Below are 72,089 nucleotides of genomic sequence, written 5' to 3'. Positions count from 1 at the left end.
GTTTTAAAGATTTTTGAGTTCTAGGTTCTCTCCCTTATGCCCATCCTCAATTAAGAAATTACATGTTAAGTCATGCAAAACATTTCCATAAAATTCAAGTTGTGAAAGAAAACATAGATCTCCCACCCTAATAAAAATAAAAACGTATGAGAAAAATTAAGTGAGAGAGAGAGAGAGAGAGAGAGAGAGAGAGAGAGAGAGAGAGAGAGAGAAGGAGAGAGAGAATGCATCAGTCTGTATCCAGACTTAATAATTACCTTCTTTAGATAATTTCCTTCTTTGGATATGGATAGAATTTTTTTATCATTTTTTATCATAAGTCCTTCAAGTAATTGTAGATCATTATACTACTGAGAATAGCAAAGTCATTTATAACTGGTCATCTCAAAATATTGCTTTTATTTAACTGGGAGAGCTGGTGTAGCTTACTGGCTTTACTTTGCCATATTGTTTCCACTTCCTGGAAGTCCCCTCTATCACTCTTTCTTGAACACACAACTAACTCATTCTTCTTTGAAGACATAGCTCAATTAACATCTTCTACAAGAAAGCTTTGAAGCTCCTATTACCTTCACTCTCAAATTACTTTTTGCATTATTTGTATTTATTCACTATATGTTTATTCTTACATCATTTTGCTAGAATGTCTCCTTCCCATTCAAATTTAAAAGTTCTTTTTGAGTAGAAATTGTTTCATTCAAAATATTCATATTTTCAAAATATAGAACAGTACCTGGCTTATAGTAGCTGCTTACTAGATAATTTAGATTGATTAGATTCAGAGATTGTCAAGAGAAAAAGGCACTACCCCTGAAATTCCATGGTATATTTTACCCTAAGAGGCAAAGTGTAAAAGTGATTAAGGCACTGAATCTAGAGTCAGAAAATTTTGGGTTTAAAATCTGCTTTAGACATGTACAACTGGTCTTATCATGAGCAATTCATTTTAATTTGTGTGCCCCAGTTTCCCCATCTGTTAATTATGAGTTTGGATTCCACATTTAAATTTATAATCCTATGATCCTAATTTTAAATATTTAATGATCCCAATATCACAATATACCCTAATTCTAATTTTTTCTACCCTTGTGCTCTTGGACAAGTCAGTTCCTATTTCTTGATAACAACTTTCTTATCTTTAAAATAGGAGGAATAATTTGACTTTTAAAAAAATAATAATAGCTTTTTTATTTTTCAAAATGCATGCAAAGATCTTCACCCTTGCAAAAGCTTGTTTTAGAAATTTTTCTCTCTTCTTCCCCTCCCTCCCCTAGATAGCAAGTAAGCCAATAGAGGTTAAACATGCAATTCTTCTAAGCATATTTCTTTATTTTTATCATGTTGCACAAGAAAAATCAGATCAAAAGGAGGAAAATAAGAACAAAAAACAAGCATGAAACGAACAACAAAAAGATGAAAAATTTGTGTTGTGAGCTACATGCAAACCCCCAAATCCTCTCTGCATGCAAATGACTCTCTCCATCATAATTCTATTGGAATTGGCCTAAATTGCCTTATTACTAAAAAGAACCACATTCATCACAGTTGATCATCACATAATCTTGTTGCTGGGTGCAATGTTGGTTATACTCACTTCACTTAGCATCAGTTCTTTAAGTCTCTGCAGACCTTTCTGAAATCATTCAGATGATAATTTCTTATAGAACTATAATATTCCATTACATTCATATACCATAACTTATCCAGCCATTCCCCAGTTTATAGGCATCCAATCAGTTTGACTGATTGACTTCTAAAGTCCTTCTTCAGCTTTAAGTCCTTTGAGTGACAAAATTCTGGAAACTAAATGTTCTAATACCAGTAGTTAACATTGACAAAGTGCTTTACACTTTACAAATCTTCCTGTATTATCTAATTTGATACAATAATGTTGTGCGTTCTCATCTTATAATTAAGAAAACTAAAGCTGAAAGAGCTGAGTTGCCCAGGGTCACATAAAAGTGTCTAAGACAGGATTTGAATTCAGATCTTCCTAAATCTACTACACCATCCAATTTATCCTAACAACCATAAATGGGTAAATTTTACTGAAAAGTCAATACTTATTTTTTAACTTTAAATTAATTTAAAAATAACTTAAATTTTAAAGAATCTCCATAGTTACTACATATTATTCATCCTCAGCCAAACAGTGCTTTTACTGCTGCATTATGCATCATTCCTGGGGGAGGGACTCATGATGCCATCAGATATTTTTATGATTTTAAGCAAAAAACAACAAACCTTCTTTTCCTTTTTCTTATACTAATGATATTTATAGTAATAAAACTAGATGAAGCATCAAGGATAATTAAAATGAAGATGTAGTGAACTGCAGTGGGGGAATGGGAGTAAAAAAAATGACAGCTCCTGAGAATAAATGGTTTAGAAGCAATCTAATTTATTAAAATATGAGCTTAAACAAAGCCAAAACATGACAAATATCTGTATCAATGGGTATTTAAATATGTAGGCATTATAGTAGAATTTAAAATTTAGATAGGAAGAAATTTTCTTCTAACATTTTAAAAATTTTAAGCTTTGAATTCCAAATGCTATTCCTCCCACCCTGCCTTCTTCCCTTTCTCCCTCTCTGAGACAGTAAGAAATCAAATATATAACATGCATGTACAATCATGTAAAACATTTCCAAGTTAGTCATTTTATATAAGAAGACTAAAATAAAGGCAAAAAAATGAAAGAAAGTGAAAATAGCATGTTTCAGTCTGTATTCTATCGATATAAGTTTGTTTTTTTTTTTTTTTTCTGGTGGCAGACATATGCTTCATCATTAATTTTCGTAATTGCATTGCATCATTGTATTGCTGAGAATGTCATTTATAATTCTTCAATAAATAATATTTCTGTTACTGTGTACATCATTTTCCTGCTTTTGTTCACTTCACTATCCATTAGTCCACGTGAATCTTTCCAGATTTTCTGAAATTATTTTCCTTGTCATTTCTTATAGCACAATAATTTTCCATGACAATCATACACTACAGCTTATCTAATTAGTCTTCATTTGATGGGTATTCTTTTTATTTCCAATTCTTAACCATCACAAAAAGAATTGCTATACATATGTTTGTATAAATAGATCATTTCCCTTTTTGGAGATGTGTTTGTAAATATAGACATAGCAGTAATACTGCAGGATCAATGGGTATGCACAATTTTATATCCTCTGGGGGCATAGCTCCAAAGTGCTGTCTAAAAAGGTTGGATTAGTTCACACTTCACCAAAAACGTATTAGTGTCCCAGTTTTCCCATGTCTTCTCTGGCATCCAACAATTTTATTTTTGGTTATAATAGCAGTTCTGGTAACTCAGAGGTTTTTTTTTTGTTTTTTTTTTTTTTTTTTTTTTTTTTTTTTTTAATTTGGATTCCTCTGCTCAATAGTGATTTAAAACATTTTTATCCTATAGAGTCTTTGTATGAGGATAGGAAAGAAATTAAAGTAAAAATAAAACTTTAAATTTGTGACAATAATACCTCTGGCTAAACATTGCCTAACCAAAAGGAGGAATCTGGCTTATGGAATGGGGTGTTAAAGTTGAAGAAAAAATAATAGCATATTTCAAAACCAAGTAATCTTTCAAACAATCTGAATAAATTAACTCTGATTATATAAAATTTCATTCTAAGAAGGATATCTGAGTTTAAGAAAACTGTAGAGTTGTAAGATCATAGATATAGAACTGCCAGGAGTTTAGAGAGCATCTTGTCTCAAATTCTTCATTTCACAAAAGAGAAAACTGAAATCCAGATAAATTAAGGGACTATATCAAAGTCACACAGGTTGTAGAAGATAAAGAATTAGAACATAAGTCTTTTAACCACATATCCAGTGCTCTTGCACTGTACCATATTACTCCTTCTATATGAAAAGTTTTACTGTGCACAATGAAGCAAAAATGTAATGATGACAATGATGATGATAATGATAACAACTAGCATTTATATTGCACTTTAAGTTTTGCAAAGCACTACACACACACACACACACACACACACACACACATGTTCTTTTTTTCTCTCAATATTCTCAATATTCCCTATGAGATAGGTGCTATTTTCCCCATTTTACATATGGAGAACCTGAGAATGAAGTGGAGTGAATGATTTGCTGAATGATTTGCATAGGTTTATACAGTCACTAACTATCTGAGGCAGATCTCAAACTCAATTCTTTCTGAATCCAAGTACAGCATGCTAGGAGTTTAAAGAATAGGTAAATTGGTTCTTCTCAGAAGTGCAATGATCTAAGACGATACCAATAGACTTAAGATAGAAAGTGCCATCTATATCCAGAGAGAGAATTACGGATATTAAATATAAATTGAAGTATAGTATTTTCAGTTTCTTTTCTTTGTTTGCTTTTTCTTTCTTGTGCTTTTCCCCCTCTTTGGGTCTGATTTTTATTGTACAACACTACAAATATGGAAATGTATTTAAAAGAATTGCACTTAATTACCCTAAGATAATCAGGTTGTATACTGTCTTGAGGAGGCAGGAAGTAAGGGATGGAGGAAGAAAAAAATTGTATTACAAAGTCTTAAAAGAATGAATGTTAAAAACTATCTTTACATGTATTTGGAAAATAAAATAAAATGCTATTGAGAAAAAAATAAAAATGAATGTAAACTCTTTGAAGTAACAATGAAATCAAATATAGTCTAATTTCTCTTTTCATTACTGTCTTTGTATTCCCAGGCTCCATTTCCCAATGTCTTCTATACTAGTAATTACTTAAAATAATGTTAACTTAAAAAAAGTAAAGATATGTTTAGAAGGGAAAAATAAAGAAAACTAAGGTGAAAGGTTATATAACCAAAAGCGTTACTAGACTATCTGAAATGAAAGTCTGGGGTGATGTTTGAAGAGTACTTTCTATATCAATTAGCCATAAATTTTCACATATTTTAATTCATCAGAAACAGCCTCTGGCAATAAAGGATTTCTTCAATATTTTAATAACTAAGCCATATGTTCAGTTTGTTTACATCAGATGGAAAGCCTACTCAGGAAGGGAATTTTGTAGCAAAAAAAATACTATTCCATCAGGAAAAATGGCATATATACATACATATATATATACCTATGTTTTGCCATTCTCTATTGCAAGAAAGGTCTCATTATAATACTTTAATGATGTAAAATTATATCTTTCCTGTTCACTAGAGACCAATCAAAGGAATTCTCTTTTTCTTTTTGGCCAAGGAAAAGAATGTATGTCTACATTTTTGTGAGGTATTTCATTTTCAATAAATCTCATTAGGTCAATTGGAGGTACATTAAACTGATCAATGACTCTCCTTAACCTTCTATTACATAAACACACACACATATTTACCTTTCTTAAAGGTAAGTTTCAAGCATAATTCATGTCATATTTCATTATGTTTTACCACCTCAAAAAGTGAAATGCTTTTTCTTCCTTTTTCATGAAAAGTTGTAAAATATCAGAGCTATAGTATTTTCTATTGCTTCTTCATACTGCCTTTCCTCTCAACCTCATGCACCTAACCCATATTGGTTATAGTATTTTAGAAAGTACTTAGAAGAACAGAGAATATATTTGAAATTTTTTTCTATGTATCTTGTTAGTTCCTATCTTCTTGGAAGCCTCTTGCTGTCAGGTACTAAGGATCCTCTAAAATACTTTACAAAAGCAAGTCTTTCTCTGAAGAGTGTCCTAAGCTCTTTATCTCTCTCCATCTTCTCCTTCAGCAAGACATCAACATCTCACATCTCTGTTCTATTAGAGCCTCCAAGAAGATGGTAAAAAAAGTCTTTATTGGTATTAGCTAATTCACAGATAGGTGTTACTAAATAATAATAATGCATATGCTTTATATGGGTTTATTTTAAATCCTAAAACTTTGCTTAAGTTGCTAATGATTTCAACTAGTTTTGTTTGCTTGTCTGTTTTTCTCTAAGTATAATCATATCATCTGCAGAAATAATAGCTTTCTTTATTCTTTGCCTCCTCTTTTCATGCCTTCAATTTCTTTTTTATTTTCTTATTGTTACAATTAGCATTTCTAATACAATATTGAATAATAGTGGTGATAGTAGGGAAGCTTGCTTCACTCCTAATTTCACTGGGAAGTATTCTAACTTTTCCTTTTTGTAGATAATGCACATTCCTAGTTTTAGGTAAATATTACCTATCCATTTGTTCCTATGTTTTCTAGTGTTTTTAATAGGAATGGGTGTTGGATTTTGTCAAAAATCTTTTTCCTCTATCTATTGAGATAACTCCATGGTTTTTGTTGTTTTTGCTATTGATATAGTCAATTATGTTGACATTTTTCCTCATATAAAATCAATCCTGCCTTTCTGCCCTAAATCTCACCTGGTCATAGCGCATAATTTTTGTGGTATATTGCTGTAACATCTTTGCTAGTATTTTATTTAATTTTTTGCACTAATATTCATTAAGAAAATGATTCTGTAGAGTCTTTTATCTGTTTTTGCTCTCTAGTTTAGTTATCAAAATCATCTTTATGTTATAAAAACAATATGGTAGAACTCTCTCTTTGCTTTTTCATTTTTAAATAACATAAAATGTTGAGATTTAGTGTTTCTTAAATGATTGGCAGAATTCATTTGTAAATCTATCAGTTTCTGGGGCTTTTTTCTTAGGAATCTCACTAGTAATATGAATTTCTTTTTACTAAATAGGATTATTTAAGTTAGCATTTTTTCTTCTGTTTAATTTGGGTTACTTATATTTATGTAAATATTCATTGATTTCACTTACATTGTCAGTTTTGCTGGCATATAATTGGGCTAAATATTTCTTAATAATTGCTTTAATTTCATCTTCATTGTTGGTGCATTTACTTCTTTCATTTTTTTATTGGTAATTTGGTTTTCTTCTTTCTTTTCTAGATCAAATTAACTAATAGTTTATCAAATTTATTCCTTTATCCCCATAAAATCAGTTTCTAGCTTTATATGTTAATTCAAAGTTTTGTTTTCTTTCACTTTTATTCTCTCTTTTGATTTTGAGGATTTTTATTTTGGTCAAGATTTTCTATTTTTCCATTCCAAATTGAAGATTTTTGTTATTTTTCTAGATTTGTTTTGTCTTTACTTTTAAGTTTTAATGCCATAATATTGGTCAATTTTTGTATAGGTACAATATCCTACTGAGAAAAAAGATATATTCCTTTCTATTCCTATTCATTTTCTTCTAGTGGTCTATCAAACTTTAAAATTTTTTCAAAATATTATTCATCCCCTTACCTTTTTTCATATTTGTTTTTATGGCTAGATGTATCCATCTATGAGAGGAGAAAGCCTGTACTATTATACCTTGCTGTCTATATCCTCTTGTTTTACTTTTCCTTTAAAAGTTGGATACTATACCATTTAAAGAAAATTTGTTTACTATTGATATTGTTTCATTGTCTATGGTGTTTTTTAGCAAGTTGTAGTTTTCTGCTTTTATCTTTTAATTACGTCATTTTTGGTTTTGTTTTGTCTAAGATCATTTTGATAACTCTTTGCCTTTTTAAATTTTAGTTGCCCCAGTCTCTCATTTTTAACTGTTTCATTCTATTTTCTTTAGTTTATCCTTCTCTATTTTTACACTGTATCACCTTAAAATTGTGCTTTACTTATGATCATTGCTTCTCTTAATCTTTATTTCTTTTTGTTACACATTCCTTCACATTATCTTATACCTTTACCTTCTACTTTCCTATTACAGAATATAGATTTCTATATGTACATGTATGTTCTTCCTTTTTATAACCACTGCAGATGGGAATGAGGTTTAAATAAGTGTCCTTTCTCCCAGTTCCAATTATTTTCCCCTTTTTCTTTATAAAAATTCTTCCTTGTGCATCCATCTTTTGTGAAGTTTTCACCATTCTTGCTCTCTTTCCCCCCTTCTCTCATACATCTCTCTCTCATACCTGTCTGCATTTTTTAGATAATCCCTGGATAATTGATTTATTATGGGGTCCTTGACTACAAGTCCTTTTAACTGTCTGAATAATGATAAAGTTCTTAGATCTTAGAAATTATATATATATATATAATTACATATATTTAGATATAATTTACACATATAATATCTATCTATCTATAGATATCTATATCTATATTTATTTTGTCTTTATCAATTCTACTGACTTAGCACCTTGTAAGAATTCTTGTTGTAAGTTCAGAGTTCTGGCTCACAACACTATTGTCTTTTCATTATGAGATTGTAAATAATTTAACCTTATGGAGTCCATAATGATTTATCTTTCACTGATATCTTTTTATGCTTCTCAAGTCTTGTATTTGAAAGTCATATTTTCTACTTAACTCTGGTCTTTATTTTTTTTTAATCAGAAATGCTTGAAATCTTCTCTCATTAAATATCCATTTCCTCTTAGAAAGATTAAACCCAGTTTTGCTGTATTCATTATTTCTGGTTTTAATCCTAGGTCTTTTTTTTTTTTTTCATAGCATCATTTTCTAAGTCCTCTACTGTAGTAGCTTCTAAATTCTGTGCTACCTTGTGTGTGACAACGACTTCTTTCAGGTTCCTTGAAGTACAGCTACTTCTTCCACATTGTGGTATATAATTCTTAAATTATTTCTCTTTAAAGTATTTTCCAGGTCAGTTGTTTTTCTATAAAGTATTTCACTTTTTCTTTTCTTTTCTTTTCATTCTTTATTAACTTTTTTTTCATTTCTTGATAGCATAGGGTCACTAGCTTCCACTTGACCAATCATAATTTTAAAGGATTAATTTTTCAATGAGCTTTTGTACTTTTCCCCTTGTTTGGCAAAATCTCTCTTATAAGAAGCTATTTTTATCAGTGAAGTTTGTACTCTTTCTATTTAGTCAATTTTATCTATTAAGATGTCAGTTTCTTCAGTAATATTTTTGTATCTCTTTTTATCCATCCCTTTGTCCTTTTTTGGTCAAGGAATGGAAGTTAAGTGACTTGCCCAAGGTTACATAGCTAGTAAATATTAAGTGTCTGAGGTTGGATTTGAACTTAATTCCTGCTTACTTTAGAACTGGTGCTCTATCCACTGTGCTACCTTGCTGCTTTTAACTGTTTCTTTTATAATTTTCTTACATAACTAAATTTCATCCTCCAATTTTTCCTCTATTAATACCACTTGATTTTTAAAATAATTTTAAATCTTTTCCAGAAATTTGCATTGGTTTGTGTCAAATTAACATTTTTTTTCTTTGAGCCTTTGCTCATAAGCTGTTTTGACAATGTTATCTTCTGTATTTTGTCTTGGTATCCCTAGATTTTTATGCTCAGGTTCTATTTTTATTTTTTAATTAAAAAACTTTTTTTGGTCATTTGTCTAGGTAATTTCTTTTTTTTTTTTTTTTTTTCTTCCTTGAATTTTATGTTAAATTTAGGCTGGATTCCTGGGGTCAAGTTTTTTTTTTTTTTTTTTTTTTTTTTTTTTTAACACTACTGTTTTGAGCAGTAGTTCAAGAGGTTTGGAAGTTTTTGGTGCTTTTTAGTTAGTGATCCAGAGAGAAGTATGGTCACTGCTCCCTTGTGACTGCAAATATTATTCCTTCTCAGGCTCTTACTCCCTTCTGACTAAATGTGATACTGCTCCCCATAACCTCTGCTCCCTAGTGCATTCCTCTTGTCTTGACAGAATTCTATGCATTCAATCACTTGGAATTGGGTATGAACAATGGGGTTGCCAAACAGAACTTCACCTTGGGCCTAGTGTTAGCAAATGGGTCCCCTGTATTGTCTTTCTGACTAGCTGTCTGATCTTCTAACTGTCTCTGGTTTGAGACCTCTCCAATAGAGGCTGTTGCCACCTCCAAGGTCCACAACTGATACTGTCACCATATGCCCTCTGATCTGGCTCCCACCCCAATGTCACAGACCTATTCTTCCCAAAGCTCAAATTTTCTCGGGCAGCAGATATCTCACCCTGTGAACTTTTGTGGGCTTGGTCATTCCAGAATTTGAATTGAGGTATTTTTAAAAATTTAATTTATTTTATTTTATTAAATTTTGGAAGCAGAACATTGGGAGAGCTTGTCTGCTTCTTCTACTCTGCCATTTTAATGTTCTATCATTTACACCCATATAATATTATTAAAGAAGGAAGGGCCTTTAATTTAGGAAGGAGGTTATTTATTTAATCATAAACTAAATATAATTATCCTTCTTTGATTCTATTCAACTGTGGGCTGAGTTAATTGTCCATATATGAAAACTTCAAAATATAGATATGGTTGACCATTCCCAGGGGTTATCTATCCAATTCTATATTACCTTCTGGAAAATTGAAAATTTAGTTTAGTTAGGAGGTTTTTTTATTTTTTGAATAATCAAGCCACATTCTTTTGAATGATAATGAATCTTCTTTTGGAGGTTTTGCATTGTTCAATGGTTTCATATAGTTACCACATCTGTAAACAGAAATATTTAGGGAGATTTTTTCTTTTGACTTTAGGCTTTTCTTTATATTCATTGAGGTGGTTACTATCTGGTGAGATAGTTTTTGTGACAGATATTTTGAATCAAATGAATCTTATATGATTTTGATATATATGTAGGAAAAGAGACTTCCAGTCATAAAAAGGAAAACGTTTTTTTTACCCAAGTGCTATGATATACAGAATCTTATGAAGAATCAAAACCTGAGAGATCAACACACAAAAAAGAGGAATGCTGTTCTTTCTTAGAAGGCCAAATTTCAGGGCAAAATTAATGTAAGGGAAAACAGTAGTTTGGGCTCAGGTATTTTGGAACAAGCTAAAGATTTCAATGACAGTGTAGATAAGGAATTAATAAAATTAATAATATAGTAATTAACTTTAATGAGATTTTTCTCAGTGATGAATTTAAATAGCAATGGAGTAATTGTGGAGTAGAATAAAGATATCTGCATGGACCAGCTAGTTCAATTCAATTTGATATAAATTTTAAAAATAGCCTTTAAATTTCAAAATAACAAAATAGCAAAATACTTTTTGCTTTCAATGATCTTACATTCTATTGGGGGAAAGTACACATATACAAATACGTAAATAGAAAACATGCACAAAATAATTTCAAAGTAATTTCTAGGGATTATTAATAACAACCAAGCTGTGAAGAAAGACTTCAATTAGGAGAAAGCACTTGAATTGAACTTTAAGGGGACTCTGGACTATGTGGGAGAGTTTGTGCACAGGCAGAGACTAAAAATGGAATGTCATGCTAACTTAAGTAGGTCAATTTAGTTGTAATGTAGAAAAATAATGTGAATTATACCTAGAAAAAATAGGTTTGAGAGAGACCAGGATGACTTTTAAATGCTATAGGAGTTTGTATTTTATTTCTAAATTAATAGAGAACCACTATGATTCTTAAAGAGGAAGACTAATGCAGTCAAATACATTTTAAGCACATTATTTTAGCATGTCTGTTTGCCATGTATTGGAGATGAGAGAAACCGGAGAAAGGAAGATTAATCAGGAGACTATTACAATAGTTAGATGAGAGGTGATAAGAACTTCAACTACAATTAAGGTACTCTTGTGAGTGAACATCAGTGAATAGATGCAAGAGATATCACAGAGTTAGACTATAATGATATGACAAATAATTGCATATGGCAATGGTGAGAAAGAATGATGAATCAAGGATGACTGTAAATCTGAGAACCTAGGTGCTTGAATGTATCGTGGTTCATTGAACAAAAATGTAGAAATTAGGAAGAAAGAATGGATTTAAGGAAAAATAATAATAAACTCTGTTCAGAAGATATTCATTTTGTGGACCTCTTTACCTGAGTATAATGCTCTGGAATAAGACTAGAAGTAATCTAATTTGATAAGGTCTGCTCTCCTTGCATTTTTCATTGGTTAAACAACTACTTTTCCATATTTATGAGTTATATCCTATATAGCTAGTTCTATTTCTCTATTCATAATTCAGTTATGAAAGAACATTAATGCTCATGATATTGTTTTTATTTTATTTTGAAGTTTTTGGTGGTTTAAATAAGGTTTGAAATTATTGGAAATCTTCAAAGATATATATATATATATATATATATAGTGGTAAAACAGTTTTATTTAAAATTCATTGCAATTTGTTTATTTAACACAAATTGGCACAGAATCATAATATTATATCAATATAGTTTGAATAAAAAGAATAAAAACGTGTATGGTTCTTTTAGATGATGTGATAGTCTCTACATCTTGTTAGATATATAAGTAGTCTGGTGGGATTTTACAATAGTGACATAATCAGGTAGAGAGAAATCTTTGAGCTGACTATGCCAAATTTAGTCAGATTGTGTATATCACTGAACTACTTAGATTAAGAGGTTGCTTCTAATAAGAATAATAATAATAAGGCTACTAGGGATAGCTAACCCAATAGTGACAAATAGAAAACAGAGAGGTGCAATCTGTGGAATAAATCTGATAGAATGGAACAAAAGTTAGTTTATGAAACACTATTAGAGAGGTAAGCTAAATAAAATAATACATTTCATACTATTCCTAAAAATGTTGGGGGGAGGATTATAGGAAGATGGCGGAGCCCGTTCAAGCTCTCCAGATTTTTCCCACATATAAAACAAATTTGCACCTCAGGGCAAACATAGACTAGTGAAAAATCAAGAAAACTTATGGGTCTTCCAGATACAAGCCAAGAATATCTAATGAAAGACCAGGCTGAGGATTAACCTGTCTGAAGTGCAAACACCTTGGCTAGCATTGCTGAAACAGCAAGTGAGGACCCCTAGAGTTAGTTAAGTGTTGCTGGTATGTCAGAGAGTTGTTATCAAAAAGAGAACCTTGTTACAATAATGCACTAAATAATCCAAGAAAATTGTCCTGTAGTGATAGAACATGACAGGAAAGTAAAAATAGAAAAAAATCCACCAATCACCACCTCAAGGGATACTTTGTGGAAAACACATAAGAATATTATTGCCAAATTTCAAGACCCCAAGATCAAAGAGAAAATTCTGCAAGGAACAAGAAAAAAATTTAGATGTAATGGAGCTACAATTAGAATTGTATAAGACTTATTAGAAGGTACAATAAAAACCGCAAATCCTGGAATCATTTTATTGCCAATCAAAAAAAAACTATGCCTGTGGCCAAAAATATCATATCCAGCAAATTTATCTAAAATTTAAAAGAAAAAATAACAAATCACCCGCATCAAAAATAAAAGGGGTAAACTTACCACCAATAGCAAAGAAATTAATGCAACAAATATGAGCTATTTTCCTAATTGTATGGCAGCAAGTCTGACAATATAACCAAAATGGATGAATATTTTAAAAAATATATATCAATTTCCCAGGTTAACAAAAGAGGAAATAAAATACTTAAATAGTCCCATTTTAGAAAAAAAATGAACAAGTCATTAATAAATTCCCTAAGAAAAAATCTTCAGGATCAGATGGAGTCATAAGTGAATTCTACCAAACATTTAAAGAACAATTAATTCCAATACTATGTAAACTATTTGGAAAAACAGGTAAAAAAGGAGTACTGCTAAATTCCTTCTATGACACAAAATATGGCACTGATAACTAAACCAGAAAGGCCAAAACAGAAAAAAAATACAAACCAATCTCCCTAATGAATATTGATATAAAATTTTTAAATAAAATATTAGCAAAGAGATTACAGCAACTTATCAGTAGGTATGATCAAGTGGGATTTTTACCAGGAATGCAGGGCTGATTCAATAACAGGAAAACCATTACCATAATTGATCATATCAATAACAAAATCAACAGAAATATGATAAACTCAATAGATGTAGAAAAAGTTTTTGACAAAACACCGCACCCATTCCTATTAAAAACACTAGAGAGAAAAGGGATAAAGGGAGCTTTCCCTAAAATAATAAGCAGTATCTAGCTAAACCTACAGCAACCATTATTTGTAATGGAGAGAAACTGGACCCATTCCCCCCAAAAAAAGTAATACAAAGAATGGAGGCTAATCAGTCAGTACCAAATCTAAAACTATATTATAAAGCAGCAGTCATCAAAAAAAGATTTGCTACGTCTAAATAATAGAGTAGGGAATCACTGGAATAGATTTGATACATGACACAATAATCAAGGCTTACAGCAATCTAATATTTGATTACCCACCAAACTCCAATTTCTGGAACAAGAACTCACTACTTGATAAAATTTGCTGGGGAAAGTGGGAAATAATATGTCAAAAACTCGGCATAGACCTACATCTCACAACCCATACTAAAATAAGGTCAAAATGGATGCATGATTTGGGAATAAAGGATGAAACAATAAAAAACTAGGAGAAGAAGGGATAATTTACCTATCAGATCTTTGGAAAATGGAGGACTTTATTACCAAAAAACTAGAGCACTAGAAAGGCAAAATGGACAACTGCGATTAGATAAAATTATTATTATTTTTTTTTTTTGCACAAACAAAACCAACAGAAAGAAGATAAAAAGGGAAGTACAAAGCTGGCTGTATTTTTTATAGCCATTGTTTCTGATAAATATCTCATTTCTAAAATAGAACTGTGTCAAAGTTATAAGAATACAAGGCATTCCCCAATTAATTGAAGATATCCTTGATATCAGATCCCAATTTGACCAAGGTCAAAGGATATGAACAGATAATTTTCAAATGAAGAAATTAAAGCCATCTATAATTATAGGAAAAATGCTCTAAATTACTATTGAATAGAGAAATTCAAATTAAAACAACTCTGAGGTACCACCTCATACCTCTCAGATTGGTTAAAATGACAGGAAAAGATAATGATAAATTTTGGATGGGATGTGAGAAAACTTAGACATTAATGGATTTTTGGTGGAGTTGTGAAATGATCCAACCATTTTGAGAGCAATCTGGACCTATGCCCAAAGAGCTATCAAACTGTGTATACCCTTTGACCAAGCAGTGCTATTACTGGGTCTGTATCCCAAGGAAATCATAAAAGAGGGGAAAGGACCCACATGTGCAAAAAAACTTTGTAGCAGCTCTTTTTGTGGTAGCAAAGAATCGGAAAATGAGTACATGCCCATGAATTATTAAAAAAAAAAAAAAGGTGAACAAGCTGATTATAGAAAGGCTTGGAAATATTTGCATGAACTGATGCTGAGCAAAACAAGCAGAACCAGGAATACACTGCACATAATGACAGCAAGAACATGCAATGATCAACCACAAAAGGCTTTGTTTTTCTCAGTGATTCAGTGATCCAAAACAATCCTAATGGACTTAGGACAGAAAATGCCATCTGCATCCAGAAAAAGAACTAAGGAGACTGAATGTAAATCAAAGACATGCAATGTTCACTTCTTTTTTCTGTTTTTTTTTTTTTTTAATCTCTCACATGTTTTGTCCCTTTGCTCTGTTTTTTTCTCTTCCAACAAGATTCATAATGTGTATTAAAAATAAAGATACAATAAAAAATCTATAATGTTGAATGAAAAAAAATGGACATTCATTGATGTAATATTCGCTCTAAGATGTCATCTTTTCTGTTGAGGTATTCTTGGGGTCTCTGGAGCAGCCTTTGTTTCAGTTCAGTAATCACCACAAGTGCAGCCAGGTGTTAAAGTCCAAATCCTTTAGTGTCTCTTTCAAAGTCTTATCTCCTTCACTTGGGGCACGGCTAGTTTTCTGGAGGCCTTTCTCTCTCCTTGGTTCTGAGAACTTGAGCTGCTGCCTTCTCTTGTATATTTTGAGGACTTTCTATCAACCAAACCTGATCTTAACAGAAAACTTAGCATATAAGTGTCAATATTACATTAACAAAAAACTTAACATATAAGTGGCACTATCACATTAAAGATAAATTTTAAGGAACTCAACATTGACATGCTGTTTATATGTATACATAAATATATATATTTTTTAAGTGTAGCTTGCTTGGGGGGAAAGAAAGGGGGTAAAAATAAAATAAATAAGATGCACAGCAGAGAATCGAAGAACAATTTATACAGAAGTAAAGAATAGATGAACATTCATGAATATAATTTCTTCTATTAACATATATATGTATATACATATATATATACATATGTATATACATATATATATATATATATATATATATATATATATATATATATATATATATATATATATATATATATGTATTTCTTGATCTACTAATTTGTTATGTATTTTGAATCCTCCCTAATATTCTGCTGGGTACATGACAATGTTCTCTTTGGTTTTATTTTGTTTTGTATTCCTTTTCCATTTTTCTTTTTTTTTCTTGCTTTGTATTTTCAAATAAAATAAATAAAATTTTTTTCTTCATTTACAATCTCCTCCAAATTCTTCTTCTTACTCTCCTACCAGACTTTCTTTTATGTCAATGGGATAATGTTTTTATTTTTTAGACACTCAAATCAAAAATGAGTTCTTATTCACTCACTTGGCTATACATACATTTATTTAGTGTTTTACCAACGTTTAATACTTCTTTTTTTTTTCTAATAACATTCATACTTTACCCTTTCTACTCATTCCTATTATAAACAAAAATAGTCTCTGATTTTCAAGCTCAATTCTATGAAATTATAGTGTTTTGGCCCTACTTTTATAGTGCAAGAGCAGAAAATTTTTCTATGTTTTTTTCTCTTCTATTGATTGTGATGTCTCCTTACTGTCCTTTCTTCTCTCCTTATCTTGAGTCTATTGCAGTTACTACCACCTTTTATTTCTCACTAGAGAAATATACTATTTTCACAGGTTATTCAAATTTGAAAGAAAGACATGAGGCAATTATAGATATCCCACTGACCTCTTCTAAAATAGTTTTTTGCATGCATTTTCTCCTAAATTTTTTTTCAATTACCTTGCGACAGTCCAAAATATGCTTTTGACTGGCATAGCATCATTCAAAGTAACATAGTCATAGATAATTATAGATTTAAATGTGATAATATGCTGGTAATGTATTTAACATGCTATAAATAAGTGTATATATATATATATACATATATAAGCCTATTATATATATATATATATATATATATATATATATATATATATATATACTCATTAATGTGTACTCTGCATATATATATACACACACATACACACATGTGTACATACACAATGAAGAACTAGAATCTGATATCTGTGAGATTTTCTGGGGGTAGGATATTTTTTATTATAGATACTATTTCGTTTTTCTTAAAATTCCCTCTTCCTGCTCTTTATTTATTTATTTTTTTGAAATTTCCAAGATACATAACTGCATGGCACCTAACTACCTAACATTATCTGCCAGTGATAACTGAAACAGCAAAATAGTAAGACAGACATGAGTGAAAACTTGGCCTCTCCTAAAGTGCTATTATCTATCTGCCTATCTATCTGTCTGTCTGTCTGTCTATCTATCTATCTATCTATCTCTATTCCTTCATATTCATCTGTCCTTGTATGGAAGTGATAAAAAACTTAGTCCAACTCGTCCATTAACTAAGCCTAGGAGGTGAAATTTTGGCAAAATTTGAGTGTACCAAGTTTTAGAATAACTTCACACAGAACCCTCTCTCAACTTTTCTCCTCTTTCTGGCAGGGCTTGATGATCATCACAATTAGTAATCCCTGTCTGGTAAGTGAAATACTACATTATCTTTCCCTATGGTGACTACATTCTCATTGTATCTTTTTACTGTGAATCCTTTTTCCTTTTTGCCTTTTCTTTTCTCCCCATTTCTCCTATGACTTTGCCCTAAGTATTCTATTTTAAACCTTAAATCTTTCCTTATGTGAAGTAATATTTTCTACAATAAAGCCCTATTAATTTAAGCACCCCTGGCTTGTTTGATCCTTTTCTGATGTGTCTTTTAGAAGAATTATCAACTGTGATGTGCAACAACAGATTCTTTTTGACTATAGCATAAAATTCACACTCAAAATCCTGGTATTCAAAGCTATCTGAAACCTTACCCATAATTGTCATCTCAATATATATTCCATTCATTAGTTGTGCCAGTGAGTTTTGTGAATTTCAAGAAACATACATAAATTTATACAGAACATCACATTAAACTGACCCAATTACATGTTTTTGTTTTAATAAATAGGCTATGAGTGCATTTAGTAGACATATATAAACACCAAATGGAAAATATACATACATTCTCAACTTTCATGTCACCCTGACTCTCTGAGGGAATTAAAATCACATGTTGAATCAAGAAATCAGCTCTGACCAAGAGTTAATTAGTTTAGAAAGACATTAAAGGCTCCAGGATTTTATTTAAAATTAGACAAAGGTGGCATTTAATTTTTTTTTAATTCATTAATCTTAGGATAAGCAATTAAGGCACTATAATGATATGGACCAGAAGGATTCTTTTGGAGCCAGAGATTGCAGAGCAGATATTTATCTGCTATTCTAGCTATTTATGCATATCTCTTATGCCTCCCTTCCTAGTGAAGATGCTACTCAACTGGTTTGCTAATTGGTTCTGCAAACAATTCACACCTGTTCTTTCCTTAAATCCTTTACTCTTCTTTTTCTTCAGTCTTGCAATTCCTTGTTTCTGCTCATTGCTTATTTAAAGACTATTTCATCAATTATCAGCACACTTTATCTATGCAATTTTAATTGACTCCTCTAGCTAACAAGTATTACATTTTTCTGCTGAATATCCATAGCACTTATAGCTATGCAGTTTCTGTAGTCATTATAATTTTCCGTCTTGCATATACATGTACATATAAGAGCTATCTCTATGTGCCCAGGCCTTATTAGATATAGTACAGGAGCAACTTGACCAAAGGACATTTACAGCCTTCTCTAAGTCCTTGGAATTCCCCTGTATTTGTGATAAAAAAAGGAATCTGGAAAATGGTGGATGTTGATTGATTTGAGAAAAGTAAATGAACAGATGGAAATTATGGGAACTCTTCAGCCTGGATTTCCCTCTCATACTCAGTTGCCTAGAGAATTGTCTCTATAGGTTACAGACATTAAGGATTATTTCTATTCTATCCCTCTAGACAAAAAGGATATGAAAAGATTTGCCTTTTCAGTGCCCAGAGTTAATTTAGTTGAGCCTTATAAAAGATATGAATGGACAGTTTTGCTACAGGAAATGAAAAATAGCCCTACTATGTTTCAAATGTATGTTGGTGCTGCTCTCACTTCAGTAAGAAAAGCATTTCCAAAAGTTATGTTGTTATATCACATGGATGATATCTTGGGGTGTGCACCTGAGGAGCAAAAGTTAGAAGCAAGACTACAGAAGATCATAGAAATATTAGGAAACTACAAATTGCATATAGCTACAGAAAAAATTCAAAGGCATGCTCCTTTTCAATATTTAGGATATGAAGTATATCCTAAGGTACTCACAGTAAGAACAGAGAAGTTGAACACCTCAAATGATTCATAAATTGATATGCACCAATGGGTGCATCCAGTGTTAGGCTTAACTACCTATTAATTACAACTATTATATAACATTTTAAGGGTAGAAACTGCTTTAAACTCACCACACCAGCTTACAAAAGAAGCTCAAGAGGCTTTGAGAGAGGTTGAACTGGATTTATCCAATGTGTTGAAAGAGTTACTAAAAATCCTTGGAAATATCAGTTTTTGTGACAAATGAGACACCATAGCAGTTCTTCATCAAGGAGTCAGTGTGATAGAGTGAGTTAACTTCCCGACACAACCAGAACAAAGCTTTTCTCCTTACCCAGTGCTTGTGGCCAGAATTGTATTAAAGGCCATTAATTGAGCAGTACAATTATCTGGCATAAGACCTGACGAGATATACACCTTTTATACCAATGTACAAATTAATGTATGCTGTGAAACTGTCTAAGAGTGGCAAATTTTATTGGCCACAGCTCCAAATTTTACACATGGGTCTCCATTAAAGATAACCCAGCAATTACAAAATTGGGAATGGATTTTTGAAGAAAAATTTCTAATGTTCTTCTTAAAGGACCAACTATCTTTACAGATGCATCCAAACATAACATTTATACTGCATACTCTCATAATTTAAGTATACAGTAGTAATAACTCCTTTTCAATCCACTCAGCAGACTGAATTGTATGCAATCATGCTATCTCTTACTTATTATCCAGGAGATGTAAATATAATATCTGATTCTGAATATTCTGTATGTGTGGTACAATGAATTTACAAAGAATTTCCACAGCCCAAATAAAATTTGTAGCTTCTAATACACACATACACACGCATATATATGTATATGCTTTTTAAGGAACTTCAAGAGCAAGTGAGAAAGCATGCAGGTAAGATTTATAGCTTGCATGTGCACTCTCATAGTGGACTTCCAGGTCCTATTTTTCTATGGAAATTCAAAGGCAGATCATCTTCTAACCATGTTAACCAATACTCCTTTATTTCAGACGACAGCTCAAGAATCTCATTCTAAATATCATCAGGCTGCTTGAGCTTTATGTTTGCAATTTGGGATAACAAAAGAGGAAGCTAGGAGCATAGTAAAAGCCTGTACAGTTTTCCTTCCTTTCCATGTTCCTATGCTCCCTCTGGGAAAGAACCCTCATCATTTGAGACCCAATGAAATTTGGCAAATGGATGTGACCCATTATAAATCTTTTGGCCATCTGTCTTTTATCCATGTTGTAGTAGACACCTTTTCAGGATTTACTTTTGCAATGCTAGCAGCAAAAGAGACTGCTTGAGTAGTTACTGAATTCCTTATACAAGCTTTTGCAATTATGGGTGTGCCACCAGCAATAAAAACAGATAATGGACCTGTGTATACTTCTAAATATTTTGCCCACTTTTGTGCACAGTATCAGAATTTACACGCCACTGGCATACTCTTTAATCCTCAAGGACAGGCAATAGTAGAGAGGAGAAACACAGATATCAAAATGTTCTTCCAAAAACAAAAGAAAGGGGGAGCCACAGATAACCCTAGAGAACATTTAAATTTAGCTCTCTATAGCATTAATTTTTCAATTTTCAATAAAGATGCATAGGCTCTGGCAGATGGGTTTTATAAGCCACTGGAAGGGCAGTGTCCAGTGCAAGCAGCCCCACTATCTTTAGATAATTAACAGGTGTTAAGAAGAGATACAGAAAGTGGTGAATGGACAGGATCAATAGATTAACTGCTTTGGGGAGAGGGTTTGTTTGTGCCTTGTCCATCAGAGAAAGATGGAGAACACCCTTGAACTAAAGGAGAAGACCCAAGAAACATCAGATGGTTCCATTGCTGGCTGTGCCCACCACTGAAGGAGCCTAGCAGTTTTGGCATTTGACTCATGGACATCAAAAATTGTTGATGAGACTGCTATAGGACTTCAAAATCTACAGGAATCATTGGATTTCCTGACACATGAAGTGATGGACAGTAGATTGGTTTTGGTATTATCTCTTGTCTGCTAAAGGATTTGTATGTGTGATTATTATTTATATACCTTCCTTCTAGGACTTACGGACATGTATATTCATATTGTTCATTATATCACTGTGTTGATTCATATTTTTTGTTACATCACTACTAGCCTGTGTTATATTACTATGTGCTTGTGTAATACCTCCCATGCTGATGGATTTACTTATACCTGATTCAAGTAAGACCCTTCAGCCCAGAGGAAACCTGCTAACAATATCTAGTTTGGTGTTCTCAACTCCCTGAGAAGGAGGATGTGATCACCTCCCTTTGGTGTTTTCACCTCCCTTCCTGAGAAGTCTGGGAGGGCATAACTATCTGTGTTCTAAAACAAAAGAAAAAGAGAGATGCAGCAGGCTGGAACTTTGGAGAAGTATACTTGAAACAAGAATACTTACAAGATGTTAACTCAATGGAATTGATGACATGATGGTTCTTTAGTTTATATATACTTACTACTTAGCATGGTGATATAATGGTTCTCTAATTTACACATTTATAGTGTGCTATAATGATGTAATCATACCAAGGTATTTTAGAGCTGAGAAGGACTGGAAAGAAGACATTCCATTTTTGACCATCGTTCTGGTCTGGTGGCTCTCCCGCCCCTGCACTCCTCCCCTAAGACCAAAGCTGGTCCCCAGATCCTCCAGAAAGCAAGCCCAAACATTATACTCACTTATCACCAAAGTTAATTTTTTAGATAGTTGGTTCCATATATAGTAGATCTACCTATGATCTTTGAACAGAACAAAGCTATTGTTCCACATGAGATCCTGACAATTAACTGTACCTAATTATATTAAAAACACTCTGAGATTTAGGGCTAAAATCAACAGTCAAAATAGTCAAAATATAGGAAAATTATCACAACATAAAAATTTCTGTTCTGTAAAGGGTAAGATGTTAAGGACAGAAGTGATCATGTTATTAAGGTTATGTGACTTCCCTAACATCACTGGATTAAAGGTCTGCAAGTCAGGCACTGAAACTCAGATCAAATCTCATGATCCATTGTGTGATGTTTTCCCAAGCCATGTAGTCTCTACAAATGATTTAACAATAAAAGATATACTAAGGAAAATATGTTAAACTTTGTTTCTATGCTAGTAAGACTTAATAGCTATCAGCCATCCTACTATGTATTGTAAATAATTTAGCTATCTCCCCAACACTTAAATAATTTAATATACTTGAGTTCAGAGTTGTTAATTTATTTTTATTCATATTAATTTAACTATCAATCACAGTTTATTAGCATTTAAAGACAATGATAGATATAAGAGAGCAGAGAACACCAGATTATTTTGAACTGTGAGAACATAATATAGGTTAAATAAAACATGGTAACATAATCCAAGAAATCATGATTGTGTCATATAGTTAGAGAGATAATAGCAGCAGAAGTCATGTTCATTATATATGCATAGATCTAGAGGAAATCATCCAACATTTTGCAGTTAATGTCTTTGAAAGGACTTGGAAAAGGATATATACAAGAATGAAAAGTATAAGGTATGGCTAGGTAGTGATGTGCATTGTAAAATAAAAGCTCCTACAAGACAAAGACTATTTTCATTTATGTCTTTGTAATCCTAGCACTCAGGAAGATAATTAGAAAATTTTATAGTTGCTGTTGTTCTTTTGACTAGATATGTGATTTCATCCAAGTAAGGAACTCCTGGGCAGGAAATTCCTCCTCCAATTTGCTCCTTATCTACAATTTGTGAACTTAAAGAGTTACTTATGGCATTCTTCAGAGCCATACAGTAAATGACAAGGTGGGACCCAACAACAAAATTTAGAGGAGGTTAAGTGATGGTTTTATACATGAAAAAATACTTCATGGAGAACTAATTTATATGCTGGACTAATTTAAAACCAGTTATTGATTTGGTAGTTGCATATTGATGTTAAGCCTGATTTTTCTAAAACTTTGCATCAATTTATTTTGATCTTTTATGCTAGTTAGTTAATATTACTACAATTATAGCTAATATTAATTGTTAATAATGATCACCTATCTCCCAAAGTTGTTATGAAGACCAAATGAGATAATTGCAAAGTACTTAACATAAAACTCAGAACATTGTAAGCACTATATGAATATTATAATTAGTGACTTAATCTTCACAAAATATCCAAAGGGGGAAAAAAAAACCATATCCCAAGTTGAATCAGAATATTTTCCTCAGGCCTATAATTTTAGTTGAGCAGATTGAAATCAGAATAAATGTTTAATGGGACGTTGCCTAGATTTTTTTTTTCTTCTAGATTTGGAAGTGTATATATAATCTAACTTCCCTTTGATTTCTTATGCCAGAATGCTACTGAAGTAGCTCCTCACATTGAAATCTGTATGGTGAATCTTCCAGATTCTAGAGGGCTATGTCCCTAATTGTCCATTATATAAATTACGATTAGTTCTTCCTCCCCACACTCAAACATATAATCTCATGGTTATAGAGGTCAATGGACTAATGTGGACTCATTGGTGAAGTATGGTCTCAATGATGAAAGGCATTTTCTAAGAAGGCATTTTATTGCTTTATATAGTTATTGGGTTGAAAGATAGTCATTTTTTTCTTTCCAATTAGTCTGATGGAGGGACCAAACTATCCCAGAACATAAATTAATATTTGCCCAGGATCCTATTGGCCTCTGTCAAAAACTTGTTCTTTGGAACAGCGACAGCCTGTTGCCCCTGGAAACTCTGTCTAGTGGCTTGGCATCATGGGAATTTGCACTGCCTTTTTCATTGAGGTCATCCAACTCAGTGAGATGGAAGGTGATTGGAAAAGAATTTAAGTTTTTTTTTTTTTTTCCCCACTTTTAAACAAATTCCACCATGAATTAGATATGCTTATTCTACATACAAATCAGGATCCATTGATATAGACTAATTACAGAATGTCATTAAATTTAAAAGTCCTCAGAAAGACTTAGGAATGATAGGATATCACAGGATGTGGGAGGTTTAAGCTATAATCAGAGATGTACAAATGTTGCAGATCAGATTTAAAACCATTAAGAGTACTGAAACCAATATTACTCTTGACAAGATAGAGCTGATTTAGGAATTAACTATGATAGGATAAATAAGGTTAAAATGAAGTCTGAAGTGATGTTTAGATTATATTCATCATTTTACCTGGCTGCTGGGCTAGTCATAGACATAGAAGAGGAAGGAAATAAAAAGAGGGGAAGGGGGGAAAGGGAAAGGATAATGAAAGTGAAAGGGGAAAGGAAGCAAAGGGATTATTGAGTATTTCAAAGCTTAAAGGACCTTTATTTTTTTTCCAAAGGAATTCCCTTATAAACTTAAAGGTTATCTAGCTGTCTCTCTCAGAAGGAAGAATGCATATAAATAAAAGCTATTTTAATTCTGAGTCACTGACTCTACCATATCAGGACCTAATCTGACTCCTATATCATTCTTGTTTTTCCCTGCACTGCATAGTTAGTTGGTGGTACTCAATATATATTTGTTATTTGATAGATTAAGATGTAAGATTTAGAAGACTTCCTCTTAAACATACTGACTAAATGATAGTTGTCTAAGATGGGGCAGTAGGGTGAGGGTGAAAGAGGAGAGATAGAACAACATTCTTTGTGACTGAAATGCATGAACTTCAAAAAGCTCATGTCAGACAAAGTGAACTGATTTGTGGTCCTGTCTAGCATTTGTGGCATCCCAAAGGGCTTCATTTTATGGGAGAAAGAGCGAGATGTGCTTTCCAGGCTTCCACATTAAGTGGGAGAATCCTTCTGTTTTAGGTCTCTTACCTCCTTCCTTTTCTGGGCAGAGGAATGCTTGCTGCAGTCCTTTGAACAGGCTCCCAGTTTCAGAGGGCCCTCATTTTAATCACTTCACTTCAATAAACTCATTCACTGGAGCTTTCCCACAGCCAGAGAATGCAATCTGGGCTGGCCTACTTGGGTTTTATGAGCTGCTGTCCTAGAAAGAGAACAGGGGAACAGTTCTGTTCAGCTATTGACAGCATTCCTGTGCTGTCATGTCATGGGGCTTCAGAAGTGTTTAGGAATCTCATGATTAACACATTCCATCCTAAAGCAATATGCTGGGCACCCTTGTGTGAAGGGGATTCTGCTCAGAGAATTGTGTAAGATTCTAGAGAAGAACAAGAAAACAGCAGTGTTAGAAAATATTTTGTAGTAAATGACTTGATAAGCAGAATGGATGGTAAGTTATATGTATCTTCATGGCTCTGTCAATTCTACTTACTAAAATATTGATAGATACTATAGACCCTTCTGTTATAACCCATCTCTTCTATATAAAGATATTTAGATTGCAGACTTTAAAATTGTATTTCTGGATCCCAAAGCACAAGGTAATTATAGCATTTAATAATCCTAGCTTATTTTCCTTCATTTTTTATCCCTTAATCCAATTATTTGCTTAATATTATTGATTCTATCTTCATAAATATTTCTCATATTTTTCTTTTTTTCTTCTTCCTCCAGTTCTATACCTTAGCTTAAGCCTTCATTACTTCTTCAATTAGGCTCCCTGCATCCTATCTCTCTCATCCAGCCCATCTTTCTCATTGTTCCGAAGATGATCTTTATCTTACATCAATCTGATTAGGTCACTATTTTGTGTTCAAAATTCTTCACTGGTTTCTATTCAATAAATTATAAAACTCACACAACAATATTCAAGGTATTTTATAGCATACACTCAAATTATCTTTCTTATTTGATCCAATGCTAGTTTCCTTCATTCACTCTAAGGTCTGGCCTTAGTGGCCTTATAAGATTCCTTACTACTGACTGTTCTTCTACTGGCCTCTTCTATTTCCATGTCTTTACTTTTGTTATTCTTTATTCCCGAAATTTATATTTTTGCTGAATTTTTATTAAAACCAATTCCTTCCTTTAGCATCCAAATCAGGTACCACCTTTTCCTGAAGTCCTTCCTATTGTTTTAAATAATATTGAACTCTCCTTTCTCAAAATTTTCAAAATATTTTTATTCTGTATCCAAAGAATTTATTATATTATATTTAATTGTGTACATGGCTTATACTTCCTTCCACTTCCCAATCAGATAATAAACTCCTTGAGTACAGAATGTGTGCCTTACTTAATCTTTGTGTTACTAGCAACTATGAAACTGTCTTCTAAATGGTAGAAGCTTAATAAATGTTTGTCAAATTTAAGTCATAATAATAACTCACATTTATGCTGTGCTTTAAAATCTCTAAAATTTTTCCTTTACAGTATACCTCTGAGGGAGATAAAACTAATAATGCTTATATTTAAAAATTTTAAATATTTGTATTTTATTAGTTTTTTTTTTCTTTTTAAATTTAATTTCATTTTTTTTAATTAACAGAAATCTATTTTCTCTCTTTTCTCATCATCCTACCCATGAAGTGCAGAAGGGGAAAGGAGCAAGAACATATTTCTTGTAACAAATATTTTAGCAAAATAAATTTTCTCATTTTTCATATCTAAAAAATATATCTTGAGTACATTCCTTCTCTGTCATTATAAGTTTTCTGAAATTATGGGTAGACATTGTGTTGAATAAAGTTTTGAGGGAAAATAAAATGAGCAATACATTAAAATACAGCAAAAACAGAACAATTTATAAAACCAAAAATGATAATAATTTCATTTTACAAATATGTCTGGTAAGAGCAAGTAGAAATAGGATTGACCACTATCAAGAGCAACAAAAAGTTACCTACATCAATGAAAACAGAGGTTTAGACAATACAAAATAATGGATAATCTAAGTTATATGTTTAGCTTTAAAATGATGGATAAAGTACAGAAATAAAAATACATCAAAATATAACTATGATTTAGTTTTTTCTGAGAATGTGTTGCTTAGGTTAATAATTAAATACTAATGTATTTTTTAAATCAACAAGAAGATGAGAAAGAGCCTAACAGCATTGTTGGGTATCCAGGGGAAATATACATGAATTATATAAAAGAGATAGTCTATACAAAGGTAATATTAATTAAATATATGCAAAGCTGTAAGAATGGTACAGTTGATGAGATAAGATTTATTCACAGGATGCCAAAATTTAGAGACTGTTGACAGTTCTTGTAGACTTTTAATATAGACAAGTGAACTAATGAGAGTAATTGCTGCTTTATTGAAATCATCCAGCCCATAGATGTAACAAAGATAATAATAACTGACATTTATATAGACATTTGTGATTTGCCAAATATTTTTCAAATATCTTTTTATTCTGGTAATAAATGTAGGAAGGAGGTGTTTGTTATTCAACTTTTTAGATGAGGAAATTGAGGCAGAGATTAGGTGAACTTCCCAGGACTTCATGGCTAGTGTCTGAGGACAGATTTGAATATAGATTTTGACACCTGGTATATTGCACTACCTATTTACCCTGTTTTGAAAGTTCTTATCATGATAATCCTCTGACTAATGTTTTTTATAGATTAGAATGAGGCAGCTAGGTGGTATTGCAGAGAGAATGCCAGACCTGGAGTCACGAAGAGTTAGAACATGACTGAAAAATGACTAAACAACAAATATATTAGAATGAGCATAAGTAGAGAGAAGGCTAGATAAAGATTTTTGCATATGTTAGAGGAGATAAAAAAAAAGTTATATCACATAGCTGGTCAAATTTAAAAATTTCTATTATTTACCTCCTTGCCTATTGGTCTTTTACATCTAAGCTTCTTCCCAACAAGTTGGTGAAGAGCATTTGGACACCCTGATCTAAAGATAAAAAGAGAGGAAGGGAAAGAAAGCTCCCAACTCTCTGTGAATTTGTCTTGAGGGAGGTTTCACATCACTAGTCTTGGAAATTCTTTTTTCCACAGGCAACAACTGCTTGTTATAGTTCTGAATATGATAATAAGGTAATATAAAATCAACTGTCTAGATAACATAAGATTGTTAAGTTTCCTCTTCCAACTTCCATGTCTCTATCAATAATATCAAGATGTACTATATTTTAGTCATTTTTGAAGGGAATCACCAATTCCTGTTCATTTTTTCCCTAGCAATGTCTATGAGGTTTCCCTTCCCCCATTTATTCTTCCTGTCATTGTCTTAAATCCAGGCCCTTGTCCTGTCACTGGCATCTCATTGGAGCAATAATCTTACTATTGTAAGCTTTTTTACTTGATGTAAAGATTCATTTAGAAATTGTTCAGTATCCACCCCACAATGTGCAAAGCATTGAAGGAACAAAAGAAATTATTTCTCTGCTGTTGAGAGTACTGCATGACATAGTAAAGAATGTTGCTTCTGGAGCCAGATAATCTGAGTTCAAAGTCTGATTTGGCTAAATACTATATGAATGTCCTTGGATAAATCTCAACTCTTTTCACCTTACTTAATTGACTTGTGAAATGAAGTTGCTGCATTAAATGATTTCTATGGTCCATTACAGTTCTAAATATGTGCCTATTATAAGGAAATCACATATTTCTTTCTGTGTGGTATATGTATATGTATATATATATATATATATATATATATATATATATATATATATATATATATATATATATGTGTGTGTGTGTGTGTGTGTGTGTGTGTGTGTGTGTGTGTGTGTGTGTGTATCTCTGTGTATGTGTTGGGAAGGGAGAGGTTGAACATGATATGTTCAAAGAATAATCTAAGGTAGTGAGTAATGGAGACAAAGGGAAGAGGCAATGAAATGAATGTTCTAGAAAAAAAATGGAATATGTAGGGAAAATATAACTTGGAATGTAGATGCTAAAAGCATTGGGGAAAACTTAAGAGGAAAAAGCATCTTAAGTGAACCTTGAAAAAAGGAGAATTCTAAAAGAAGTAGAGGCTTTCTAGGTAGAAATAGTAGACTCACATTTAAGAAGATCTAAGTTCAAATTCTTCCAGCTGAATTATTCTGCTAATGTCATTTAACCTCTCTCAGTCTCAGTTTCCTTATCTACAGTATGGAAACAATAAAAGTAAGGGATGGAGCCAAGATGGCAGAGTAAAGATAGCAACTTACTCAACTTCTCCCCCAAAACTACTCCAAATTACTTTAAATAATCCCTCAACAAATTGTAGAGCATCAAAACACCCCAAAAGACAGAGAGCATTCAAGCCAAAGGCAACTTAGAAGCTCAGCAGAAAAGATGGGAGTACAGTGTGCAGCTCCAGACCCAAACCCAGCCCTGGCCCAACCTCTGAATCAGCTGCAGTACTGATGGCTTCCAGACCTCTCAGCTCGTAAACACGAAATAGGAACTGGAAGGCCAGCAGAAAAGGTCTGTGGAACCAAAGTGGGAATCCACTGTGCAATCCCAGTGCAAGCTTGGCCTTGGCTCCAGCCCCAGCTCTGGACTCAAGCTTCAATGAGGCAGAGCCTCTGAATAAACAGCAGTGCAGAGAAGGCTTTTGGATCTCTCAGTCCAGAAACACCAGGGAGGACTCAGAAGGTCAGTGAAGTGGGTCTACGACAAAAATGTGTGCAGTCCCAGTCAGCAGAGCCAGCACACTATAACTTACAGCTACAGTGGTGTGGGGACATACCTACCAACTCCAGGGCAGAGCAGGATTTCTGAAAACAGCTGCACAAAACACCTGAAGCTTAGGGAAATTCACCTTAGAAATAGCCCTACTTTAACAAAGAGTTAAAAGTGAGTAATAAGCTAGGAAAATGATCAGAAAATGAAGTTTCTGACTATTAAAAGTTATGGTAACAAGGAAGATCAAAACATACACTCTAGAAGGTAACAAAGTTAAAGATCCTATATTCAAAGACTTCAAGAAATTGGACTCAGATCATGAAAAAGCTCAAAAGTTTGTTTTTGTTTTTTTGTTTTTTGTTTTTTTGATTTTTTAAACTCAAGTAAGAGAGATAGAGGAAAAATTAGGGAAAGAATTGAGAGAGGTGTAAAAGGAAATATAAAAAGTTAATGAGGAGAATACCTTAAAAAAGCAAAATTTGCCAGTTGGGAAAGAGGATACAAAAACTCACAGAGGAAAATAATTCCTTAAAAATAGAATTGAGCAAATGGAAGCTAATGACTTTATAAGAAATCAAAATACAATAAAGCAAAACCAAAAAAAAAAAAAAAAAAGGAAAAAATGTGAAATATCTCATTGGAAAAACAACTGACCTGGAAAATAGATCCAGGAGAGATAAATTTAAAAATTGTTGATCTACCAGAAAGTCATGATCAAGAGTCTGGACATGATCTTTCAAGAAATTATCAAGGAAAACTGCTGTGATATTCTAGGACCAGAGAGTAAAATAGAATTGAAAGAATCTACGATTACCTCCTGAAACAGATCCTAAAATGAAATCTCCTAAGAATATTATAGCCAAATTCCAGAGGATTTTCAAGGATTTGTGATGAAAAGGTCAGAACTAAATGGAAAATTTTATTCTCAAATACAGAACTCTGGAGACACATAGTTAGTAATCAGGAAAGTGATATTAAAAGGGACTTAATAAAGTTGTAATTCATTAGAATGTTCTCATTATTATGGTAATTAGGAATATATTCAGATAGAGGTCACAGATGTGACTATGAAAGGATAGCATCTTTTTTTAAATGATAAAATTAAGAGGTGAAAGAAAAATATACTGGGAGAAAGGGAAAGGGAGAAGTGGAAAGGTGCAAATTATCTGTCATTAACAAGAGGTAAAAAAAAAGTAGAAGGGAAGAGGGAGAAATGATGCTGAGTGATGAACTAATTCATCAGAATTAGTTCAAAAAAGAAATAACATACATGCTTAATAGGGGTATAGAAATTTATCTTTCCCTGCAGGAAAATAGGAGGGGAATGGTGTTAGGTTCTTACTAAGTGCTAATGAGATAATGAGATACTGGGTTTTTACCAAGTGCTAAGTCGGTACTTGACAATTTTCTAGTTCCGCCTTTCCTGGTAGTTTGACTTGTGAATTCCTGGGGAAAAGCTTGCGCGCTTGGGAGGAGCAAGTTCATTGGTTGAAGTGGTTCTTCCCAGAAGCCCTTGCATTATCCCACGCCCATTCTCTGGGAGGATAAAGAGGGCAGCACTCCAGAGATAGAGAGTCTCTGCTCTACACCAGGCTTGACGTGGCTCTCTGCAGGAAGGGAAGTCACTTCTCTGGATGAGACAATGGTTTTCTAAAGGAAGAAGAATCTGTCTGAGAGATTTGAGTTGACACAGCAGATCTCCTCCCAGAGAGAGATCAGCAGCTTCTGGAGACAACAGCACATTACAGAATGTGACATGGGAAATAGAATGGGTGATAAAAGAGAGGGCATACTGGGGGAAGGTGTGCTTAATAGCAAAACACTTTTGAGGAGGGACAGGGTAAAAGGAGGGAGAGAATAAATGGGGAGAAATACAATTAGCAATAGTACATTTTCAAAGCAAGTTTCTCTGATGGAATATTTTTGTTCTCTGGGAAATCATGAGTGGGATGCTCTCAGGAAAATAAAACAAAACAAAACAAAACCTGGAAAATCCTCCATGGACAAACTGAGATGTAGTTGTATACAAAGTAATAACAATATTCCGTGAAGATCAGTAGCAAATTACTTTGTTATTCTAATAGTACTATCATTCACAACTACTCTGAAGGACTTATGATGAAAATCCTATCCATACCCAGAGAAGAAACTAATCAAGTCTGAATACAGATTGAAGCATTCTCTATGTCACTTTCTCTTTATTTTTAACCTAATTTTTCTTGAGGGTTTTATTTTTATTACGGTGGGAGATCTGTTTTCTTTCACAACTTGACTTTTATGGAAATGTTTTACATAACTTCACATGTTGTTTCTGAATTGTGGGGGGGGGGATAAGAGAGAGAAACTAGAACTTAAAATATTAAAGTTAAATGAAAAAAATGTTTTGAATGTAACTGAGGGGAAATATTAAATGGACACAATTAAAACTAAAAAAAAAAACACAATAAAAGCACTTATCTCACAAGGTCCTTATGAAAATCAAATAATTTATCACACAAATGCATGCACACACATAATAACCACAAATTTAGATATACTCATTTACAAATAAATGTAAATTAATAATAGCTAATACTTATGTAGTACCTTAAGGATTTGAAATGTATACATATATCAAATTATATATATATATATATATATATATATATATATATATTCATAAATCCATTTAGGCTTTTCTTGGCAAAGATGCTAATGTGATTTGGGATTTGTATCTCATTGGACCCATATATATATATTTATATTTACACACTTCTCAAATTTGTTTTTATGGAATTTCAGAGGAGAAATTAAGGACCGGAAAATAATGAGGAGGAGATTATTAAAGAACTGCTCTGACCAAAGAGTTGAACTTTCCCTCTTCAAAGAGATCAAAGAAAGAGGGAAAAAACCAACACATACAAAAATATTTATAGATGTACCTCTGTGGTACCAAAAACTGGAAATTAATGAGGTGATCATCAACTGAATATAAGAACAAAATGAGATGAATATATTTTGGGGGGCATGGCTAATGTGAGCATTTGTTTGGCTTATATATACACATACATATTTGTTATAAGCTCCGCCATTTAAGTATGGGGATGCTAACAAGAGGAAGAGAAAATAAATCTGTGTTAATTGAAAAAATTAACTTCAATTATATATAAAAATGGTGGTATGTAAACAGATTTTGGAGAATATTGATTGCTTGGACAAAAAAGTTTATACTTTATAGGTAATTTGGGAGCCCTCTATGCTTTTCAAGACAATGGTATGATATGTCTTCTTGGTTACTACATAACATACTGCATAATATGCAGTATAGATAATTATCCATACAGCATATTGCTTTTAAACTATCTGTCCTTAAACAGGACTTTTCAACTAATCACTTCATTAGAAAAAAATATTCTTTTCTGTTTTTTACCACATCAAGATTAAACACTTTAGTTACTAGTAGCAACTACCTAGCTCCACAAGCACTGAAAAGCCACATATTATGTTGAATAGAATAGTGTATTTAAAATCAGGTAGACCTGGATTCAAATCCCACATTTGACACTTATTAGGTTGGCAAATCATTTTGTATTTCAGAACTTCAAATATCTCTGAGGCTGAGTTATAGATAGGTATTAACTCCTCAAATTATAATCTTTGCCCTAATGAAGCCAGTTTCCTCACTGTCTCATTAATTGAACTTTATTCTTGTTTTGCTTCTAGTTGAGAATGTTTTCTCATTTCTCTGTCCAAACCCTACCTATCCTTCAAGGCTTCGCTCAAAACCTTCCTTGACATTTCTACCGCTCATTGATCTTCTCCTCCTCTGAACTCAGCCAGCAGTAACAGTCTGTGCCATACAATTAGCACATCATTACCACAGAATCTTGGAAGTTCAGAGTTGGAAGAGACTTGAGAGATTATTTTGACATATAGGGACAGCTTTTCTTTTTCTGCATTTTAATTTATTTTGCATAGCTCTAAAATCAGAGCTTCAATTTGGGAAAAAATTAAAGAGGCTCAGATCTGATACCATTTTTTTGGACAGACCTGAGGAAAAGAAACTAGGAATTGAGCCATCAGTAGATACACAGGAGGTGGGATTCCAGAAGCACTCTCTTCACCATTAAAACCCTTTTGAACCAATGCCTGAAACATTCCTGCAAGTTAATTTTGACTACTGGGGAAATAGCCTTAATTTGCATTGATTTTAAGTTATTTCCCCACCAGCAAACAGCTGGAAACAGTCATATAGAGATACCTGAAGTCAAGGGTATGCTCTCTTACCTAGATTACTTCTTCCCTATACCAAATTACTTAAAAGTTTTCTATTCTCAAAGTCATCATTTAATGAGTTATACACGGTCAATTCTTGATTCTTTTCCTACTTTCCAATTGATTCTTGTTTTATTGGCATTCTTTTTATTTATCTGTAGTTTCCCACCTTCCCACAGAGTAGTATATTTCAGTGTTTGTGTGTGTTTGTGTATATGTTTGTGTTTATGTGTTTGTGTATTTGTGTTTATGTGTGTCTTTGTAATTGTCCCTTTGTGTCTGTGTTTGTGTTTGTATTTATGTGTGTGAATGTTTCTGTGCATGTATTTGTGTATGTGTGTATTTGTGTGTGTGTGTGTGTCTATGTTTTTGTGCGTGTTTTGGTGTGTTTGTGTATGTTTTTTCCTTTTTCATAATCTGGAATCTACAATTTAAATATATAGTATTTTGGGGGGTACAATTTAATCACTTTCATTGAGTGCCACTGTTATCTGAGTTGCACAATTATTACTAGTGTTCTAGGAGGCAGATTCCTTGGACCATCTTGCTATCTCAGAGGCAGCATGAGGCAGTAGATAGAACACTGGGCTTGGAATCAGGAAAATCTGCGTTTAAATTCAGCCTCAGACACTTAGCTGTGTGGCTTAGGCAACTTGCAATAGTATCTATCTGGTTTGTTATGATACAAAATTAGAATATTTGTAAAGCACCTTGCAAGCCTTAAAGTGATATAAAACAATAATAATAACAATAATAAATTGACTTTTTTGTTGTTAGAATGAGCACTAAATTTGGAATCAGAGGATATGGGTTCAACTCCTGTCTTGACTATATTTTTTCCTTCTTGACCCTGGCTAGAACTCAGTTATATCATTTATAAAATGAAGTTATTAGATTAGATCACTTCTAAGATCCCTCCAACTACAAATTTATAGTTCTTTTTGTAATAGGGAGGCAGTTCAGTAGATAAAACATCAGACTTGGAATCAGGAAGACTTACCTTCTTCAGTTTGACTTTGGCCTCAAACATTAGTAGCTTTGTGACCCTGAGCAAGTTACTTAACCTTGTTTATCTTAGTTTCTTCATCTGTAAAATGAGGTGGAGAAGGACATGACAAAACATTTCAGTATCTTTGCCAAGAAAATTCCAAATGGGGTCATTAGAAGTTGTAATAGACTGAAGAGACTCAACAAAAATAACACTAATAAATAAACACTAAATAAAAATAAGAATGCTAGGACACATCCTTCAATTTCTTTAGGTGCTACTTTTCCTCTGTTTTCTTTTTGCTCTGTCCCTCATTCCATTTCCATTTCTAACCAGGGCTAATACTGCCAGTAGTCATCATCTACATTGTTCTTCTCAATGACCTAGAAGGAAGTAACTGGTGGATGAACTTATTACATGGCCTTTGCTTCCAACTGTGATATATACATATATCATACATACATATTTATATATATATATATATATGTGTGTGTGTGTGTGTGTGTGTAAGTGTATGTCCATACATATTATATGCATAATATGTATGTATATACATTTATATATGTATATATACACACAAAGATTATCTATCTATAAATATACACATTTGAATATAAATATATGTAACAAAACTTCACTTCTATGAGCAGTCCTATGAAAGAAAAAAAAAGTAATTGCTATTTTTTGCTAATTTTGTATAGAGATCTCGATTTTGACCTCACTATGTTGTATGACAATTTTTAAAAAATTTGAATGCAAATGGAACTTAAATCTAGTCTTGAAAGGGACTTTGGAGACCATTTGCTCTGATTACCTCATTTTACAGATGTGAACAGTGAGTCTGAAGGAAGTTAGATGACTAAGTCACAGATAATAAGAATCAGAAACAAGATTAGAATTTAGGGCCTTTGAAATCAATGCTGGTATTCTTTTCTGAATTGCTCTAATTCAGATAGTGCTGGTATTCTTTTCTGAATTGCTCTAATTCAGATAACCTTATGTTTACCTCAACGTTTGCTGGATGACTTTCATTTTTAAAAAAAGTTGTGTTCTGGCAGCAATTACTATTATGTGATTACCACAGTCACTTTCCTAAATGTAGCAAATTGCAAAGAATCACAAATCATATCATATCACTCCTAAAGGATTTTCCTTCCCTGCCATATTATTGAACTCAATAGAATATGTCTACAAATGTGATTGATAATAACATTTCTAGGAATGAATATTGTTCTACTTTCCTTGTTAAAATTGTTATATTGTTCCTTGTCTCTCAATCTTTTTGCCATTCTTTTAGACTTCTAAAATCAAGTCCATGAGAATTGATTTCACAGTGGATTTATGGGAGACTACTTTAAATACCTTAGAGTGAAGATTTTCAGTCTTTCCATTTCTTTGAATCATGTAATACTTGTCTCACAATCCATTCAGCATCTATAATATTGATACAAGATATATATTTCCATACCTATCATTACAATTAAATTCCATATTTAAAATGAGTGCTTTGTTTTGGGGGGTGTCTCTGTGTGTGAATGGTTCTTTTTATTTCAGTGTCATAGAATATGTACATATATTCCTTCTATTAATATAAAATATAGCTTAAAAGAGTTGCCATGATCACAAAGTGGTTAAGTGATTAGAATAATAAAATTAAGGGTCTCAAGCCAGAAGAGAACTAAAAGAAAATCTAGTACTATCTCACAATTTTATAAAAGAAGAAACTCAGGGAGGTTAAATGATATGCTCAAAATTACCAAAATAGTAAGTCACAGAGGCAAGATTACAGCCCAGTGTCTACAACTGCAGAGCTAATTCTCCTTCTAAGGAACCATGTTTTAGTCCAGTGTTTCACAGGTAGTAGATGTCACTCTCCACTCCAAGACTGACTCTATCTCTGCAACTCATACTGTCTTTCAGGTGAAGATTATGTGTTGCATGTACCTTCGCATCTTGTAGGAACTTGGGATTCTTAGTGTTGGGAAGGGACATTGAGATTAGAACTCTCATGAGTCAAGTAATAACCAAGCACAATTCTAAATTGTTGTTATAAGGGAGCCACCTGCCAGTGGCTTCAGGAAGTCTAATCTCAGATCTGTTGACTGGATCTCTTCATGTGAGAGCATGATGATGATACAAGAGAGTGAGAGGCAGTTGTGTTATCTGACCTCTTTCCTCTTCCTTCTGCCTCCAATTTATTTCATTCCCAATCCACAAGGAACATTTGCAAAGGCTGCTTTGTGTAATGTTCTGATCGTCTCTCAGTTGTAATCCTTCTCTGGGAGGAGGTTTCTTTTCTGTATAATCTTTTCCTCTATGAGCAGGTTTCTTGGAAGGCTTCTGGAGCCTCCAGCCAGCCTCTTCTTCTTCCTGAATCCTGGCTCTGAATCTCCTCCAGCTCTTGTCCTTCCCCAGTCCAGACTGCTCTCCAGGCTCAATGTTGCCTCTTTTTATCCTCCCAGAGAATGGGCATGGGATAATGCAAGGGCTTCTGGGAAGAACCACTTTAACCAATGAGCTTGCTCCTCTTAGAATTCCTAAGGTGTAAACTCCCTTTAAAGGCCCAAACTAAAGGTCTGAGCCAGAGAACTGTCAAGTCAACCTGAGTTCTCACCTTGTAATTGTCCAGACAACCTGAGTTCTCACCTAGTAATCCTAACAGTTTTGCATCTCCTTCAAGTGTTATGATTCACAGCTATGGAGGCTCTCTGAGTATTGACCTGCCCCTTCACCTATGCATGGTGCTTAACACTAAACTAAGATAGTCCAACTAAACTAAGATAATCCAAAGATTAATCAAGGATATGGCATTTTTAGACAGTTTCAAGGAACATTAATCAACATAAGTTCTATGCAAAAGAATGGACCAATTGGATTAAACACTGCAACCTGGCCAAGAAAGAGTAAACACTGAAGTTTCTTTAGTTCTAATAGGTGTATTGAGCACTAGCTAAGTTTTAATGGGATGAGTATCTGTATTACATAAACAAAGAAAAAGCAATACAAGGTTTATAGAATGGAAGAAATCACAAGAACATTTTCAAGTCAAAAACTGAAGCAATGTATTGAGAATTAAGACTCAGATTTCCATATTCTATATTAAGCAGGTCCTATTGAAAATAACTTTTTAGAAAATGAGCAATATTTGTTTAATCTTTTAATATTTAGTGCCTAAGCCAGTGTCCGGCACATATTAATAGACACAATCAATGTTTTAACAAATTATTATAAACCTAGTTCTTGTACATAGTAAATGTTTAATAATTAATTGTTGATCTGATGGATGTGGTTCTTTTCAACAATGAAGTGATTCAGGCCAATTCCAATGGACTTATGATGGAGAGAGCCATCTTCATCCAGAGAGAGGACTGTGGAGACTGAATGTAAACCACAACATAGTATTTGTATTTTTTTTTGTTGTTGTTGTTTAAATGTTTTCTTTTGTTTTCATTTTCTTTTTTTTTCAAAGTTTTGAGCTGATTTTTCTTGTGCAGCATGATGAATATGGAGATATGTATAGAAGAGTGCACATGTTTAATATATATTTGATTACTTGCCATCTAGGGGAGGGGAGGGAGAAAGAAAAGGAGAGAAAAAGGAACACAAGATTTTGTGAGAGTGAATGTTGAAAACTATGTTGCTTCTATTTTGAAAATAAAAAAAAATATTTTTTTTAATAAATAAATATTGTTAAATTAAATTAAATGGCCTATTAGCTCCTTGAGGGCAGGACTTTATGTATTCACACTTAGAAAAGTATTTGGCACAAAGATGTAACAATAGATTGCTTATTGACAGATTATTGCAGCTTTTAAAATAATTACTATAAACACTACATTATCTTTTTAAACTTTTTATTTTTAATATACATTGCTTTATGAATCATGTTGGGAGAGAAAAATCAGAACAAAAGGGAAAAGCCTTAAGAAAGTTTAAAAAAAAGACAGAAAATTAAGAAGTGAACATAGCATGTGTTGATTTAAAACCAGTCTCCTTAGTTCTTTTTAAGGATGCAGATGACATTTTCTGTCCAAAGTCTATCAGGATTGCTTTGGATCACTGAATCACTGAGAAGAACCAAGTCTTTCAAAATGGATCATCACACATTCTTGCTGGTGTTGTGTACAATGTATTCTTGGTTCTGCTTGTTTTGCTTAGCATCACTTTGATTAAATCTTTCTATGACTTTCTAAAATCAGCTTGTTCTTCATTTTTTTAGAGAGCAATAAAATTCTATTGTCTTCATATACCAAAACTTGTTCACTCATTCCCCAATTGATGGGCATGTACAAACCTTTTTTGTGCATGTGAGTCCTTTTCTCTCTTTTATTATTTCCTTAGAATACAAACTTAGTAATGGTCTGCTGAGTCAAGGGGTATGCACAGTTTTATAACCTTTAGAGCACAGTACCAAGTTGTTCTCTAGAAAGTTGGATCATTTCACAATGCCATCAGAATGCATTAGTGTCCCAGTTTTCCCACATTCCCTCCAAAATTTATCTTTACCTCTTCCTGTCATCTTAACCAATCTGAGAGGGGGTAAGGTCATACCTCAGAGTTGTTATAATTTAATTCTATGTTATCTCAAATTTCAAGGATTCTATTGCAATGAAATGTGTTTTTACATTTTATTTTATCTATATTTAAGTTAGATGGAATTGAGAGACTTTTTTTTGCTAATGTGATAGAACCTAGGGTTCTAGGAAACTTTTCATAGCTAAGCTATTCTTATAAAAGTATTATACATAACTATACTCATCTTTCAAACTATAAATGAGAAAACCTCTTATTAAATAAATTAAATAAAACCTCTTATTAAATACCACAAAGCAGTTTCATAGCCTGTACTTCCAGAAAAGTTCAAACAAAGAAATATAGTTCCTATTGTTATAGTCAATACAACAATGAATTAAAAGTCCTCTTTATGTTCTTTGTGCCCTTAAGGCAGAGAGGCAAATTTTGAAAGTGACTTGAAATCTTGTTTTGTAGTCCGGGTGTTACTATTTACTTAAAAGAATTCAAGGAACAGGAAGCAGCACAATATATTCCAAGCACATATTAGAAGCATATATTATTTAACCCATATAAAGTTTTATATCAAGTTAACAATTTAATTTTATAAGGATAGTCATAGAGACAGGTTTTGCCACTTTTCTTTCAGACTCTATGTATATGTATGTATGTAGGTGTATACACATGTATGCATATATATACATCTAGCAACATAAATATCTCAACTTGTTCTATATGTAAATATGTAACTAGATTCACATTTTTATATATGAAATCAGTGTTTCAGTGTTTCTACTATTTATATATGTGTGTGTATATGTGTGTGTATATGTGTTTGTATATATATGTATATATATATATATATATATATATATATATATATATATATATGTGTGTGTGTGTGTGTAGTTAGATGTTTATCAGCAGAATCTTCCTTATTAAATAGCTACTCTCTGAATGACTGCAAAGAAAAGAACTAAGTAGTGTGTAAAGGGCTAGAACTGAGCAAATGCACTTGGATAATGGAGCACGTGAGACTAATTGCCAATTGGACAATTCTCTATGAATATGTTTGAAGGATGACCCTCCCCAACTCTTCTGTGCTGGCTGGATTGGTTGGTATGGACAAAGGGGAAGTGACATGAGTGGATGGAGTGGGAGTAGGAAATTGAGGCATTCTCCTGGCAGTGGAGGGAGAGGAAGGAGGTGTGGAGATTGCTAAATCTAATCCCCTGACTGCAACTGCAAAAGACCAAGAATATAGACTTTTAATTATCCAGACTCCGGCTGATTCTAAGAGATCCAGGGTCCCAACAGTAATGTTTAAAACATGTGTCTTTATATCTATACAAATAAATGTATATATAGGGTTTTTTTGGATTCATGATCTCCCTGATGTAGATAGTCCTCCATTTGTACAGATTACAACCTATCTAAAACTTTCCATCCTAAGTTATTTCTCTCTTTTCACAAGTCACCTATCCAGTGTACCACAGGATTTTCTCAATTTACCTTCTTTTTTGTAAATATTAGTATAGTATTTGATTTTTTCATCTGTTAACTCGTAATCTTTATATCAGTGGTATTAAACTCAAATAAAAACATAAACTCAAAACCATACATATGGATCCCTGAGAGTTATTCATTGACTTAGGAAAATGTTTTTATACACACATGAACACACATTTATTTGTAATTTATTAAAATTTTACCTCGTAAATCACATAGGAATAACATTTTATTCTTGTTCAGGAAGCAGTTGAGAGTGTTGTGGGCTATATTCAGGTCTTGTGTTTAATATCTCTCTTCTACATAAGTAGCTCATTTCACTTTCGTTTTTACATATTCTTATGCTATATGTTAATGTATATCATCACCAGTGGTTTCAGGGTTGTATCTAACACATTTCTTGTCAGAAGATCTCTGGTTCATCTGTAATTTTTATTCTTCTGACACTAATGTTCCCTTACTTAGAGGCATGTAGCACACTATTATAAGAAAAAGAAGAGATTTTGAAATGCGAGCAATTTGGGATCAAAGTTATCACTTTCTTCAAAATGAGATCCTGGGGGCAGAGCCAAGATGGCGGAGAAGATACACGCCACTGTGTAAGCTCTTTTCTTCCCTCACTACCAATTAGATAATTTCAGCGTCAGAAATAGCACTGGACTGATAGAAACCACAAGGACTGGAAGCACGACTTACCAGCTGAAGAGAATCTGGAGTTTCAACAGGAAAGGTCCTCCAGGGGAGGAAGAAGAAAGGCCAGCACAGATGGCTGGGTGCCGATTGTGCTGGGGAGGGTTCTGGGATCAGAGAAGCCACTGAGATAGAAGAATCTGGCACAGGCTGTTAGCTCTTCTCTGCTTATAAAACAGCAGTTCAGAAGAGAAATCAAAGCCACTTTAAAATTTAAAACCAGATTAGATCTTCCTGGATCCTGGGGGTGACTCAGCAGATCTCAGCACTGTGAGTGTGGCCGACATAGGCAATCCAGGCTTTCACCTGGGTGTACTTAAGAGATTGAAAAGTGGGCGGGGCGGTAACTCATAGTGCCTGGCTCAGCTGGAGGCTGTGGAACTCAGCCCCGGGAAGTCCCAGAGAAGTGGAACTTTGAACTAGGGACCGCGGTTTCTGGCAGACACTTCCAGTTTGAGCACAGGGGCTTTTCACGTCACCTGCTGCTGATATCCACTCCCCACCGGGAAGCATAGGCTAGGCTTTGAATCACCTTTACTGTTAAGTCTCAAACCTCAGGGAAGCCGCTAGAACACAGTGCCCTCAAAGCACAGCAGTGCTGATCACCTCTGAGGCACTTCCAGGGAGGGGGTGGGGAACTCTCTCCCAGAGCTCTCTCTTAGCTCAGGCACAGGAGCCGCTGCATCCATCCAGTCTGGGAGGAAGCTGGTAAAGAAATAAATAAATAATTTCCTACCCCAGGGACAGACCCCAAAAGATTTTTAAAGTATGAGTAAAAAGCCAAAAAAAACCCTATAGATTCCTTCTACACAGAGAAAGAGCGGTTATCCAACCCCGAGGAAGTTAACAGCAGAGAGTCAGCAGATAACAACCTAAAGGGGAACGATTCCTGCCCCCCATCACATAACTCTCTCCTAGAAGAGATTATTAAAAAGTTAAGAGAGTTTGAAGAAAAACGGGGAAAGGAAAGAGAAGCTATGAGATTGGAGTTGGAAAAAATAAAAAATTCACAGGAGATTCAGGTAAACAAAATTTGTGAATTAGAAAAGGTAAAAAAATCACAGGAAAGTAGGATTTCTGAATTGGAAAAGATAAAAAAGTCTCAAGAAAATAGGATTTCTGAATTGGAAAAAGAAAATAATTCTCAAAAAATATTAGGGAAATGGAAAAAAAATTCAATAGAGCAAAATAATTCATTTAAAAACGAAATTGGGCATTTACAAAAAGAACTAAAAACTGTGAATGAAGAAAATAACTCCTTAAAATTCAGGATGGAACAAATAGAAATGAATGATTCATTGAGAACCCAAGAATCAGTCAAACAAAACAAAAAAAAAACCAAAAAGCTGGAGAATAACGACAGATACTTACTGGGAAAATCTATAGACCTGGAAAATAGATCTAGGAGAGATAATCTGCAGATCACTGGACTTCCCGAAAACTACGACCAAAAAAAGAGCCTAGATTCTATTTTACAGGAAATTATCAAAGAGAACTATCCAGAGATAATAGAAACAGAAGGGAAAGTAGATGTGGAAAGAATTCATCGAACTCCTTCTGAAATAGACCCTAAAAAAAGAACACCACGGAATATTGTGGCTAAGCTGCAGAATTACCACACAAAAGAGAAAATCCTGCAAGCAGCTAGAAAAAAACAATTTAAATACCAAGGTGCCACAATAAGGGTCACTCAAGATCTGGCTGCTCCACATTAAAAGATAGAAGGGCCTGGAACCTGATATTCTGAAAGGCAAAAGATCAAGGATTGCCACCAAGAATAAACTACCCAGCTAAGTTTAGCATCTTTTTCCATGGAAGAAGATGGTCATTCAATGAAATAGAGGAATTCCATATGTTTCTAAGAAAAAAATCAGACTTAAACAAAAAATTTGATCTACATCCACAAGACTGAAGAGAAACAGAAAAAGAGAACTGACCCTAATTTATAAGAAACCAAACCATTCTCCAATTGTTAAGTGGTCAAAGGATATGAACAGACAATTCTCAGATGATGAAATTGAAACTATTTCCACTCATATGAAAGAGTGTTCCAAATCACTACTGATCAGAGAAATGCAAATTAAGACAACTCTGAGATACCACTACACACCTGTCAGATTGGCTAAGATGACAGGAACAAATAATGATGCATGTTGAAGGGGATATGGGAAAACTGGGACACTAGAATATTGTTGGTGGAGTTGTGAAAGAATCCAGCCATTCTGGAGAGCAATTTGGAACTATGCCCAAAAAGTTATCAAACTGTGCATACCCTTTGATCCAGCATTGCTGCTATTGGGCTTATATCCCAAAGAAATACTGAGGAGGGGAAAGGGACCTGTATGTGCCAAAATGTTTGTGGCAGCTCTTTTTGTTGTAGCTAGAAACTGGAAGTTGAATGGATGCCCATCAATTGGAGAATGGTTGGGTAAATTATGGTATATGAAGGTTATGGAATATTATTGCTCTGTAAGAAATGACCAGCAGGAGGAATACAGCGAGGCTTGGAGAGACTTACATCAACTGATGCTGAGTGAAAAGAACAGAACCAGAAGATCGCTGTGCACTTCAATGCTGTATGAAGAGGTATTCTGATGGAAGTGGATAACTTCAACATAAAGAAGATCCAACTCACTTCCAGTTGATCAATGATGGACAGAAATAACTACACCCAGAGAAGGAACACGGGGAAGTGAATGTAAATTGTTAGCAGTACTGTCTATCTACCCAGGTTACTTATACCTTCAGAAGCTAATACTTAATGTGCAACAAGAAAATGGTATTTACACACATATATTGTATCTAGGTTATATTGTAACACATGTAAAATGTATGGGATTACCTGTCATCGGGGGGAAGGAGTGGAGGGAGGGAGGGGATAATTTGGAAAAATGAATTAAAAAAAAAAAAGAAAAAAAATGAGATCCTGATATCTTCCTAATTCATGTTTGTCCAAGTTTTTCTCCATCAGTAGTGCTATTCCAGGATGTTTCTATTGATAGACAAACAAAAGGGCTCCCTGTTCTACTAATTTTCATAATCTGGACCATTTGGATTTTTCATTTTTCTCCAGTGTTGATGGATTTGCTTATCTCATTTAATTAAATAAATATTTGAAAGGACCGCATGATGTTCTGGAGCTCAATGTAAGCAGTTCATTGATATGATAACCATATTAAAACAACCTATCCATCACTAGGGAATCACTCTCATATTTGCCTTTTGCACAGCTTATATTAGCCAAAGCAGCTCAGTAGTATATACTCCATGTAACTGAAAACATCTTTGGTGAACATATGTGTCTGTTTTATGCATTGTTTGAAGATGAAATTCAGTGGACTATGGAACAAAGTTATCTTCTTCCTTGCATCTGTCATGCTACCATTTTAAGAAATGAAAGAGAGATGCCTTATTTTGAAAAGAGACTTTAAGAATGCATTCTGTTAAAATGATTCAAATCTTTTTTCTTTTGACAATGAAAACTACTATAAAGCCTTTGAAATTTAGTTGCCAAAGCAGTTTCTTACCACCCCTTCCTGCAACTTTTGGGTCAAGAACCCTTGTGTGGGCTTAGCATTTGCCGCAAGAGATCTTTGTTGTACATGTTCAAATCAAAAGACTATTTTGATCTTGATTTAATTGCAAAAGAAAAATTCCAGAGGAATCAATATTGGGAATAAGCAAAAATGTCATATGTAGATCAAATAAATATGATATGTATACACACATATATCTATGTGTCTATACAGATATCTATCTATATCTATATCTATAAATCTATATACATGTATGTGTTTCTGTATCTATATAGACATTTAAAAAATGCACATAGATGCTGTCCTTCCACAAATGTTAAAGGAAAATTATCTGGATACTCAAGACAATGGCCATAATTTTTGCATCTACCAAGTTAGAAAGACCTTCAATATGATCTTGGCAACAAACAAAGTCTACTCACTGAGGACTAATGGTCATAGACAGTAAGATAGTGATTAAAGGATCAATTCTTTGATCATGACAAACCTTGAAATATAGGAAATTTTTAATGGTTCTCAATCCTGTGGGATCACATCTGATTCTGAAGTGATGATGTTAGAGTAATAAAAAAGGAGAGGAAAGTGTTAAGAATGAGTTTTTAAACCATCTATGAAGGTCAATGTAACTTTTTAAATGTTTTCTTAAAATGTATTTAATACAATCAATTAATTTGTATAGAAAGAACTGAACCACATTAATATTGATATTCTGGTGATCAATGCAATAGGATGACAGAAGGGATTTTCAGCTAAATGTAAGGGTGATCCATATGTTCTCTATAGAAAGAGAGAGAAAGGATTGATGGAATTAGTTTTATCCAAAGACTGAAAGAAATAAGAAGCATGAAACTTCTATCATGGTTATTTTGTCATGTAGTACATGTGATGAATATAAGCAAAGAAACTTTCCTGAACATAATTGTAGGTTAAGCTCCAATATCAGTTGCAGGCAATATAAAAGATGATAAATTATTTGAAAAAATGTGAAAAATTCCTACAAATCACTTAATATATACTTTGATGGTTGTTGACTTCAATAAGAATGCCTCATGGAGGACAATTGAAAACAATGTTAGCAAATAAAGTTTAGGTTTCATAAATGAAAGATCCAAAGCTTGCATTCTACCCAAAAGCCATTTATCTGGATTGCATAAATATTTTATTTACTTATGAGAATTGTAAGGTACTGGACAATAGTGAGCATCAAACGGGAGCATTAAAATAAATGGTCTATTACATCTGAAGCAAATAAATGTATACTTATGAATGATGAAGTAGTATGAAATGAGAATATACAACTTAAATGTAATTAAACATGGAATAATTTAACAAATGTCAAAACCAAGACCAAATTAGAATCAAATAATAAGCTAGCACTTATTGAATATCTACTATGTGTCAAGTTCTATATTATGTTTTGTTATAAAAATGCAAAAATAAAATAGTTTCTGCCCTCAGGGAGCCTTAGATCTAAAATAAGAAGAAACAATTTGCTTACTTTATTCAAATAAAATATCAATGTAAAAAAAGAGAAATGGAAAAGAAAAGACGATGATATGGACATAGATTATCACTATTTCCTGCATAATCTTATTTCATATGATACAGTAATGAGAATGAATGAGGAAGCAAAAAATCCAGAAACTGTATAAGCAATCATTTTAACAGTTTGACAAGTAGAAAAAATTTTATTGAAAATTGGGATTTTGTTGTTGTTCATTATTTTCAATAGTGTCTCATCAGGAACCAATTTGGAGTTTTCTGAATGAAAATTACATGAGACAATAAAGCCTACTGGGATTCAAATGGAGCTACTTCACTAAGCTTTTAAACCCAAATCACTCTGGCTCTCACTGATTGGCCAGTAATGAACCTCAGCCCAAGCCTCTCTTGCTCATTGTGGCTCTCCTGAGCATAAATAACAATCTTTTCTGTTCAGGTCAGAAATTATGGGGGTCTTCTCCTCCCAGAATGATTCTTTTGTGGAGATAAAGAAGACCATTTTTACTTCAATTCTTACCAATTCTTTAAGTACTGAATGGATATTGCTTCAAATAAACAGATACCCAAGAAAGACCTTAGCTTAAAGAGACTAAGGTCTTCCACAGCATATTGGACTATTTCCAATCTTCCTCAGCTAAGCTGTGTCACTGGATTCAGATGATCCTGGAGGAGAAAGCAGGGCTGATGACTTTTCAAGTTTTGCCTCATTTAAATCCAATTCACTTGTAAGTCATATCCTGATGCCATATCCTCTTTGAGAATGAAGAACAAACAATAATACAGCATTTTCTTGGCAAAGATATTAGAGTGTTTACCATTCCTTTGCCAAGTCATTTTACAGAACAAGAAACTGAGGTAAACAGATTTAAGTGACTTGCCCAGGGTCACACAGCTAGTGAACATCTGGTTAGATTGATCTCAGTCCTTCTTGATTACAGACCCATGACTATCCACCCTGTCACATAGCTGCCCAAACAGTGAGATAAAGTATAGGAGTTGATAACATTAAAATGTTTTATAAGTATTGTTTTTTTTTAAAGCAGAATTATATAGATATATGGCAGAAGATTAGCAGCAATATTATTTTGTTAAAAAAAAAATTGAAAAGCAATGGTGGAGCCAAGATGGCAGAGAACAGACATGACTCTCTGTAACCTTTTCTAACCTTCTCTCAAACCAACAGCAGATTAAGCCTCTAAATGGGTTTTGAAGTCAAAGAATCCACAAATATTTGGAGTAGAACACATTTCTATAAGAAGATACATTGGAAGGACTTCAGAACAGGTCTCTTTCAATTGGGCAGGGGACAGTCTGTTGACTGTCCAGACCAAAGAACAGGGAGACCAGGCCAAAAAGCTGGAGCAGAGAGTCAGAGCATTGTAACTTCCACGAACCTGGGAATCTTCTGTGAGCCTCTTAGGCCACTCTGTCTTGGATATAATTAGGTGGTTTGGCAGATTTGCTTTTTGAAAAAGACAAATTATAAATTACTGAGTCCCGGAAGAACACCAAATCTAGCCTCCATTACCCAGCACTGGAAATTAATCAGTAGAACTGCTCCAGGGCTAATTAAAGCAGCTGTTGCTCCTTTGCATTGAACAGACATCAAACCTTAAAAAAAAGAAAAGAAAAGAAAAGAAAAAAGAATGAAAAACAAACAAACAAAAAAAGAACTCTCACCATAGGCAGTCTTTATGGAGAGAGAGAACAGACCTCAAATCCTATGGTTCCCAAAGGCAAAACAACTCCAGAGGAAGCCCCAAGAGAGACATAGCTTGGTCCCCATTTCACAAGGCTTTCTTTGAAGATTGCATAAAGGATCTTAAAAGAGAGTTAGAAGAAAAATGGGAAAAAGTAATGAGATCATTTCAAGAAGGAATGGAAAAATGGAAAAAGAATGCAATGAATAAAAAAATTTAATTGGCCAATTACAAAAGGAGCTAAACATGGTAACTGAAGAAAATAAAATTAGAATTGAAAAAATGGAAGTGAATGACTCAATAAGACTTCAAGAATCAATCCAATAAAAACAAGCAAAAAATAGTAGAAAATATTAAATATTTCCTAGGAAAAACAACTGACCTAGAAAATAAATGTAGGAGAGATAATCTAAGGATTATGGGCTTCCTGAAAGTCATGATGAAAAAAAAAACAAAAAGAACTTAGACATTATCTTACAAGAAATAATAAAAGAAAACTGCCCTGAAATTTTAGAATCAGAAGGTAAAATAGACATTGAGAGAATCCACTGATCACCTCCTGAAAGAGACCTCAAAATTAAATCCCAAGGAATATCCTGGCTAAATTTCAGAATATGATACCAAGGAAAAGATATTGTAATCAGCCAGAAAGAAATAATTTAAATTCCAAGGAGCCACAGTTAGGATTACCCAGGAACTAGCAGCTTCCACCTTAAAGGATCAAAAGGCCTGGAACCTGATATTCTGAAAAGCAAAGGAATTGGGATTACAGCCAAGAATAAGCTATCCAGCTAAAATGAACATTATCGTTCAGGAAAGAAGATGAACATTCAATGATAGGTGAATTTCACCTATTTCTAATGAAAAGACCAGGTCTAGACAAAAAATTTGATCTCCAAATACGGAACTCAAGAGAAGCATAAAAAGGTAAAAAGGATGTTCCACATGGGACAGAATAGTGTAGAGGACAGACCCAAAGGAGGGCTAGCCCACTTCAGGAACATGATTAGGATTTCTGACAGGGCATAGCAAAGTGAGACTACTCAAGATGCCTACCTCTAGGTGGATCTTAGGGGTTTAATATTACTTGGATTTCAGACTGAATGACCACCCTAGAAAATGGGACCCTAAAGCTAAACTGATCTCTATCTCCCTGACCACCTCAGGGTTTAATTTTTTATCAATTCCTCTCCTAGCCACATCTAACATTGAAGACCTCATCAATGTAACTGGCAGAAGGACAACAAATATGTGAAAATGTAAACTGTCCTTAAACATTTCTATAATGATCAATATTATTGTTTTTGAGAAGAGAATCACATTTGGATTCTAACATTTCATTTTGTAATATATTTTATATGAGGATACAAAAATGGCATTTAAGAAATTTGGAGCAGGAAGAATGTCACATCAGGAAAAAAGTACAATATGAGGAAACTCATTCTGAATGTTATACTATCTTGAAGGCTCTGGGGTATCATTTTATAAAACATATCAAGTATAGAACACTATCAAAGGAATGGGGGGGAATTCACTTCAGATTTTACTATTTGAAAATACAATTTAATAGGTACCAATAACAAGAGATCCAAAGTTCTATTTTTTTTCAATTTTATGATACGATCAAGTACCTACATATTGAAAGTAACTTTGATCAAAATATGATGTTATCAAATAGGTTATTTTTTATAGATTTTTATTTTCAAAGAATTGACTAAAATGTTGAGATAATATGAGATTCTGCTACATTTATTTTTGATAGTTATAAATAAGTATTTTATAGGCAAAACAAAGTACATTTTCAATTAAGTGCTGACTTCCCACAAGAAGTCTTTTGTATTTCTTCATTCTTTGAGATACCTTGAAAATTAGTCCCCCTGCTTTATTTAAATGATGGTATAGATCTCTTCTCTATATATTTGGTCAAATTCCAAGGCCACTGCCACTTTGCTAGGTAGTAGATTGTACACTGACATCAAAAAGTCTAAAATTGGAAAATTTACCAATGTTACTGTTGACAAGAATGTTGTTGTTATTGATTTATTTCAGTCATGTCTGACTTTTCATGACCCTATTTGGAGTTTTCTTGGAAAAGATCCTGTAATGGTTTGCCATTTCTTTCTCCAGATCATTTTACAAATGAAGAACTGAGGCAAATAAGGGTAAGTAACTTGTCTTATATCACACATTTAGTAAATGTCTAAGGTCAGATTTGAATTAGTGAAGATGAATCTTCCTTGACTCCAGACCCTTTTTACTGTCACCTAGATGCCCTATTGGGAATAATGGATTTCCCTAAAAACACCAGAAAAATGATTCATCTTTTTTCATTTACTAATTCATTAAACAAATATTATTAAATGTTACCTATATTCCAAGCACCTTATAAAGGTGTGAGTCCATATTTTATAGGAGGGAGGAAGTAATTGATACATAGAGAAATAAGCACATAATTTTCACAAAAGAGATGCAAAGTCATTCCAGAGATGGAGGTCTTTTACAGTATAGGAGATTAAGACAGATCTCCAGTAGGAAGAAATATCTAAATTGAGCCTTATGAGGAAACTAAAGATTCTTGTAGTTGAATGAAAACTGCAAATGCATTCCAGAAATGGAAAACAATCTTGACAAATCTGTTTTTTGCCTTCCTTCCAGCTCTTCTTAAATATGCTTTTGAATTGATATGATTTAACTGTGTTTGAGATTTAGCACTAAATAATAAGATTGATATTCAGGCACAAAATGATGAGATTTAGAGATTTAGGAGAACAATTAACACCCAATGTTGGGGTTTGGTTATGTGAAGAATTAACAGTGGTCTTTATTTTTGTCAAAAAGTAGTATTTTTTCAGTTTTTTTAATTAAAATTTTTTATTATAACATTTTTCTGACAGTACATAAGCATAGGTAATTTTTTTTCTTTTTTTTTTACAACATTATCCCTTGTACTCCCTTCTGTTCCAAATTTTTCCCCTTCTTTCCTCCACCCCCTCCCCTAGATGGCAGGCATTCCCATACATATTAAATATCTTGTAGTATATCCTAGGTACAATATATATGTGCAGAACTGAATTTTATTGTTGTTGTTGCAAAGGAAGAATTGTATTCTGAAGGTAAAAAACATCTGGGAATGTAACATGCTCTCCTGGCAGTTACAATTACTAGTCTGTCCTAGACCCAACAGAGTACCTTTGACCACTGTCCTTTGCAGTGTCAACTCTACCCGGCTCGCCTCCTCTGAGGCCTTCAAAAGTCTCTGGCCACAATCTCTTGAATCTATAGTTTAATAACCAGTAGCACGCTCAAGAACAGCCACGTGTAATCTTAAAAGCCTTTATTATACCTACTCACATAATGCCGTGACTTGATACCCTGACTTGTTGGTTCCCAAGTGAACACCTGGTCGGAAGACCCATGTGTTCACTACCAAAATCCTTACCTCTTTTGGCTACCCATCTTGGCTTGGCCACCCAGGCTAGGGAGCCAGGGTGAAGAGCGCCAGGTTAAAGAGAGCGACTGCTGCCTGCAGTGGACTTATAAAAGGCCTGTGAGGTCATACACACAGCCAATTAGTGAGAGAGTCACCCATTACGAAGCTATCTAATCATGGCAAAGATCCCACCTACAAGGCAGTCTTAATATCCACAGAAATTACTTCTGGTCCTCAATCTCCTGATGCACCGTGTCTGCCCATTTAAAGGGCCCTTACATGGGAAGAAAAACAAAACAAACAAACAAACAAAATGCTCACAGTTTACACTCATTTCCCAGTGTTCCTTTTCTAAATGTAGCTCATTCTGTCCATCATTGATCAATTGGAATTGGATTAGCTGTTCTCTATGTTGAAGATATCCACTTCCATCAGAATACATCCTCATACAGTATCATTGTTGAAGTGTATAATGATCTCCTAGTTCTGCTCGTTTCATCAGCATCAGTTGATGTAAGTCTCTCCAAGCCTCTCTGTATTCCTCCTGTTGGTCATTTCTTACAGAACAATATTCCATAACGTTAATATACTGTAATTTACCCAACCATTCTCCAATTGATGGACATCCATTCATTTTCCAGTTTCTAGCCACTACAAAAAGGGCTGCCACAAACATTTTGGCACATACAGGTCCCTTTCCCTTCTTTAGTATTTCCTTGGGATATAAGCCCAGTAATAGTATGGCTGGGTCAAAGGGTATGCACATTTTGATAACTTTTTGGGCATAATTCCAGATTGCTCTCCAGAATGGTTGGATTCTTTCACAACTCCACCAATAATGCATCAGTGTCCCAGTTTTCCCACAGCCCTTCCAACATTCATCATTATTTGTTCCTGTCATCTTAGCCAATCTGACAGGTATAAGATGATATCTCAGAGTTGTCTTAATTTGCATTTCTCTGATCAATAGTGATTTGGAACACTCTTTCATGTGAGTGGAAATAGTTTTAATTTCATCATGTGAAAATTGTCTGTTCATATCCTTTGACCATTTATCAATTGGAGAATGGCTTGATTTCTTATAAATTAAAGTCAATTCTTTATATATTTTGGAGATGAGGCTTTTATCAGAACCATTAACTGTAAAAATGTTTTCCCAATTTGTTATTTCCCTTCTAATCTTGTTTGCATTAGTTTTGTTTGTGCAGAAACTTTTTAATTTGGTATAATCAAAATTTTCGAATTTGTGATCAATAATAGTCTCTAGTTCTCCTTTGGACACAAATTCCTTCCTTCTCCACAAGTCTGAGAGGTAAACTATCCTATATTCCTCTAATTTATTTATGATTTCATTCTTTATGCCTAAATCTTGGACCCATTTTGATCTTATCTTAATATGTAGTGTTAAATGTGGGTCCATGCCTAGTTTCTTCCATACTAATTTCCAGTTTTCCCAGCAGTTTTTGTCAAATAATGAATTCTTATCCCAAAAGTTGAGATTTTTGGGTTTGTCAAACACTAGATTGCTATTTTTATTCACTATCTTGCCCTGTGGACCTAACCTATTTCACTGATCAACTAGTCTATTTCTTAACCAATACCAAATGGTTTTGGTGACTGTTGCTTTATAATAGCACTAAATAAATAGATTAGTTTAGGGAGTATTGTCATCTTAATTATATTTGCTCGGCCTATCCAAGAGCACTAAATGTCTTTCCAATTATTTAAATCTGACTTTATTTTTGCAAGTGTCAAAAAGTAATTTTATTTATGAGAAGAGGTTGCAGACAAAATGAAGATATATGATAGACACCAAGGGTAACAAATATAAAGAGATTTGGGAGAGACCATAGTTAGACAGGAAAGGGGTTTTAACAATTAAGAACAAAAAATACAATTTTATCCTGGAACTCAAAATTAACCAGGAGAAGGGAAATACTCCATGAGGTGGGAGTATACCATTGACTGGCAAACTAAATCCATACAAGAATTTGGTACCCTAAAAGAGTTAGTTAGTTATAACATGGAGAAAGATATGAAGCATAGTAGGGGAATAAGGAAAAATATATCAGAAGTAAGAATATATAGTGGACTAACCCAAAAGGGATTCAACAAAGATAATGTGGGTCATGGACAGATTTTTAAGGGAAATTTAACATCGGGGACTTGACATAATTTGGATTTCTAACTGGACAGAGCAAGGTGACACTACATAAGACCACCACTGATCCTCATCAGTGTTCTTTTCTATTTGTCACAAGGAGTAATTTTATCAGTACTTCAGGCCTTCTCTGCCAATCCTACCTAGTTACTCAGGACTTCATCTATTTATAGATTATGTAGAAATACTTTGTGACTATATATGACTAGTAACTTTTACAAGCAGAAAATCAGAAAGGGCTATATGATATTGAATGTGGGCACATGAACACATACACACATAAAGACAAATTTATTACTGAGTTTTAATACAAAGAAAATAATTGATCTCTAATATGGGAGTCAGTATGCAGAGCCCACTATTTTGTCTATAGTCATATCTTCAATGTTTGGAGTTATTATGAAAAGGAAGAAGAAAAAAACACCTCTTCTTTAATCTGACCTGTTTAAATAACTTATTAAATAAACAAAATGTTAATTGGTTAAAACAGTGGATGGAAATTTAAATTGTTTTGTAGAAAAGGGACACTGACTACTCCCTCTTGGATATATTCCTTGCTGGCCTGAGGGAAGCTATTCATTTTTCTGTTCTCCTTTCAGGTTTCCCATTTTTGATTTAGTCCTTTAGACCGTCCCCAAACTATCTAGGATGGATGGGGCCCCTGAAATCTGCTCCAAGAAATAGAACAATAAAGAGATTTATAGTTCTTAACTTACTATCCTTGTTTCCCTTAACACCACTACTTAGCTCACTATTTGCCCAAGGGAATCCATGATGTTATGAGTTCACAGAGATTAATCTTTTTCTTGCTTTGGAAGAGATATAATATCATTTATGAGTAAGGCTTCTTTGTTTTATTTCCATTCCCCCAGCTAGGGAAACCCTTAAGTGATTTAGAAAGAGGTTTCCTTCAGTTTCTCTGGATAGTTAATTTTAACTTCTTTTTCAACTGCCTTTAAGAAACAAAAATACATATCTACCACTAATGCTTTGGGTTAGCCCCAGTTGTACCTTTGTATTGACTTGCAGAAACTTAGTAAAAAGCACTGTACAATATAAATTTTAAAGAAAAGAAAAAAATCTTAAAATATAGATATTTGTTATTCTTAAGAGGGAAGGGACAACTAGGAGAGAAAAAGAAACCATTTGCTCCATTTTTTTTTTTTGGTCAAAGATAGTTGAAGTTGTTTTATTTTATTTTGTTTTTCTCTCAGGCACACATTCACTTTTCATTTCTTGAGTCCCTTCTTCCTCCCTCTCTTTCCCTCCCTTCCTCCTTTTCTCTCTTTTTCCTTCTCTTCTTCCCTCCTTTCTTTCTTCCTTCCTTTTTTCTCTCTCCCTTCTGCTTTCTCTTCCTTGTTTTCTGACTGGGTCTCCCTGTTTCGTACAAACATTTCTTACATACAAGCACATAAGTATTACTTATAGGTTTTATCCCACCATTGATCAGCCAGCATTGGAGCTTTGACCAACTCTGTCACCTGGCTAACTTGCCTCTTTTTAGGGACAACCTGGACTCCCTACTAATTAATAATAATAATAATAATGATAATTTATGCCAGAAAAAAATCAATAAGCCCATAATTCTGAAGCTCAAGGAATCTATCACTCTCTGCTTCACTGTTAAGGACCACTGTATCATCACTTCCAGAACTTTTTCTCTCTTGAGAGATTTAGGCTGTTTTTTTTTTTTTTTTTTTTTTTGTTTTGTTTTTGTTTTGTTTTGTTTTGTTTTGTTTTTTTATGATGAAGGGAGAATGTCTCTGTCATTTTTGGTATTTATTCTCATGATTTCCGGGGACTTATATTAACAGGTGCTGGCAAGGGGATAACTGTCTATAAGGCACTTACTATGTGTCAGGTAGTGTACTAAGTGCTTCACAATTATTATCTCATTTGATTCTCAAAACAATCCTTAGGAGATAGTTGCACTTATTATCCCTATTTTACAATTGAGGAATTTTTTAAGGAAAATTTGGCAAACATTGAATTGTCTAAGATTATATAGCTAGTGTCTGAGATTATATCTGAATTCAAGTCAGATTCAGAACTCTATGCTCCCTGTTACTGCCCCTGAGAACATTATATCTGTTTCCAAGTGCCAATCATCGCTATTCCATTATAAGTCAAAAATTTGGTATTTCTTTCCAAAGTCCAGTCACAATATATCTGAAATCTGGAATTATTCACACAGAAACAATGTAAACATCAGAATCAACACTTAACAGAAAGAGGATGATTAACTCAATATCCTCTTAGTCATCTCAGAGTGCCATTTACAGGAATCATATATATAATAAACATAGTATAGTATAAACAAAGCTCCACCAACTATTAGTTCAAATTACATATAGAACACATCACACAAATATAAAGAACAAAAAGAAACATGCAAAAGTAAAGCAAAATTAAAATAATGATATCAATAAATCTATAGAATAATAAAACATGCAGAAATAGAAATATATGTGTAAATAAATCAGTATCAAAACTGTGTTTTAAAAAGACTGGTGTATCTACAACATATGTAAGATACCAGCACAAAAACCAAAAATAACGAAAAATAATAAAGCAGAAGCAAATTCAAACCATGAAGTAATTAACATATGATTCAATGAACACATGCAATTACCCAGAAGACACACATTACATGGGAAAGCATTAGTATTGACATTTGGCTACATGGGTAAACCATTTTCCAGTTTTTTTTCTCAGTGTCTCATTAGTGTGGTCACTGATCACTGTGACCTAGCTCCCTGTGAAATACTGACCTATTTGTTTTTATGTAGAACTATGATATATGGCCATAGTTTTCATGACAACTATAGACATGCAGCACTAAATTGGATCTTAGGGAGGTTCCAGGCTACCTAAAGATATTACTCTGTTCTTGGTATGACTGTATTCTAAGTGTCTAGATGATTGAAATTACAGGCCCAAAAAAAGTATATCTTTTGGATTTAGACTTTCTTCCTATTTGATCTTCCTGTTGTTTTCCTGGAAATAGTCTTCTTCCCTAGAAGTGTCATTTTCTAAGCCGTTGTCTATGTCAGTTAGTCTTTGTATGGCTAGCAGGTGGTCTCTTTTGCTTAGAGGCTACTGAAGTAAGTATCTATCACTCTCCACTTGCTCATCAGGGAATCTAACTGACATATATAGGCAATAAATAGATTGAGTGAATTGTCTTTATAGGGCCCCTGCTAGTCTCTGCGACTATTTTGTCAAAAGTCAAATTACCTTATTTCCCCAAAGTTAGATGCCTTGCATCACTCTGCTCACTAGAACATCTTATGAACACAGAGATTTCTCAGCAGTTCTACTGAGGGATAGAGAGTTGCTATGGCAGCTTCAAAATTCATCATTAGGGCAAGTTCTTTGTTTAAATTCTGAAATGAGCAAGGTTGGTTCTCAAATGACAGATAATACTAACTGGATATTTGCTGCTTTTCCAGAATAGAAGAAGCTTCCAGAGTTTTGGAATGACAAAACACTTGGGACATTGCTTTGTTGCAATAAAATATCAAAGGAGGAGTTTAGTGGGAAACACACAAACACACACATTTGAATTGTTTGTTTGTATGTAATTATGCATGATAGATGCATCTTAATTAGGCATATTTTAGAGCTTTGGGTGCAATAGAATAGTTAATCCCAAACCAGGTTTAATTTATATGTAAAATGAATTAATTTTATTTAGGTCTATTTCTATTGTTTGTTCTCAATATAAAATTAAATTTAGGCACTCATAGTTAAATACTTCAGTGCATTTCTGCAATCATTCATGTTATTAATCTTTCTAGATTATATAAATATATAGATTATATAAATTACAAATGGTACAAAGTACATTTAAATCTCCATTCTGAGATAGAAAAATATGTATAAGCAAATATAATCAAGCACAATGAAGCTATCATTTTAAAGCTGTGTTTGTATAGTACACATCTCTATGTAGAAAATTTCTGTTTTTATTCATTGACTGTTTATCTCTTGATGTATAGATAACCATTTTAAAATTATTTTTTGAGTTAGCTAAGTGGCAAAAGGGAACAGAATTCTCGATCTAGTCAGGAAGACCTGAGTTCAAATAGGTCCCTAGTCAGTTAGTAGCTTGTAGTCCTAGACAAGTTATTTATCTACCTCACTTTCCTCCTCAGTATAATAGGGATAATAATATTTGTTGATGTGAAGTTCAAAAAAATTTGTAATATTCTTTGCAAAACTTGAAATGTTATTATCTTTAGAAATATGTGTGTGTGTGTGTGTGTGTTTGTATGCGCGCATGATATGTCTGAGAAAAAAGAGCCTTTGGGCATGTGTTAACCATAATATTTCAGAAGTGATTATAGTGAAATCAGATACTTTTTAAAACTAAAGACTTGATTGTGCTCTCAAATTTATATACTGATCAAGGAAGTTTAAGTAAAGTTGTTTTCTTTGCAAAGGATATCTTGGCAATTTTTTATTAAATTTAATTTGTACTTAGAACAATCGGTGAGGACTATATTAATTCTCAGAAAAAGATAATAATAAGAAAAATGTTGGAATATTCTTCAAGAAAAAGGGGGAAAAGCAAATTAAAAAGTGAAAGTTCAATTACATTTTAATTTTCTAACACAAATGAGAGAAAAGTGAGCTGAAACTTTCCATGTAATAATATCACTGGAATATTAACAGTAAATTAAAAACAATAAATAAAAAAATAAGAATGTGAGTTCTTATTGATTTTGACCACATTTTCTAGTATATACATTTCAGAAAAAGATTTTCATTCTTTAAATAAATAAAATTACATTAGTATTGCATACTATCAGTTAATTAAAAATATAAAATCCTAAATAATTTAATAAAATTTAAAAAAGAGTAATTAACTTAGTTGTTTCTTATACTCATTTAGCAACTTGGTTTCCTTTTTTTCAAGGAATTAAGCTTTTTGTCACTCCCTGGAGCAATCCAAAGCTAAATTAATTTTTCAATTATAAATACAAACATATATATCAGTGAAATTTAAATTACAAAGAATTTTCTAAAATTCCTTTATCATTAAGGGCTGCTTACTAAACTGTTTCAATTTTGAAAATAAATAGCAATTAAATATTAGAAAAATGAATGTTCAAGACAATAAAATCCATAGGTGAAAAGAATTTGGATGTTATGTCTACAAGTTTCATGTTTATATAAATGTCAACATTTTGTAAAGTTGTACGTTAAAAGAAAACTGAGTTACATGGAGTACTTATTAAAATAATTTTCAATCAACCTTACAGGAGTACCTGGCATTGTAGCACACATTATGTTGTTTGTTATATTTTGGGTAGAAATTTATAATCTAGTGGTGAGATAAGATAGCTAAATACAATTTATTGATAATCTGGTTAGTAGAATAATTGAAGAGATGAAGCTGAAATAGAGAGAATATATTCATAGATAACTTTTTCATGTAGTTGAAATGTCTGGCTAACTGGTTGAAATTAACCTTAAGCAACCACAGGTGTCTCTTTCCTGTCTCTCCCCTGACAGATATAGAATGGGAAAACGTCCAGCTTGTGGCTTGATTTCTGGCTCAAATCCAAGGATTTGGATTTCTGTGACTCTCTGATTGGAAACCTCAACTTGGACTCAGCTACCCTGGGAAGTTCTTTCTCACTCATAAATGCATCTTTATTTCCTTAGGTGCCCAGGATAATTCATGCATCTTAAAGTAATTAGTCATTAACAGATGACTTTGGACCAAAAAAAAAATGCTTTGTATCATATGTTCTAAACTATTTCTAAAATATCTTAAAAGTATGGTTATTACTGTGAAATCATGACAAAATTTGCTTCTAAAATCCCATCTGATTTCTTTTATATTCTATTTTTACTTCATTACTCTATTTTAATTATTTTATTATTTTTACATATTTTGTCAATTTTTAAACTTTTATTATCACATCTGTTCCATGAATCCTTATATCTATTGTCCCAATATTAATATCTATGTTTTGAATTCCAGGTCCAACTATTATTAATTCATTATTAATTATCTGTATACTATTTCTAAATGCATGTCCTCACAACACTTAAGCATCACATTCAAAACTAAGATCAGTGTACTCTCTTATATTACTTGACCTTCCTCCAAATTTTAATTTACTATGTCTGTGAAAAGCAATGCCATTCTCTCTATTTCCCATATTTGTAAGCTGCATTTGTCTCTCCCTCCTCCTTTATTTTACATATTTAAAAAAATTCAAAACAAACCTTATTAAGGATAAAGCACCATAAGAATGATACAGAAATGGAGAATAGGGTTAGTGGATTTGCTCAACAAACCAATTGACTTGGAGTAAATTGGTTTTAGGTGAATTGGTTTCAGATAAATTGGTTTAGACAAAATAATTTTGGATAGGTTAACTTGTCCTGGAGAAAATTATTGGCTCATGGAGATGCTCCAAATTCAACTTCTAATGATATTAGCACATACCTTCATATGTACTATTGCTGTTCATACCTTATTAAGGTCATGTTTTCCTGACCTTCCCTATTATGTTTTCTGGCTCTGTTATTGGATTGTGTTATTTTATGAACTGGTTAACTATTCCTTTCTTCCCAAATAATAAAAGAGCCCTAGCAATAGTAGGAATTGTTTAAATTGGAGAGCTTTGCTTGTAAAGCTTGACATGGAAATAAAATTTTAATAAGAACTGAAGTACACTATTTCAATTGGTTCTATCTCTAAGGCAAAGGACAAGAATTGCTGAGTGCTGCAGTTCTCAAGCAGTATATTAAGAACTTCTTGGTATAGCTGTATCACCTGCTTGGGTGATACTTCCTGAGTGGTTACCCTTTTAACCATGGCCTGAATTTTTGGAACAGTCATGTGCCTAACTGTAGGTTAATTCTCTGAATACAATTCTGCTTACTGATCACTATTACATTTTCAAGGGTCTGATTCCTCAAGTCTATAGTTGAAGGGAGATTCTAAGAGTGTGTGTGTATGTGTGTGTGTGTGTCTGTGTGTGTGTGTGTGTGTCTGTGTGTGTGTGTGTGTCTGTGTGTGTGTATGTGGGTATGTGTGCCCATGTGTGTCCACATGCATGTATTTGCAAAAAGTTTTCATGAAATCATATTCAAATGAGGATGGTTATGAAGAAACAAAAATCAGATTAAAAATTGAGTTACATCATGATAATTCTGCAGTGATTGAGAGGATAGTCCCCCATTGCAGGTCAGTAAAAGATCAAATTGAGGGCTAGAAACTAATTTTGTTGTGCATATTTTACACACACACACATATTCAACTCCAAAGCCTTTATTTTAGTTTAGAAATGGCTTATATTTCAGTATCTAGCTTTCATCTATAACTAAATATTTTAATATTATTATTGTTTTATTGTTAATAGTAGTTTGTTTTTCCAAATACATGCAAAGATTATTTTCAGCATTCACCTTTGCAAAACCTTAGATTCAAAATTTTTCTCCCTCTCTCCCTCTTCCACATGCAACAAACAATCTGATATAGGTTAAATATGTGCAATGCTTCTAAACATATTTCCACATTTATCATTATGTATATACATGCATATATGCACTCATTTGATTGTGCCAACTCTTTTTCTGACAATGCCAAGCCAAATAATTTCCTATTTTCTTTAAAATCAGTTATTAACTGCTGTATTTAGCTTTTAAAGTTTTTCATGATCTTACCTCCCCAAATATATGAAGTTTTTCCTCAATGGGATGGATGGATAAGAACAATTTGTTTCAGTGATCATGAAGGTGGCTAGAGTAGGTTCTGTAGAGTACTTGGAGCTTTATGAGACATTGAAGATGCCAAGGTCATCCACTGAATCCTGCATTATCACCATTCATCCTAATTTTTGTCTTGTCACTGGACTTAGTTGTGCATCTCTGCCTCATTTAAATTTAATCCATGTGCAAGTCAGGACATCACCTTATGATGTCTTCAGGCCTTTTCAAAAATGAAAGACAATATATGTACAAAAATGTTTGTAGGAACCATCTTTGCTGTGGCAAGGAACTGAAAATTGAGTGGATGCCCATCAGTTCGAGAATGGCTGAATAAGTTACATATAATAAAGCAGTGGTCATCAAAACCATTTGGTATTGGCTAAGAAATAGAATAGTTGATCACTGGATAGGTTGGACTCACAAGACACAATAGTCAATGAGTATACTAGTGTTTGATAAATCCAGATGCAAGCTTCTGGGATTAGAACTCACTAGATGACAAAAGTTGCTAGGAAAATTTAAAATTAGTATGGCAGATGGGGCGGAGCCAAGATGGAGGAGAAGATACACACGATTTTGTGAGCATTTGTCTTCCCTCAATACCAATTAGTTAAATTAGCCTCAAAAATAAACACTGGACTGATAGAAACCACAAGGACTGGAAGCACGACTTACCAGCTGAAGAGAATCTGGAGTTTCAACAGAAAAGGTCGATTCCCAGGGGAGGAGGAAAAAAGGCCATCAGAGACAGGGTGATGTGCTAGCACACTGAACCAATCGAGCTGGGGAGAACTCTGGGATCAGAGAAGCCACTGAGATAGAAGAATCTGGCACAGGCTGTTAACTATTCTCAGCTTATAAATAGCAGATCAGGAGAGAAATCAAGGCACTTTAAAGTACAAAGCCAGATACTAGAACCACCCCAATCCGGAAGTGACCTAACAGATCTCAGCAAGGCTGTGCAGCCGCTTTCTACTGCCTGGGGCTTCACCTTGGAATAGTTAAGAGCTTGAACAGCGGGGACACAGCCCAAGGCAACTTCTAATTCACATAGTGTCTGGCTTGGCTGAAGGCTGTGGAACTCAGCCACAGAAGCCCCAGAGAAGAGGAACCTTTGAAATAGGGACAGCGGTTTCTGAGCAGACACTTCCAGTTTGAGCACAGGGGCTTTTCACATCAGCTGCTGACATCCACACCCCACGGGACACATTGGCTGGGCTTTGTGTCGCCTTTACTGTTCAGTCTTAAACCTCAGGGAAGTCGCTGGGACATACAGCAGGGTCCTTCACTGGACAACTCTCACAGCTCAGCCATTTCACCTCTGGGGCATTTCCGGGGAGGGGGAGGGGAACTCCCTCCCAGAGCTATCTCTTAGCTCAGGCACAGGAGCCGCTGCAAACATCCAGTCTGGGAGTAAGCTGGTAAAGAAATGAATAAATAAACTTCTTACCCCAAGGGCAGACACCAACAGAGTTTAAACAATGAGCAAAAAGCTGAAGAGAACTATTGATACCTTCTACACTGAGAAAGAGCGGGTATCCAACCCTGAGGAAGTTAATAGTAGAGAGTCAGCATATAATAACCTAAAGGGGAATGATACCTGCCTCCCATCACATAACTCTCTCCTAGAAGAGATTATTAAAAAGTTAAGAGAGTTTGAAGAAAAATAAGGAAAGGAAAGAGAAGCTATGATAGAGAATAACAACGTACTGAAATTGGAGTTGGAAAAAATAAAGAATTCAAAGGAGATGCAGGGAAACAAAATTTGTGAATTAGAAAAGGTTAAAAAAACACAGGAAAGTAGGATTTCTGAATTGGAAAAGATAAAAAATTCTCAAGAAAGTAGGATTTCTGAACTGGAAAAAGAAAATAATTCTCTAAAAAAATTAGGGAAATGGAAAAAAAATTCAATAGAGCAAAATAATTCATTTAAAAACTCAATGAGGCATATACAAAAAGAACTAAAAAATGTGAATGAAGAAAATAACATTAAAAATCAGGATGCAACAAATAAAAAATAAATGATTCATTGAGAACCCAAGAATCAGTCAAACAAAACAAAACAAAAAACAAAACAAAAAAAAAAAAAAAAACCGAAAAGCTGGAGAATTACGACAAATACTTACTGGGAAAATCTATAGACCTGGAAAATAGATCTAGGAGAGATAATCTGAGGATCATTGGACTTCCCGAAAACTATGACCAAAAAAAAGAGCGTACATTCTATTTTACAGGAAATTATCAAAGAGAACTGTCCAGAGATAATAGAAACAGAACGGAAAATAGGAGTTGAAAGAATTAATCTAACACCTTGTGAAAAAGACCCTAAAAAAAGAACTCCACAGAATATTGTGGCTAAGCTGCAGAATTACCACACAAAGGATAGAATATTGCAAGCAGCTATAAAAATCAATTCAAATATCAAGGGGCCACACTAAGGGTCACTCAAGATCTGGCTGCTTCCACATTAAAAGATCGAAGGGGCTGGAACCTGATATTCCGAAAGGCAAAAGATCAAGGATTGCAACCAAGAATAAAGTACCCAGCTAAGTTTAGCATTTTCTTCCATGGAAGAAGATGGTCATTCAATGAAACAGAGGAATTCCATTTGTTTCTAAGAAAAAAAACAGGCGTAAACAAAAAATTTGATCTACATCCACAAGACTGAAGAGAAACAGAAAAAGGTAAAAAGAACTATTGAGAACTGTATCTCTGTTGTGGATATATAGAAAGTCCGCATGGATAATTTGATTTTACTGATATAAAAAAGGGGGGAGTAGTAAAGGGAAGGGGGTTGTATCAGAAAAAGGGGAAGGAGTGATAAAAAGAGGGAAACTACATCCCAGGAAGAGGCATAGAAAATATACCATATTTGAGTGAATTTAGAGAGGGGGAGAAACATTGTGTGAATCTTAAAAAGTTGGAGCAGAATCTATTATGCTTCAGGTAAAGCCAAAAAAAGCAGGGGTAGCCATCCTTATCTCAGATCAAGCAAAAGCAGAAGTTGATCTAATTAAAAGAGATAAGGAAGGAAACTATATCCTGCTAAAAGGTAGCATAAACAATGAAGCCATATCAATACTAAACATATATACACCAAGTGGTATAGCATCTAACTTTCTAAAGGAAAAGTTAAGAGAGTTGCAAGAAGAAATAGACAGTAAAACTATAATAGTGGGAGATCTCAACCTTGCACTCTCAGATTTAGACAAATCAAACCACAAAACAAATAAGAAAGAAATTAAAAAAGTAAATAGAACATTAGAAAAACTAGGTATGATAGACCTTTGGAGAAAACTGAATGGCAATAGAAAGGAATATACTTTCTTCTCAGAAGTTCATGGATCCTATACAAAAATTGACCAAATATTAGGACATAAAGATCTCAAAATTAAATGTAGGAAGGCAGAAATAATAAATGCCTTCTTCTCAGATCACAATGCAATAAAAGCTGCATTCAGTAAGAAGTTAGGGTTAAATAGACCAAAAAGTAATTGGAAACTGAATAATCTCATCTTAAAGAATGAATGGGGAAAACAGCAAATTATAGAAACAATTAATAATTTCACCCAAGATAATGACAATGATGAGTCATCATACCAAAATCTGTGGGATGCAGCTAAAGAGGTAATAAGGGGAAATTTTATATCTTTAGAGGCTTATTTCAACAAAATAGAGAAAAAGAAGATCAATGACTTGGGCCTACAACTTAAAAAGCTAGAAAAAGACCAAATTAAAAACCCCCAACCAAAAATCAAACTTGAAATACTGAAATTAAAAGGAGAAATCAATAATATTGAAAGTTAAAAAAAAAAAAACCAAAAAACTATTGAATTAATAAATAAAACCAAGAGTTGGTTTTATGAAAAAACCTATAAAGTAGATAAACCTTTGGTAAATCTGATCAGAAAAAGGAAAGAGGAAAATCAAATTTTAGTCTTACAAATGAAAAGGGGGATCTTTCCACCAATGAAGAGGAAATTAGAGAAATAATAAAGAGTTACTTTGCCCAACTTTATGCCAATAAATTTGATAACTTAAGTGAAATGGATGACTTCCTCCAAAAATATAGGCTTCCTATATTAATAGTCCCATTTCAGAAAAAGAAATAGAACAAGCTATTAATCAACTCCCCAGGAAAAAATCCCCAGGACCAGATGGATTTACATGTGAATTTTACCAAACATTTAAAGAACAATTAGCCCCAATGTTATATAACCTATTTGAAAAAATAGGGGATGAAGGAATCCTACCAAACTCCTTTTATGACACAGACATGGTACTGATACCTCAACCAGGTCGATTGAAAACTGAGAAAGAAAAGTATAGACCAATTTCCTTAATGAATATTGATGCTAAAATCTTAAATAAGATATTATCAAAAAGACTTCAGAAAATCATCCCCAGGATAGTACACTATGATCAAGTAGGATTTAAACCAGGAATGCAGGACTGGTTTAATATTAGGAAAATTATTAGTATAATTGACGATATTAATATTCAAATTAATAAAAACCATATGATCATCTCAATAGATGCAGAAAAAGCATTTAATAAAATCCAACATCCATTCCTACTAAAAATGCTTGAGAGTATAGGAATAAATTGACTATTCCTTAGAATAATCTGGAGCATATATTTACAACCATCAGTAAGCATAATATGCAATAGAAATAAACTGGAACCTTTCCCAGTAAGATCAGGAGTGAAACAAGGTTGCCCACTGTCACTATTACTATTCATTATAGTACTAGAAACACTAGCCCCGACAATAAGAGTCGAGAAAGAGATTCAAGGAATTAGAGAAGAAATAAGGAAATCAAACTATCACTCTTTGAAGATGACATGATGGTATACTTAGAGAACCCCAAAGACTCTGCTAAAAAGCTACTAGAAATAATTCAGAATTTTAGCAAAGTGTCAGGATACAAAATAAATCCACATAAATCCTCAGCATTTTTATATATCACCAACAAAATGCAACAGCAAGAGATACAAAGAGAAATTCCATTCCAAACAAATGTTGAGAGTGTAAAGTATTTGGGAATCCATCTACCAAAGAATAGTCAGGAATTATATGAGCAAAATTATGAAACACTTGCCACAAAAATAAAGTCAGATTTAAATAATTGGAAAGACATTCAGTGCTCTTGGATAGGCCGAGCGAATATAATTAAGATTACAATAGTCCCCAAACTAATCTATTTATTTAGTGTTATACCAATCAGACTCCCAAGAAACTATTTTAATGACTTAGAAAAAATAACAACAAAATTCATATGGAAGAATAAAAGGTCGAGAATTGCAAGGGAACCAATGAAAAAAAAAGTCAGAGGAAGGTGGTCTAGGGGTACCTGATCTAAAACTATATTATATAGCAGCAGTCATCAAAACCATTTGGTATTGGCTAAGAAATAGACCAGTCGATCAGTGGAGCAGATTAGGTACAAAGAACAAAAAAGGGTACATCTATAGCAATCTAGTCTTTGACAAACCCAAAGATACCAACATTAGGAATAAAAATTCATTATTTGGAAAAAAAACTGCTGTTAAAACTGGAAATTAGTATGGCAGAAATTAGATATGGATCCACACTTAACACCATATAACAAGATAAGATCAAAATGGGTCCATGATTTAGGCATAAAGAATGAGATCATAAATAGATTAGAGGAACAGAGAATGGTCTACCTCTCAAACCTGTGGAGGAAGAAGGAATTTATGACCAGAGGAGACCTAGAGATCATTATTGATCACAAAATAGAACATTTTGATTACATCAAACTACAAATTTTCTGTGCAAACAATATTAATGCAAATAAGATTAGAAGGAAAGTAAAAAATTGGGAAAATATTTTTACAGTTAAAGGTTCTGATAAAGGTCTCATTTCCAAAATATATAGAGAACTGACAATAATTTATAAGAAATCAAACCATTCTCCAATTGATAAATGGTCAAAGGATATGAACAGACAATTCTCAGGTGATGAAATTGAAATTATATCCACTCATATGAAAGAGTGTTCCAAATCACTACTGATCAGAGAAATGCAAATTAAGACAACTCTGAGATACCACTACACACTTGTGAGATCGGCTAAGATGACAGGAACAAATAATGATGAATGTTGGAGGGGATGTGGGAAAACTGGGACACTAGTATATTATTGGTGGAGTTGTGAAAGAATCCAACCATTCTGGAGAGCAATTTGGAACTATGCCCAAAAAGTTATCAAACTGTGCATACCCTTTGATCCAGCATTGCTGCTATTGGGCTTATATCCCAAAGAAATACTGAGGAGGGGAAAGGGACCTGTATGTGCCAAAATGTTTGTGGCAGTTCTTTTCGTAGTGGCTAGAAACTGGAAGATGAATGGATGTCCATCAATTGGAGAATGGTTGGGTAAATTATGGTATATGAATGTTATGGAAAATTATTGCTCTGTAAGAAATGACCAGCAGGAGGAATACAGAGAGGCTTGGAGAGACTTACATCAACTGATGCTGAGTGAAATGAATAGAACCAGAAGATCCCTGTACACTTCAGTGTTGTATTAAGATGTATTCTGATGGAAGTGGATATACATAAAGAAGGTCCAACTCACTTCCAGTTGATCAATGATGAACAGAAACAACTACACCCAGAGAAGGAACACTGGGAAGTGAATGTAAATTGTTAGCATTACTGTCTATCTACCCAGGTTACTTATACCTTCAGAAGTAAATACTTAATGTGCAACAAGAAAATGGGATTTACACACATATATTGTATCTAGGTTATATTGTAATATATGTAAAATGTATGGGATTGCCTGTCAAGTGGAGGGAGTAGAGGGAGGGAGCGGATAATTTGGAAAAATGAATACAAGAGATAATGTTATAAAAAAATTACTCATGCATATATACTGTCAAAAAATTTATAAATAAAATTTTAAAAATAGTATGGCAGAAACTAAGCAATGGCCAACAGTAACTCTGACCAGGATAAGGTCGAATGGATTCATGATTAAGACATAAAGGGAAATGCTATAAGCAAAGTAAGAAAACAAGGGATAGTCTATCTGTCAGATTTGTGAATAAAAAATGAATTTATGACCAAAGAACATTAGAGAACATTATGAAATGCAAAAAGGACCATTTTGATTATATTAAATTTAAAAAGATTTTGTACAAACAAACCAATGCAGCCAAGATTAGAAGGAAAGCAGAAAACTGGAGAGAAATTTTATATCTCAGGATTCTAACAAAGTCCTCTTTTCTAAAATATATATTGAACTGATTCAAATGTATAAGGATGCAAGTCAGTCTCCAATTGATAAATGGTCAAAAGATAAGAACAGACAATTTTAGGATGTAGAAATTAAAGCCATTTCTAGTCTATGAAAAAAAATTCTACACTACTATTAATTAGAAAAATGCAAATTGAGACAACCCTTAAGTACCATTACATACTTCTCAGATTGGCAAAACTAATGATGAATGTTGGAGGAGATGTGGGAAAACTGGAACACTAATAATTTGTTGGTGGAATTGTGAGTTGATCCAACCATTCTGGAGAGCAATTTGGAACTATGCTCAAAAGGCTATAAAACTGTGCATTCCCTTTAATCAAGCAGTGTTTCTACTGAGCCTATATTCCAAAGAGAACATAAAAAAGGAAAAGGACCCACGTGTACAAAATGTTTGTAGAAGTCCTTTTTACCTTTTTAGTTGCAAGGAACTGGAAACTGAATGGTTGCTTATTATTTGGGGAAGGGTTGAATAAATTATAATATATGAATTATAGAATATTATTGTTTTATAGGAAATGATAAGTAGGATGGTTTCAGAAAGGTCTTAAGAGACCTTGACCTTATTGTAAGTGAAGTGAGTAGAACAAAGAGAACACTGTACATAGCAACAACAAGATTATGTGATGATCAACTCTGATAGATATGGCTATGCTCAATGATGATTCAGGCTTGTAATGGAGAGAGCTACCTGCATCCAAAGGGAAAACTGTGGGGGCTAAATGTGGCTCACAACATAATATTTTTACCTTTTTTGTTGTTTTTTGCTTGCTTTTTTCTTTCTCATTTTTTGGATTTGATTACTTTCGTGCAGTATGATAAATGTGGAGATATGTCTGGAAGAAATGCACATTTTAACATATATTGGATTGCTTGAAGGGGTAGGGATTAGGGACAGGGAAAAGTTTGGAGTACAGGGTTTTACAGAAATGAATGTTGAAGATCATCTTTGCATGTATTTTGAAAATAAAAGGCTATTATTTTTTTTAAATAAAGCTTAAAAAGCAAAAAATATATATACCTACTATTTTCATTGTTTTATCATTTTTCTTGGTCTGATTACTCTTATTGATATCAGATTTTTTGGTAGGTCCTTCATGCTTTGGTATATAGCATTTTTTTATATTATATTTTTTATAATATTATCCCTTGTATTCATTTTTCCAAATTATCCCCTCCCTTCCTCCACTCCCTCCCCCCGATGACAGGTAATCCCATACATTTTACATGTGTTACAATATAACCTAGATACAATATATGTGTGTAAATACCATTTTCTTGTTGCACATTAAGTATTAACTTCTGAAGGTATAAGTAACCTGGGTAGATAGACAGTAATGCTAACAATTTACATTCACTTCCCAGTGTTCCTTCTCTGGGTGTAGTTATTTCTGTCCATCATTGATCAACTGGAAGTGAGTTGGATCTTCTTTATGTTGAAGATATCCACTTCCATCAGAATACCTCTTCATACAGCATTGAAGTGTAGAGCGATCTTCTGGTTCTGTTCATTTCACTCAGCATCAGTTGATGTAAGTCTCTCCAAGCCTCTCTGTATTCCTCCTGCTGGTCATTTCTTACAGAGCAATAATATTCCATAACCTTCATGGTATATAACATTTTAATTGCTGGGTCCAAAAGAAGATATCTTTTCCAGTAAAGAGTCAATTCTGAATTTAACTAAGATTTTCTTAGGACAACAATACACCATCATATAATAAAAATCAATAGCTAACATTTACATAGCACAAAACTCTACTAAGTATTACAATTGCTACTCTATTTGATCCTCACAACACTGGGAAGTACTTGCTATTATTACACTTATTTTATAGAGGAAGAAATGGAGACAAAGTAATGTTAAGTGACCTGCCCGTTGCTAGTAAGTGTCTGAGGTCAGATTTGAATTCAGGTTTTCTCAACTTCACTGGCACTGTCTCCCATGACACCTGGATGCTTCTGTACATGAACACTTTCATCCTGCTAAAACCAAGGAGAAGTATTTACTCTATTGGCTCAGCTTCTGAGAACCCAGGTTCACCTTGAGGCTCCCTAGAGACATCATTATTACATTAACTATGTGATTCTGGGTAAATTGATTAATAGAACAGACTCTATTGAGTTCCCTGAGCTAGATTTGGAGGATTCAAAACAAAAGTAAGAATTCAGTCCCTATTTTCAAGGAGCTGACTAAATTACAATCTCTATATGCCTCACAAGCAATTGTACATGATATAGTTAGACTGACCTCTGCCTTGATAGAAAGACCTCCCATAATGGTGAGTCACGGAGCCTTCACCTATGATACAAAATGTCTGAAATTTAAAATGGCTATTTTCTATGTAATCAGGATGTTTTTATATATTAAGGGAAGTTTTACTGTAAAATGTTCATATTTTAACTATTAAATCACAAACCTGCAACATTTGACTAAAGTTTCACTTGTTGAAAAGATCTACATTTTCTAAGTATTAGAGTGAATTTATTTCATCTGAAAATTCAATTAAGGCATATATTCCATTTTTGCTAATAATTTTAGTAGATTATTTCATTAGATTAGGAAATATTCAAAAGAAATCAAAAAGGGCACTGCAAGAGGAGCCAGAAGGCTTGAGTTTTATGATTCACTTACTCTCTCAGAGTAAAAATTTCCTACTTGGTAAAATGCCAATAAGGATCTGGGATCTCATATATTTGGATGTTCCTGCCAATGGTGCAGATTGTAACCCATCCTGCCTGTACACTCTGTAATATTCTTGCTTATGTCCTCCCATATGTTTTACCCAATTTGCTTGAGGCCCTTCTTGATTTTCAGACACATAACAGATATTGATGGATTGATTTTTCTCGGACATTATAATACAAGTGCAGTTCACAGACTATTCCCTTGTTTTCCCTCATTCTCTATAATATTCTTCTTTGTAGACCTTCCCTT

The sequence above is a fragment of the Sminthopsis crassicaudata genome, chromosome 3 (assembly GCF_048593235.1).
Source record: "Sminthopsis crassicaudata isolate SCR6 chromosome 3, ASM4859323v1, whole genome shotgun sequence".
Classification (NCBI taxonomy): domain Eukaryota; kingdom Metazoa; phylum Chordata; class Mammalia; order Dasyuromorphia; family Dasyuridae; genus Sminthopsis; species Sminthopsis crassicaudata.
This window is presented reverse-complemented; position numbering follows the sequence as displayed.